This window comes from Haliotis rubra, unplaced genomic scaffold (genome assembly GCF_003918875.1).
Source record: "Haliotis rubra isolate DU_JTF1 unplaced genomic scaffold, ASM391887v1 Scf1100, whole genome shotgun sequence".
In the NCBI taxonomy this organism is placed as follows: Eukaryota; Metazoa; Mollusca; class Gastropoda; order Lepetellida; family Haliotidae; genus Haliotis; species Haliotis rubra.
The window spans coordinates 20,560-92,648 of record NW_025765005.1 but is presented as its reverse complement, the minus strand read 5'-3'; the positions used below and the strand labels follow the sequence as shown (position 1 = coordinate 92,648).

Here is a 72,089-nt window from a genome sequence, read left to right as displayed (position 1 = left end):
TTAATTTTCCTTCAAATACCGATTAATGTCGAGCCAGTGTTTTGTTAATACTCTTTACTGACAATAATAGTTGCTTTGGTCAATTACTTCTCCCCTCATAGGCACGCCTTACATCCACAGCCGTCAGCAACATCACACGTTGCTTAGCTACAAGGCAATACAAGCTTGGAGTACAACAGGGATGTGGTCTTTGACGTAACTCATTATGCGCGGGATCAAATACTTCGCGTAGGTTCTGGCATAATTTCATGAATAAGAATAAAATGTCAGTTGAACAATACAATATTCAATAACAAACCGATAATACATTTCTGCAATGTTTTACCTTAAAATAATTCCAAACGCACTGACTTACAATAATATTCGGTCGAACAAATATCACAAATATCATAAGAAAGTGTTTATGAATGACTATGAAATTATAATCACACCATGGGTTCACGAAAAGGTTAGAATCATGTCAGTTACTCTAATATTTTTACATATCATGTCGATGTATTTAACCACCTTTGCAAATATCCTTACCACTTTATTGTGCCTGAATATGATTATATTCCACCGCACCTGATGCAGCTTGTATGTTTGCACCGTCAAACATCGTTGTGTCGAAGTTGAGGGAACGTTACTACTCCGAGTCATCGGAGGATCAACACAAAATAAAACATAGGACTAAATTAGAAATACCCAGTTCTCAAGCTTTTACTTCGAGATAGCAGTAATTATAAGTTCGACACATTAACGTTCGACACAACGGTGTTTGACTGTAACTGAAGCAATATTCTGTTCCAGCTTTTGCAGAGGAAGATGACTTCAGTAAATGCCTATCGGCTATCCCAAGGAACCAATACTTGAGGACTTTCAGGAATCGGTGTTATGAGTTTGTAGTGTTCCACGAGGCGTACTGGCCAGATGCTAACGCTCAGTGCAGAAGCATGGGAGGCTCTCTTGTCAGTGTAAACGACGCTGAGACCCAACAGTTCCTCGTCAGCACCCTGGTTCGGCTGAATTTCGCCAAACACGGCATATGGATTGGCCTTAATGATCAGAAGGTTGAGTCAACTAATGAATGGGCTTCAGGTAATTGTTTCTCATCATTAACGCGTCTGTGAAGTGATAATCATTTGTGTTTGTTTGTTTGAGCCATCGTGTCATAGTGTTGCTCGAGGTTAATAAGTTCGGTATCTCCCTCCATTTATTCGTTGCTTTTACGTCACCACGCCACGTCACGCCACGCCACGTCAAGCCACGCCACGTCACGCCACACACCACACCACACCACTCTCCCCCCCCACACACACACTCACACATACACCACACCACACCACACCACACCACACATACACATACACATACACATACACATACACCACACCACACCACACCACACCACACCACACCACACCACACCACACCACACCACACACATACACCAAGCCACGCCACGCCACGCCACGCCACGCCACGCCACGCCACGCCACGCCACGCCACGCCACGCCACGCCACGCCACGCCTAGCGATCAGATTATCAAAGTTGACCGTCACATGAAGGACATCGCACTCCATGCAGTGAACTACCGTTATATTGAAAAAAGGGACCCTAGATCCTTGCTTACGGTTCGATGAATATATACAGCAAGTCCCTAAAACAGTCAGGCACTTCATCGTAAGCAATAGAGTCCGTTATGTCCTCCAGTTTCTTGTATGGGTATTTGTATTTTACAGTATTACCTAGTAACATGTGACTTGTTAAATGTTTTAGCAATCAGTTATTACTGACTGACTGACTGAGTATAGTTTTACGCCGTTTTTAGCAATATTCCAGCAATATCACGGCGGGGGACACCAGAAATGGGCTTCACAAATTGTACCCATGTGGGGAATCGAACCCGGGCCTTTCGGCGTGACGAGCGAACGCCTTAACCACTAGGCTACCCAAACGCCCCCAATCAGTTATTAACAGCCTTTACATTTAACTAATTTACCAACTTGACATATTACTCATAAATATGATTTCAGGTGATACAGTCACTTACACCGACTGGGCAGCAGGAGAGCCTAACTTCGCTCATGGCGTCGAGGACTGTGTGCTGATGAAGAGTACGAAGGCCTACACTTGGGAGGACCACCCCTGTCATCTGTGGCCCCAGCACTACTCTTACATCTGTGAATACGGTGAGTGAGTGAGTGAGTGGATCACCCCTGTCATCTGTGGCCCCAGCACTACTCTTACATCTGTGAATACGGTAAGTGAGTGAGTGAGTGGATCACCCCTGTCATCTGTGGCCCCAACACTACTCTTACATCTGTGAATACTGAGTGGATCACCCCTGTCATATGTGGCCCCAACACTACTCTTACATCTGTGAATACGGTGAGTGAGTGAGTGAGTGGATCCTCCCTGTCATCTGTTAACCCAACAGTGCTCATACATCTGTGAATACGGTGAGTGAGTGAGTATTTGTATTACATCCCTCTAACCAGAAATGGGCCTCGCATATTGTACCCATGTGGGGAATGCAACGTTGGGTTTTACGTGTGAGAAGTGAACGCTTTAACCACTAGGCAACCCGACTGAGCCATACATTAACGGTAAAAGGTTTTCTGTTTCATATGAGTGAGTGAGTGAGTATGGTTTTACACCGCTTTTAGCAATATTCCAGCAATATCACGGCGGGGGACACCAGAAATGGGCTTCACACATTGTACCCATGTGGGGATTCGAACCGGGTCTTCGGCGTGACGAGCGAACGCTTTAACCACTGGGTTACCCCACCGCCCCTGTTTCATACGAAGTTCAGTTACAAACAACTATTATATGCATTAAAAATAAATCTTCTAATACAGTTTCTCCTCCATTTTATGATCGTGATAACCAAATTGCACGTGCTTGTTAACCTATGGCACACAATTTGGATGTGTGCGTGTTTGTGGACATTGGGATGGTTTTTTTTGTAAATGTGAACAGCATAAAATGATTCTTTGGCTATCAGGTGCTCATAAATAAACATTTTTCTTCAACCGTAATCAACGGTTACGAAATGCCATTTGTTAAAAATAAACCTGTCCGTCAACTTGTCGCAAACAAGAATGGCGCAACCGGAAGTTGCAAGACGTATTATGTTCATCGGAACAGAGCATCATCTCATTGGAGACGTTGTCTCATGGCTCGTCGTCACCGCCGTGTCGTTATCGACGCAGATGGTGATTACACCCGATACTGACATCGCTAATTGAGGTCACCACCACCCTTTCAGCAACTGTCGCGCTGTCTCGTGTGAAGTGAGTTTGGTCAATTAACGTATTATGATGAAACATTGATCAGGTAATCACTCAATATGTTCTTATTATTTATGATATCATTTACACCAATTTCTACAAAGGGAAACTATTTTTTTAGTTAGTTTACGAGGATAATTGTTTGAAGAGGCTTAAATGAACTAGAGCGAAGGACTCGTGTTTATCCTTGATTCTTCAATGCCAGACAATATTTCAATGCATGACGTACTGGTGCACATTGCATAAGTTGGTAATATGGCACCGTGGACATGATTTTGTTTGTTTGTGTTTTGTTTATGCATTTTGGCTTAGTTCTGTTTTAGCTCTTGTTTTTTTGGTGCCTTATGTAAATTGACAAATCCCTATTGTTCTGAGAGAACATCTTCCATTTTATATAAGACTGACAAAGGATTCCAAAGATGGTTAAATGTGTCAAGCAGAATTTCAGTTGCCGCCCTCCATCATATTATTTAATACTGCATTAAGCGGCGTAAAGCATCCTTACTCGCTCATCATTCACTATTTGAATTCCTTCCTTCGTAGCATATATTATCTTTGGATTACACTTTCTCAGTAAAGTACTCACTCCAGTACTTAGGTTGAGCCCCTTTCGGGATTCGAACCCACCGTCTAAGAGTCAGGCACCTAATTTCAAAAGTCAAAGTGAGCGACCTAACCCCAACCCCACCCCACCCACACCCCACCCCGACCCCCAGGCTGGTCACTTAGTCTGGTTGTCTAGAATACATGATTTGTGTACGCCTCTGACATGTGTAAATTGTCACAACTCCCATATATATAATTATAATAATAATAATAATACATTTATACAGCGCTTAATGTCCACCTCAAACATTCTCAGTGGTGCTAAGGACAAAATTACGCCCCAAAAGCAGACATTTTTACACCGCTTAGCCCAAGCCTCCTGTGACGCGCTAGGTTAATAGTCATACGACCATCTTATCCCAACGGGTACCTATTCACTGACTATATGAGACACATGTTGTGGGGCAGGACTGAAGTCCTGGAAACACGCAGTAGTCAAGCTGCTAAACACGGTCACCCATCCACGGACTCTCCGTGACCGACGCTGCTTAAATTCAACTGATTTCTGACCAGGGCTCTGTGCACAAGACCACACATAGCTGATCGAAAGCTATGGATACGCAATTTAGAAGTGACGAGTTGTTATTTGATCATTCAAAAGGTAGTTCAATAATTTATTTATTTTTACAGAGATGTTCAAATCCACAACACCGCCCCCTACAACAGTGCCCGCAAACACAGGGACAGGGCAATCTGCAATGGCCACGAATCTGTAGAACTGGTTAGAAACCGGGGTTCCAGGTTAGTATAGGGCCTACCGCGAGGCGCTACTTGGGTTAATGAAGGCCAATTCTAACCCGTCAAGGGTAATACAGGATACCAAGGCACTCAGGTATACGAAGTATATAAATTTAGCCTGTAATATGTAACACCCTGTGCTTTACCCCATGTTGGATTTGCAGGGAAGAATGTATACCCAGTGAGCTGTTTCTGGTCATAGGAAACGAAATGGATGTTTGGCGACTCTTTGGGTTGGTTGTCATCACGATGGCGTGTTTTTTGTGTTTTGCTGTCAATGCCCGGTTTGTCTTATCCAGACTCGATTACTAATATCCAATGTCATGTAACTGGAATATATTGCTAATTGCGCTGTGAAACAATACACACAAATCTAGTGTACAGTTAATATATTATATGCGATTAGTGTTATTCATCACTGCTTTGTGTTTTGGATTCAGAAAGAAAACTTGGTGATTGATGGATTCCACTGACACCGGGTGTCTAAATTGGATACGATGCCTGAGTGTAAATAAATTGTTCACTAGTTGTTGAGTAGTTTTAGATTTCTAACTGTTTGTCATATTTTCATGTGGACAGTCGTCTAACGCCCTAAGGCAACAGTGGGTTCGAACTACTTCCCGACTCCAGTTTCTAGCTTTGTCAGCATGGGTTTAACTACAGTGGTATAGGTCAAAGACCAGCATCACTTTAGACTTCACTCTCACATTAAGCTGACAACTAGGTGATATAACTGCGTATAATTAAAAGTCACTCACTCACCCACTCTCATTTTTTCACTGTGACGGTATCACTCATGCAACAACCAGAAAGACATGACTTACCGGAAAGCATGATGCCAAAGTGGCGTTAGACGCCCTTAGTCGTCGTGGAGTTGCGTCCCTTGCGTGATACCGGTTCTACTTACCTATCACCCACTACTCGTGGGTTTTTACGAAGGTGGTGAGCGATCTCGAACTGTGTTTCTTTAGAATTTTCTCCAATATTAAGCTTGCAAAAAAATTGAAACACAGTTTATATACATGTACCCACCCGCTACGTACTCCAGCCTTGGCGGGGGTGGGTAGCCTATTAGTTAAAGCGTTTGCTCCTGACGCCGAAGACGAGTGTTCGATTCTTAAGCGCACACAATGTGTGAAGCCACTCACAGACTCACTCGACTGCTCTTTCTATTTAACCCCGCCGGGATATCTTATTGGTTCCGGGCGGTGGGAGTAGCCTAGTGGTTAAAGCGTTCGCTCGTCACGCCGAAGACCCGGGTTCGATTCCCCACATGGGTACAATGTGTGAAGCCCATTTCTGATATTGCTGGAATATTGCTGAAAGCGGAGTAAAACTAACTCAGTAGCTCAAATGTGTCTGTAATACGACACGGCAAGAACATATTAATATAATACAAGTTAACAAACAAAAGCCCCAAAAGCTCTTGAGTTAACAGTGCTTTTTAACATACCGTCCCGGGCCTCAAACAACCATTGGTAAAATGGGCATGTGATCTTGCGGTTTAATGACATCACTTGCTGTCCATGAAACCTTCAAACACCGCGTAGTTTCAAGGCAATGTGGCACGATAAACAATGAAAGTAGATCACTGAGACTTAATCCTGCCAAAATGGTCATCACTTATCATACATATGCATTCAAACAACATATTCACCATATGTATTAAACCATAAACAAAGTCTCAGAAAAAGGCATTTTATTGAACATGTCACACTTTAGTAATGACTGACGGTGACCTTGACCGTTGCCCGATTCAAAGATGACATTTTCCAAGTTGACATGTACTACACGCTTCTTCGATAATCACTGAAATATTTTCTGTGCCCTTGTGGAAGGCACTGGTAGTGACCTTGATTGGTAGACGTAAACAAGATTGGTCAATGTGTCAAAGCTTACCGCAAGGCCATTCCATATACAGATGACGTATACATGAAATTATTCTCCTATTTTCCAAATGACGCATGGTTTCTAAATGGAATCGCGCCGCATCAACTTCACACAAAACAAGCATATTTGGCGTTTCGTACAAATATATACTAGTATATAACAATTTCTTTCGACCGGATAACATATCAAGTTCGGATGAGCATGAATATCCGAATGGGTAAACATGGGCATTGCATTACAAAACGTTCCTGTCAGTTTGTGTGCACGACAATGACAGCATGTAAATTCAGCCAGTATACCTGTAAAACAGAACGGTTCTGGATTTTTATTTATCCTGTCTTTAGGCCTTGGAAAAGAGAATTGGGAAAAAGAGAAAAGTGTTTTGGCCAAAAAGGTTGGTACAAATTGTAATATACCTGAGGGCAAATGCACCTAACTGCATGGGGTCTTTAAAGATTTCTAACGAAGGGTAAGGTCACAATCAAGAAAAGACAACCACAATTAACACGTAACGTGTACCGCTAGAGATTAATACAGGCCGCTACTGTACACACTTTGTTGTTTGTGGTCTATAATATATTCTCCACCATTCGAATTTTCATATCTATGATGCATTGATGAACAAGACCACTGCAGACACGCTTTCGTGGAGTTTTTGTATGATTTACCTCCCGTATATATACTTTGAGTGAGTCTATGTATACATGACCGCAAAAGGTAAACAAATTGTTAAAAAAAACTAAAATATAAAGCGTCATGAAACTGAAGTGTGTAATGTGCTTGTGTTCTATAATAGAGTATAAATAGTGAAGATATTTCCTTCTAGCATGCCCTTTACTGGGTGATCTCACAATTACCTCATTAAAACGTCACCTACAGTTTCTGCATTCTTCAGTGCGTTTGTTTAGTTCTTCAACACACACATATATCAGCCATTAAGTTTACAGCAACTAAATCACATTTCATGCAACAAACATGATGAGAATATTTGACTGTTTATGCTCATTAATTATTCTGATTGAGATAAGAGTTAGTAACAATTTTTTTTATTTATTATGATAGAATAGCGCACATATCCAGGCAACTAGTACATGCTCAAGGCGCTGGTATATATTTTCCCTCAATCATTGGATGTCAATCTCAATGGCACTTTTTCACAATCTCAACTCCCTGGGGATGATACAATATTCTCATCTCTGTAGTAGTGCAAGGGTGTGATCTGTGAGAAGAATTTCCACATATGCCATATGCTTATCGGTATGCGTCAGTGCTGGTGTAATAGAGGTCTAATTTTAGAAGCTCCCAACAGAGTCCTAACCTTGGAGAGGTTCATGTCATGATCCACCATGTGCAATATGCGTGGGATCTGTTATCGGAATCTGAAAATGAAAAGCAAGCCGCCCTGCAGCCTTTAACCAGTACCCACGTGCAAATAGAGGGAATGTTATTTTACGAGGCTTCTAACGTCAGGCCAGCCCGAAAGTTGGAATCATCCATCTTGTCATAAAATTGTGTGTGTGCATCTATGTCTTGTCTTTGTCTGTGTCTGTATCTGTGTCTGTATATGTGTGTGTGTGTGTGTGTGTGTGTGTGTGTGTGTGTGTGTGTGTGTGTGTGTGTGTGTGTATTTGTTTGTGTCTGTCTGTCTGTGTATATGTGTGTTTCTCTGTGTGTATATCTGTGTCTGTGTATGTGTTTACTATGTGTCTGTGTGTCTATGTTTGTCTGTTTATTATGTGTCTGAGTGTATATGTGTGTCTGTTTATCTGTGTGTGTGTTTACTATGTGTCCGTGTGTGTATGCGTGTCTGTTTATCTGTGTGTCTGTGTGTTTGTATATCTATGTGTCCGAGTGTGACTGTGTCTGTCTGTCTGTATATATATATGTCCGAGTGTCTGTGTGTATGTTAATCTGTGTGTCTGAGTGTGTCTGTTTATATGTGTGACTGTGTATGTCTGTCTGTATATATGTGTGCCTATTTATCTATGTGTCCGAGTGTCTGGTTGTCTGTTTATCTGTGTGTCTGAGTGTGACTGTGTATGTCTGTCTGTCTGTCTGTCTGTCTGTATATATGTGTGTCTGTTTATCTATGTGTCCGAGTGTCTGTGTGTCTGAGTGTGACTGTGTGTCTGTGGTGTGTGTCAGTGTACGTCTGTTTATCTGTCTGCTAATGTGTGTATATATGTGTGTCTGTGTGTGTTTGTGTCTGTTCGTGTGTCTGCATGTGTACGCCTGTTTATCTGTGTGTGTTTCCGTCTGTGTCAAAAAAATGCCAGCAAAATGGAAAATTGATTTCGATTCTGATTATTAATTAATAATATATTGTCAATCACATCAACATGGATTATTCCATATCAGTGTGCTTATTAGTCATGTCGCCCTTGATATCCACATATTAGAAACGTTCGTATGAGATCATATTACACGTCTGAAGTAACGGACCTTTTCAAGAGATACAGCCAACTTGACTTCAGCAATATTTGGATTTGTTCCTGGATTGTTGTCAGTATAGGCTCCAAGGAACGTGCCATTGACAAATACCTGAAACATAACAAATAATAAATATAGTGATCAAGGACGTCTAGTCGATATTCGTTCGGGGCATAAATATTTCAATTGCATGATATAATGTTTTATTGATCAGATTCTCTGAAACATCCCCGCTTATATTTCTATCTGTAGTTTCGTTGGTTGAGAGATATAAAGCATTAAAACATTCATATAAAGCAATAAAAAACAGTATACATCAATACAAACCTATGCAAAACAGTAGAGCAATGCAAAACAATACAAAGCAAATATTAAGCAATACATAGCAGAAGACAAAATAAATTACAAAAAGTAATACACAACGATGCAAAACAAACAAAGAAGAGCCAAAACAAAACAATGCAAAGTGCAGAACGAAACAACGCTTTAAAATACAAAGACGTGCAGAGTGCAGAACAAATGCAAAACAATACAAAGAAGTGCAGAACAATACAAAACAATACAAAGAAGAGCAGAACAATGCAAAACGATAGAAAGAGTGCAGAACAATACAAAACAATACAAAGAAGTGCTGAGGCAGCAGAACAAGTGCAAACAGCCAATACAATACAAAGAATGCAGAACAATAGAGCAAAAAAGGATAGTGCAGAACAATACAAAGTGCCAATCCAAAGAAGTGCAGAAGTGCAGAACAATGCAAAACAATACAAAGAAGTGCAGAACAATACAAAACGATACAAAGAGGTGCAGAGTGCAGAACAATACAAAACAATACAAAGAAGTGCTGAGTGCAGAACAATGCAAACAAGTACAAAGAAGTGCAAGAACAATACAAAACCAATCCAAAGAAGTGCAGAACAATGCAAAACGATACAAAGAAGTGCAGAACAATACAAAACGATACAAAAAGTGAGGTGCAGCAGAACAATTCAAAACGATACAAAGAAGTGCAGAACAGTACAAAACGATACAAAGAGGTGCAGAACAATACAAAACGATACAAAGAAATGCAGAACAATACAAAACGATACAAAGAAATGCAGAACAATACAAAACGATACAAAGAAGTGCAGAACAATACAAAACGATACAAAGAAGTGCAGAACAATACAAAACGATACAAAGAAGTGCCGAACAATACAAAACGATACAAAGAAATGCAGAACAATACAAAACGATACAAAGAGTGCAGAACAATACAAAACGATACAAAGAGGTGCAGAACAATACAAAAAAACGATATACAAAAAAACAGTGCCGAGCAATACACAAAACGATACAAAGAGGTGCAGAACAATACAAAACGATACAAAGAGGTGCAGAACAATACAAAACGATCCAAAGAGTGCAGAACAATACAAAACGATACAAAGAAAGAGGTGCCGAACAATACAAAACGATACAAAGAAATGCAGAACAATACAAAACGATACAAAGAAGTGCAGAACAATACAAAACGATACAAAGAAATGCAGAACAATACAAAACGATACAAAGAAGTGCAGAACAATACAAAACGATACAAAACAGTGTCGAACAATACAAAACAATACAAAGAAGTGCAGAACAATACAAAACGATACAAAGAAGTGCAGAACAATACAAAACGATACAAAGAGGTGCAGAACAATACAAAACGATACAAAGAAATGCAGAACAATACAAAACGATACAAAGAAGTGCAGAACAATACAAAACGATACAAAGAAGTGCAGAACAATACAAAACGATACAAAGAAGTGCAGAACAATACAAAACGATACAAAGAAGTGCAGAACAATACAAAACGATACAAAGAAGTGCAGAACAATACAAAACGATACAAAGAAATGCAGAACAATACAAAACGATACAAAGAAGCGATACAAAGCTTGTTAAGAAAACCTAGGAAAAAAAATAAAGGAACACTTGAGCTTTCATGTGATCCCTTATTTTTTTCCTCAGTATATTTAGTCGACACTCAGAAGTACCATCAGATAGTTGGGACCCTTTACACCGAATTGAATCCTTTCTGAAGATAGTCAAGACAAAACGGCCTTGATTGTTAGCGCTATGAGCATACATAGTGTGGAGTTTGGCGCTATATAAATGGACACATTATTATTATTAAGACAGGTATCCCATTGTATCAGATAGTTGGTCTCTGAATCTCTCCCTGGTGATCTGTTTAATGATATCCTAAATATGCTCATTCTCTCCATCTGTTGAAATACCTTATAACTTGTATCACTGTGGATCAAATTCATAGTGAAGCCTTCTCCAGTACGAAACGGAAATTATTCAAGAATTCAGCTTGGTTCCAGGAATCGCCAGTCATGCTGGAGAGGACAATTTTCCGAATTGAGGCCTGTGCGTTGAAGCGTGCGTCGACCTGGAGGAGCAGGTGGGTGTCTTGCTTCAAGTTAATTGAAATCTGAAAGTTAATAAATGTTAATATTTAGGAAACAAACACACCACCATTAAATTTGTTGTAGTCTTTGAATATTCGAAGGGAGGTGGGGTAGCGGTTAAAGCGTTCGCTCGTCACGCCGAAGACCCGGGTTCGAATCCCCACAATGTGTGAAGCCCACTCACGTTACGCCGCCGTCATACTGCTGGGATATTGCTAAAATACTCACTTGAATATTTGCTATGTTACAGCCACAAAATACAGCTTGACCTGAGCTACCTCTACATTTGCATGACCTAGGGGTGGGGGTGGGGGTTGGGGGTTGGGGGTGTTTCAAAATGGTACAAACGGCAGGTCGAGTTAACTTCATTAAATAGGGGAGCTTTTTTCCTTTCTTGTTCTATTCGGCCCAGGGTTGCACTGGAAACACCAGTTACTGTTGCTGCCCGAATCGGAAACATTAAGCCACCTGTAGCTTCTTTTTTAAAGAAAGTTAGAACATTGATGACGATTTCTCGACACTGTGATGTCAAAGGGCGACCTTGTCTCGGCTGTTCGGACATGTTGACAATCAACTGACAAAGATGCACCCCTTCACAATAATAGACCCAGCCAAGTGTGACACGGTCACGCAATACATTAGTATTCACTTGATCAGGTCAAACTGAACAAGCTGTACCTACCCTTAACGGGCAAACATTATTTATCAAACGTTATTGTTAAATTCGATAGTAAGCTCTTTCAATGTATATCAAAGAAACTGAAATGTAACACTGAAGTGCCATGACTTCACAGTATACTGGAGCCGTTGTGGTTAAAATATCACATCGTTGTGCTATGTCATATGTCCAGAGTCATGGAAATTGTAAGGGTATTGGTTTTGACAATTATCCTAGAGCCCAGCTTGTAATTTCTGGGCGTTGTTATGTATCGCGGCACTCAACAATATTCCAGCTATGTGGCGTTGGAATAAACAGACAAATCATTGTACGAAACACACTGTACAAAGGGCTTCGGACAACATTCCAGATATATATCTCGCGATCGGTGTTTTCCTTACTTTTATCATTATGAACGAAATCGTATCAGAGTAAAAACGTTTCTGAGATGGTTAATTCTCTATTATTGACTCTTTATATATCTGCTTGGGATGTGTTATTATGAATAGATAGTGCGGTGCCGAAGCCTGGTGTTTACGAAAGAGTATACTTACCGTGTTTCCTGTGTTGGTGTCCCGACAATTCTCAGATTGTATTCATCTGTAAACTCGCAGGGCAGCGGCTTAAACAAACGGAACGTCCTGGAAACGGAGTGCACAGTTATATGGACAAGCGAAAGAAAGGATACGTCTCGGTTGAATTTATTATAGATTTTATTTTTTGTTTGAAAATATCTTAAGTTGGTGATATTATAATTATTTAAAAATGAACATTCATGGCGCTTAGTCAGCGCTCAAACAATATATCTAGGTTGTATTTTTTTGTAATTATATAATAAGATTTATAGTTTTTAAAAACTTAAACCATACATAAAATGCATCTGCTGATTGGTATGTTAGACATCTTTTCTTTGAAAATCAATAAATATTTCATCAAAACAGAACAACTTGGCAGACAGATCAGGTCCTATCGTTGCAGATTCACTCTGACTTGTCTTCATTGAAACGGTATATTTTTACAAAAAACTACCTCATAGTTTGTAAACAGGAATTTTAGACCAGGTTGTACCTGGTCTTAGATTCCTGTTTACAAACTGTTGCCTGAATCAGTGCAGGTGAAATGGACAAAAATAAATTTACAAACAGTTTAATTTTAATATGAACGCGATTGTAAATCGAATCTGGGCCAGACAATTCAGTGATTGATAATAGCGCCCACGCCGCATTCAAGCGACAAGTCTTGACCACCAATCCATGAGATCGTAGTGGGTACGTTGTTGATAATTTACACTCTCTATTTAATAACAACAGCTAATTCACAATAGTTACATTAGTTTAATTTGTTTATCGTCATTCTTTAACCCATTGAATCAAGCTGATTCCTGGAACTTGAACCTGTAACAGTACTTACAGGGTTTAACCACAGCGTTCTCCCACACGCGTCAACAGTGCCATTCCACTGACCGGAAGTGCCACATCGTAGCTGCTGATCAGTTTCGGTCAGTTCCGCAGGACATACGACTGGGTTTGTAAACGTAAGACGCAGACGCTCCAACCTGGTACCCGTCTACTGTCAGAACTGCGTTTTCCAGAAGGGGTGGATTTTCACATTCTACACACAAAATATAGTTATGTCAACAGTTAGTACTAGAAACTTATGAAACCACACTTTATAGCAAAAATTCATCTGTCCATTTATCGTATTTCATTAATTTTCACAAATTTTCTCTTTACTTGACTTCATTTTGGTAAGTTTGATTATTTTCTCTTTATCTCAAGCGTATTTGAAAACACTGGACATTTGAATTTTTATAAATAAATAAATATATATGTAAATATTTTTATTGCTCCCTTTAACGGGTGAGGAAAGTGTGCATACATATACATAAAACATGATTCTAATTCTCAGACTTTTACACTCACCAGAAAATGCTTAAATTATTGATCGTTCATGATCAGTCTTGCTTAGAGGTGAGGATGAGGTGAAATTGGGTTTAACGTCGTGCTTGAGAATATTTCGCTCACATGACGACGTGCATGCGTGTGCATGTGTGCCGTGCGGCTGCTTGTACTAGCTCCAGACTGAAGCTGGTTTTATAGTGCTAGCCCACTGAGAAACCATGCCGCAGTGAAGCATGAATACCCCAATCAGACACATTATACTGACTCAAGCCAACCAGTCCATGTTGTACCCATTAATGCCGAGCGCCAGGCAGGGACCACCAAGTACCATATTTTAACCGTCTTTGGTATGACGCGGTCGGGGATGGAACCCGCGACCTTCCGCTCTCCGGGCGGACGCTCTAACCACTACACCACGGAGGCGGTCGTCTTGCTTAGAAGGTAGAGGCAACGAAAGCATCCACACATTACCATGCAATATCTGACAAACAGAAAATGTTTGTTTGTTTGTTTGTTTGTTCGTCCCAGCTATATGACTGACATCACGTGAGCATGTATTTATGCAATTTGGACAAGAACAAGACAAGAACAAGTCAGCGAGCCTGACCTCTCCATCCCTTTAGTCGCTTCTTACGACAAGGGGCGGTGGGTAGCCTAGTGGCTAAAGCGTTGGCTCGTCACGCCGAAGACCCGGGTTCGTATCCGCACATGGGTACATTGTGTGAAGCCCATTTCCGGTGACCCCTCGCCGTGATGTTGCTGGAATATTGCTAAAATCGGCGTAAAACCAAACTCAGTCAGTCAGTCAGTCTTACGACAAGCTTAACGCCACACTCAGAAATATTTCTGGCTACATGGCAGCAGTTTGTAAATTAATCGAGCCTGGACCCGACACTCCAGTGATCAACAGCATGAGGATCAATCTCCGTAATTAGGATACGAACCAGCAAGTCTGACCACCCAATCCCGTTACTCGCCCCTCACGACACGCACGGAATGCTGAAGAACGATTTTTATCCGGCTCTTCACTCGGAAATAAACATCTGTACACATATTTAGCATGTACATATTAGCAAAATGTACTTGCAATGTACTTGTGCGTAAACGTGAACATGCACACACACGCACACGCACACGCACACGCACACGCACACGCACACGTACACGTACACGTACACGTACACGCACACGCACACACACCTTCCATACACTTTTATTTGAAACTTTCACATGCATTATTGCGGGTTAAAATTTTAAAACTTAGACAGGCATATGAAGATATTCATCACATTTCAGGATAATAAATCATTATTAATTCACTCGTAAAAATAAATGATGATTAAATAATATTAAGTAAATTAGTATTTTTTGTGGGCAGGTAAGTTTTGCTGAGGGCTGGCAATTTTTACGTCTAACCAGCCCTGAGGTTTGGCTGAAATGTTTGGGAGTTTCATACCCTGATATTTAGCCATTCAGTATTTATATACTGGACAAAAATAGTTAGGATAAATGTAAATTTTGAAATTATGAATAATGATCTATTTATTCATTGACACACTGATAAAATATCAATCATAAACATACCAATATCCCTAACTTATTTTGTCCAGTATATATAGTACCATGTATGCAGGAAGCTTGGTTCAGTCTGTCCACTCTGCAAACCGAGAGCTCCGGGCACGAGTGGGTGGCACAGGGTCCAGCAACGGTCTACAATACAAACACAAAACACAATGTGAAATATGGTACAAAATAACCAGACTTGACATGCAGCCTCATTTAATGTTGCAGTGTTGCGGCTCTTAATGGAATATCCACCTGCAGTGGTACTGCTATACGGATATTGCTAATCGGTCAGTTCATCAGATCTATAGAACAGCGAAAAATATAATAATTAAATACAATGTAGTGGTATGCTGTGACAAACACCTTGCGTCCACCTCTTATTCGATTTCAAATTGATGCAATATGAAAGCACACGTCATATCGACCATAGTTCAAGCAGGAACTCATTGATATCCTTTATCCGTGTCTGCGACGATCATTGAACTGTAATCATTTGTTTACAGGAATTGTATGAACTCTTTTATCGACATACTTTTCATGCATTAAGTATGAAAACCGGCATTAAAACTGCATTAAGAAAGTGGAAATAATTACACAACGACACTACGCCTATTTATCTTTCTTGACTGACAGCCGAGGCTTTATTTTCACGTTTGAAATAATTTGCTTATCCATTTCGTAAATGTTTATGTAATTATATTTCAGGTGTGACCAGAGGTTTTCCAATACATACACCCTACATTTGCATTGGGAGAAACACGTGAAATAGATATATCGATTGTGCAAATGTTATTAAATGCACATTTATTAGCTTTGCACTTAGGACAGCTTTGGCGGGGCAAATAACATCAGTCATTAGCGACAACTTAAACAAAGCATATTATTTGGTTAGAGACTCTGCATTACATCATTGTAACACGTTTGTTGTTGGGCACGATTTGTCTTGCACAACTTTTCGCAGTCTCTAGTTACGTCCCTTGTCCGTGTATGGATACGCGCGTCTAGTAGGCTTAGTTTGTTGTTTTACGCCGCACTCAGCAATATTCCAGCTATATTGCGGCGGTCTGTAAACAATCGAGTCTGGACCAGACAATCCAGTGATCATTATCATGAGCATCTCTCTACGCAATTAGGAAGACGTTGACATGTCAACAAAGTCAACGAGACTGACCATCCGAGCCGTTTTCGACAAGCAAGGATTGCTGGAGACCAATTCTAACCCGGATTTTCACGTATCGTCCGTTTTAGGTCGAAATCTCAGCTTATCTTTAATTACCCTTGGTCTAAAGGTTAAAGATGACGATAAACCCTCTTACTCAAATACCTTGGTACTAAACTAGATAAAGTAAATATGGACATAACAGTACTAGGAATATCGTGCATGAAGAGTTGCAGGAAGAATGTAAAATGCATTCTGCGAATGAATTGAATGGGAGCGGAATAAGATCTCTGGTAATAAAACTGATGAAGCATTTTTACCTTTCAGGCAAGACAGTATCACAACATTACATATGGCATATGGTGATTTCTGCAGGGGTATAAGCAATAAATATATCACGATCAATGGATAACGATGTACATGTGAAGGCGTTTAGACATAATTATGTGGCAGTTTTATCTGCAGTCATGTTTAGTGAAACAACACGGGATCATATATATATCATAAAAGTCAATATATGGAATTATCACCAATGCGTGAAAAGTGGAAATGTTTTCACATATCTATCATAAAACCTTTGGAAACCTTTACCAAGTCCAACTTTTTAAGTCGACGATGTTGTCTGTTTGGTAAATTATTCGTTGAATTTTTTTGTTAATCTGATAGTTTGTGTTCTGTTGCATTTTGGATTTTTATATTCCATATTTGATAAGCAATATTACAGAATTGTACAAGAGTCATATAATGCTCTTTATTCTTTTAAATTCATGATGGTGTCTGTTTCGTAAATATTCGTGAACATCCATTCCCGCAAAAAAACAACTGGACCAATAGTGACACCCGATACCCGAAATTGCTCATGAGGATGCATTTACCTGAAGGTAACTAGAGGGGGTCAAAACATACACTATTTTTTAAATTATGCATTTTCCTCCTCTGCATTTTCAAACTCTACTTAAAAGCTCCACATCACTTGTCCAGAAACTGACAATTCTTCTAGAGATGACTCAGTGAATTTCCAACCTGTGATGGAACATGGACTTCGTCAGAGAGGTTCTAAGCTGATTTTCAATATGACCTCCGTATTCATAAGCAATACTCCTGTTAGTTATGAAGAAAAACTTAAGGTGCACGTGTTCCCGCCGTGAAAGATGTCGCAATTCAGGGTACACACCTCCATTTCCCCTGAGTACATTTCTAGGTTTGTCAGCCCCAGGATCAAATGATCAACATTGTCAAACCAATCTCATACTCATTACATTTTTCTCTGAAAATAACAGAATACGATGCACCCTTATTTGTAGTAAGCAACATTTACTAATTGTCATATAAATATCATTAATAACTGAAAAGATGCCGATATTGACCAGGTGGCTTTTCAGACTGATCTAACCCTGTCAGACAATCTTGGTCACTTGTGGTCATTAAAATGTCCATTGTGGTATACTCAGACTTGTTGGTAACAGTTGTTTTCCCCTTTCCAGTGTTGGATTACAACAATCAGGCATTGCACAATAACTCGTTTAAAGGGCACAATAATATGTGTAAAGCGTACACTAACGTATGGAAAGAACACAATAATAATCTCAAAATCCTGCTTAACATGTGTAAAGAGCACAATAACATGTATAAAGCCCACATTACGTTATGTAAAAACACAATAATATGTGTAAAGAGCACAATAACATGTATAAAAGCCTACATTACGTTATGTAAAAACACAATAATATAAAAGTGCAAAAACACAATAACATGTGTTAAAGGCAAATTAAAATGTGTAACGGCCTTATTAATATGTGTGAAGCATGCATTAACATGTGTAAAGAATACAATAGTATGTGTAAGAACATTATAATCTTTGTAAATCCTACATTAACATGTGGAAAGAGCACAACAACATGTGTAAAGTGTACATTTACATAATGTAAAGAGTACAATGATATGTGTCTAAGCGAACATTAACATGTAAAAGATTACAATAGTATTTGCAAAAGCATATTAATATTTGTAAAGCCTACATTAACATTTGTAAAGAGCACAATGATATGTGTACAGAACAAAAAAGTGTAAAAAAAGCAAAATAACATATTTAAAGAGCACAATAGTATTTTTGTAAAGAGCACTTTAATATTTGTAAAGCCCACATTAACATTTGTAAAAGAGCACAACAATACGTGCAAAGAGCACAATGATATGTGTAAAGAGCACAATGCTATGTGTAAAGAGCACAATGATATGTGTAAAGAGCACAATGATATGTGTAAAGAGCACAATGATAAGTGTATAAAGCACAATAGCATTTGTAAAAAAAGCACAATGATATGTGTAAAGAGCACAATAATATGTGTAAAGAGCATAATGATATGTGTAAAGAGCACAATGATATGTGTAAAGCACAATGATATGTGTAAAAGCACAATGATATGTGTAGAAAGCACAATGATATGTGTAAAGAGCACAATGATAATGTGTAGAAGCACAATGTTATGTGTAAAGAGCACAATAACATTTGTAAAGAGCACAGTGATATGTGTAAAGAGCACAATGATGTGTGTAAGAGCACAATGATATATGTGCAGAGCACAATAACATTTGTAAAGAGCACAATGATATGTGTAAAGAGCACAATGATATGTGTAAAGAGCACAATGATATGTGTAAAGAGCAAAATGATATGTGTAAAGAGCACAATAATATTTGTAAAGAGCACAATATCATTTGTAAAGAGCACAATAATAATATGTGTAAAAGAGCACAATGATATGTGTAAAGAGCACAATAATATGTGTAAAGAGCACAATAACATTTGTAAAGAGCACAATGATATGTTTAAAGAGCGCAATAACATTTGTAAAGGCATAATTATATGTGTAAAGAGCACAATGATATTTGTAAATAGCACAATATTATGTGTAAAGAGCACAATGATATGCGTAAAGAGCACAATAATATGTGTGAAGGCACAATGATACGTGTAAAGATTACAATGATATGTGTAAAGAGTACAATGCTATGTGTAAAGAGCACAATGATATGTGTAAAGAGCACAATGATATGTGTAAAGAGCACAATGATAAGTGTATAAAGCACAATAACATTTGTAAAAAGCACAATGATATGTGTAAAGAGCACAATAATATGTGTAAAGAGCACAATGATAAGTGTAAAGAGCACAATGATATGTGTAGAAAGCACAATGTTATGTGTAAAGAGCACAATGATATGTGTAGAAAGCACAATATTATGTGTAAAGAGCACAATAACATTTGTAAAGAGCACAATGATATGTGTAAAGAGCACAATGATATGTGTAAAGAGCAAAATGATATGTGTAAAGAGCACAATAACATTTGTAAAGAGCACAATATCATTTGTAAAGAGCATAATTATATGTGTAAAGAGCACAATGATATTTGTAAATAGCACAATATTATGTGTAAAGGCACAATAACATTTGTAAAGAGCGCAATAACATTTGTAAAGAGCACAATGATATGTGTAAAGACCACAATGATATGTGTAAAGAGCACAATGATATGTGTAAAGAGCACAATGATATGTGTAAAGAGCATAATAACATTTGTCTACTATATGATTCATTAACAGTGTTTTATGAACAATGCTTACAGATCACGATGTATACCATAACAGACTATACAGGTAAATTGATTGAATACAGTTACTCACCTCTGGCCAGTTGTCTATGTTGTTGTACAGACATCCCTCTGTAGGGGCTAGTTTCGGTTGTTGTAGTTGTACCTCCTCTTACAAGCTCTCACACAACCCTATCTCCACACAATAGTTAAATGATGTGCATTTTGTAGTCGATATGCATTCCGCCGCGCACGAGTATAGCCCAGCCTTGTGAAGCTTCTTGAACGCGTGAAACCCTACACTCGTCGTCAGAGAGGAAGCACGCTATCCAGGTCAGTACACAGAGGGGCAGTTGTAACATCAAGACTTAACCCAAAAAGTGACAAGGATGAAAAATAACATGGCACCTTGCTCGCCGATATCCACACACTGAGTCATGAACTACGGTGTCTGGGACATCTTTTTTTGTGAGCATCCACGTCCAATGATTGATTCCATAAATTATTCATGTTTGATTTACTATATGCCGTAACACTCTGAACGACTCGAGAGATGAAGTTGGCTGTTTATTTACGCGTGTATTCCTAAGTGTCTCTTGTTGAGGACACTACAGTTTCAACAAATGTTTATCACTGAAGACCTCCGTCTGTCATACATTGATCAGAATACGAGTTTTTTCATCACGTTCTATACATATATTTGGTTGCTATTTGTCTTGTGAAAACACTGTCTTTGATGAATATTTCTATCGCTGAGTTGTTATTAAGTGGGGACTAAGAAATGGGGTTTAAACAAACACTGACAGGTTCTACCTTCTCAACATGTGTTAGTTAAATTTACCTTAATAAAATATTCAGTCGACTGAGTGTTCTATTTTGATGTTAAGTTTGTGTCACACTACGTTTCTTCCAAGTTACTGAAACTCAAAATGTACCACGTGGTTGAAGAAAAACACTACAAAATGATTTTGATGTTTAGCCCTTGTTTATGTTAAATCGATAACACTAAAAGTAAAGAATGCAATGCATAAAATTGATCATTATTGCATAATTGTTTCTGAAGACAACTTGTCCTTCATTTAGCAAGTCAGGGAAACTAATGTTCCTAAAGAATATGGTAACATACATATTAAGTATTCATGGGATCCCCATTGCTTTGGTAAATTCTACAAACTATCAATATATTTACTTTACATTTTGTACAAAGCACATTTTGTCTATTGTCTTAAAATATTTCATACCTTGTAGTCCATATTCATTGGTAAATGTTCATACATGATGACATACGACCTAAACCCTAAGACCAATATTTAATCAACGGTAATTTGGGGCCGTGGGTAGCCTAGTGGTTGAATTACATCGATGAGTGACCCGTGAAGATCCGGGTTAGGGTGGTCTAAAGCAACCCATGCTTGAAAGAGGCGACTAACGGGTTCGGGTGGTCAGGCTCCCTGACTTGGTTCACACATCCCAATAGTATCACAATTGTATAGATCGATGCTCATGGTGCTGATCACTGGATTGTCTGGTCCAGACTCGAGTATATACAGACCGCCGCCATAGAGCTGGAATATTGCTGAGTGCGGCGTTAAACAACAAAACAAACACCTTAACAAACTTAGGAACCTGCATTGAAACCAGGAATCACTACGATGGTGTATATGATAAATTTCACAGAGCAATGCATTACATTCATGCAACTAATGTGATTGCAATGACGTCGCGAATAAAACACATCATTTTCAACATCACTTAAAAAAACGTTGACGTTGTTCTCGTTTAAGAAATCTTCGAAAAGGTCCTTGAAGGAGCTCTATATTGATTATAAGAACATAATACTTAACCGTCAGATTATAGATAAGGCAACATGTTCGTGTCACAGAATGCAGTAAGAATTATTGACCCTGCTGACCATGTTTGTTCAGTTAGTATACACGCTGCGAGGTATGCACACGAATCTATGAATATTTCAGAAGCATGTTTACTCTATGTTTGAGAGAAGGATCCTCCCTAGCTTACGTTTCTAAAACTGGATTTTCTAGCATAAAGGGCGACATCGGCTTTACTTCAAATCAATGTTGATACGGATAAAATTTCCATATAAACATCTTTGTATATACCTGTGTCTGGCACATCCCCCAACCCTTTCTTATGGACATGGAAAGGAGTTTGTCGCTTCTATTCCTTAATATAGGGGAGATGCAAGCGAATCCTGTCTCAGATGTGCTACTTTTCTTACAGACGTAGGAGTAGCACAGTGGTGAAAGCTGTCACTCGTCATGGAGAAGACACGGGTTCGATCCCCGCATAGGTACAACAAGTGAAGCCCATTTCTAGTATCTCAGGCACTTTGGCGCAGGTTTTACCAGGGATATTAATATATTCTTTGGGTTATGTAAATCGAATACATTTCTATACATGATGACCTTGCTGTCAACAGAAATGAAATCAACGCAGCTTGACCATTGTAACCATGGCTACCAACCCATAGTTGTCAATTGCAGATTAGCTGCCTATAACCAAATACCACTGAAGCTTGACATTGTGGATGAGCTGCGGGGTACTGAAGGCTAACCACACATCTGTCACAAATGCGATATGTTACAGTCTGATAAGGCTTCGACCCGTAAGGAGAAATAGAGAATGCTCTCTGTGAGTCTGGACTTGACACTCAGACGGGGCTAGGCAGGCTGGCTGAGGTGGCATATCCCAATTAAACTGCCCGGGAAGCTTGTGACTTTGGTGAAATACTGATAAAAGTGGCGTAAAAAACCTTCACTCACTCGAAACTGATAAACGCTTGTACATATAATATTCCCAGAAATTATTTAGAAAGTTGTTACCTAATCATGTATATACACTATAGAAGTTTTACTTAGCTGAATATGTTGAGATATGGTTCTCTTACAGTCTAAGTGGGGTTTTTGTCAGTTCTTTGTGAGACCTCCTTGCCCTTCAATGCACGACTGAATGCGTCTAGGTACACTACCGATCCAAGTTTGTAAGAAATCGTGTGACAGCGTGTCCCACTTCTTTTTTCATATCCTCAATATTTCTAAGTCCTCTTTGGTTTATTTTCTCCTTCATTTCAGCTTTCTTTTCTCTTCTGCTGTAAAATCTGCCATGTCAACAGAGGAATCTTAAGCCTACAAGAGTTGCTTCCCATATTGAGTACCTCGCTACATAATGTAACACTTATTCTAAAATTCTATTATCAGAATAAGGAAAGAAAGATTTTCTCAATAATTTCTGGGAAAACTGTATGTATAATATCTCCAGTGATGTTATCAACGTCAGGCGATAGTATGTATTGCTTTGTTGCATGTGGATGGTTGGTTTGATAATGGAGACTCGCTTTGTCTGATCTTATCTAAAAGCTACTGGCGATAAACAGAACTTAAATCCAGAATCATTGATATAAGCATGAGTACCTCTTTGAACAGTATGTCAGTTTGATGTAACTCGTGAAGATCGGGGTTAAAATTGGTATTCAGCAATCCATGCTTGTCGTAAGAGACGACTAACGGGATCAGGTGGTCAGGCTCGCTGACTTGGTTGACACATGTCATCGTATCCCAATTGCGTAGATCGATGTTGATCACTGGATGGTCTGGTCCAGACTCAAATATTTACAACCGCGCCATATAGCTGGAATATTGATGAGTGCGGCGTAAAACTAAACTCACTCACTCACCTCGATTTTGAACTTAATGATGATTGCCAGGGAAATTGTGACCTAGTTACTGAAGACTGAACCAAACCGTGATATTCTTACTTCCTACTTATTCTTATACATTCATAATAAAAAAATCAGACTTAAAGCTGGACCTAATTTCCTTCTGAACGTTTGTGTTTACATAATAGACGCGACAAAACACTTTCCACATTCATAAGAAATCTCTGCTAAAAGTCGATTGTACAATTGTGACTATATCGTGAGTATATGTTTGCTTCAGTAGTGTTACAGCCGTACGATGTTGTTTGTGAAATAAATCAAGCCTGAAATGATTCACTATGAAATAGTGATGGTACCAGGTGTTCGCGAAAAGGTGAGCTTATCCTGCCCCAACGGTGGCATAAACACATGCATAGTCTAGTCAATTGTTCACCTGAAAATCGGGAACGTATGTTACAAGTCAAAACATGGAATTGCATCGGATATTATGTTTGTCACCGATGAATTAAATCCATGAAACGTTTTGAAAACTTTACTGATACCTTGAATGTTGTAACTATGATCAAAGAATCTGAAGAGTGGTATGATGCACTTTGAATTAAATACATTGCGTTATTCCGGGGATCAGGCGCGTAGCAAGCCAATTTTTCCGTGTAAGCCCGATAGGTTGCAATGCTTTATATTTAGATAGTATTGAGGGCTTGCCCATCCTCGATATCTCCAGGGTATACGTTACGATCACTCTGCACTATACCCTGAATGCATCCACGGCTTTTTATGTTGATTTTATTACCTCCCTTGGTTGGCTTTTTATCCAATCAGATGTCTACGCTGGGAAGTTGAGCGAACCAGTCACAACTCACTTTCACTTCTTAAATTATCTAACCGTTTAAACTTGGCAACACAATTGATGCAGAGGGTACTCTGAAGATGTGGAAGGAGTTCTTTTACATAATTTTTAAAGTTTCAGATCTGTCAATTTGTTTATATTATTTCTCAAATCTGAGTGGTACTGCGAACAAACCTTCGCGACTGCGACCGCTGTCAAGCTGTTGACACTGGCAAGCTCGGGCTTGGCTGATTGGCCACTGTGAGAATGCGGAGCCAGCAAAGGGAGGTAATATAATTATCGGGCCAAGGCGTGGATGCATCCAGGGTATAGTGGAGAGTGATCGTAACGTATGCCCTGGAGACATCGAGGATGGGGCTTGCCCAACCTTTTCAGCAACAATCATTTGTAAGCCCGGGGCTTTGTTTATAATTGTATCTACGCCCCTGGAGATGTCAACAGCATGACCACCATCAGAGCTTATTTATGTTTGGGGTGTCATGTTAAGTATCAGGGTATGCAAAACATTGTATGCAGTGTCTATTGAAAAAAGGTGTGTCTTGGAGGTACAAATATCATGAAACTGTGTCAGAAAAACCACAGGCCCTCGTGTCTTTGCGAGGATTAAAGTTAAACATGTTGGGAGTATTTTTTTATGACTCCTACTCGAAATGATTCACATCATTATGTATTGTACTGTGAAGCATTTCGAGTCAGGGTGCATCTCGGAAAAAGGAAAAATATGTTTTATCCTCGCAAAGACACGAGGGTCTGTGAGTAAAACAACACAAAAAGATTGAACCTGCATTCATAATTCAAACTATTCAAATTCAAATGCATATATACTGAACGACATTATAAACGCAACACACTAAAATGCACCGACGGTGCTCAGATATCATGAGTGCATTTCAGTCTGACGGGGATATTTCTTATTATATGGTTGGTGCGTTTCTAATGATGTTCAGTATATTCATTTACTTGTTCAGTATTTGTGAACATAGATATCGTGTATTGTTCAATGTTACGGTTTTTCACAAATGATACGTCCTCTTGTGCAAGGTTGTCCACCGATACAGTAACCGCCTCGAACCGGATGACGTTTCAGCACCGCACAGCTCGCATAGGGGTGAGGACTCCCTGGTCCTGAACACCAGAAGTTGTCGTCTATCGGCTTCCCGTTGGACCAGTCAGGTCTCTTCTCGCCTCTTTTCCGTTTTAATCCAATATAAAAGGGAGTTCCCTCGTCTGAAAGAGAACCATTGCTGGATGTTGATAACATACATGGGTATTGTGCTGACACAACAAAATTGATACTGTGGGCGAATCTGATGTCCGTACCCACGACCGTACGATTCTGGTAATGGCGCGGACATTGTACAGGGATTGTTTTATGGCTAGGCCAGCGGTGACATAAATATCTAAACAAAGGTTATTCGAAAAGTTAAATGGATCCATTGACAAGGGGAGGAGTTATTGCACATCTTTTCGAAGATCAGGTCTACGTTTATCTTGTAATGCAACTTCGAAACAAACTCCAGAATGCCCAAATTCAAGCCAAACGTCCGGATGTGTAAACATCTTGCTTAAATCTGAAGCTCAGAGCTAAAAGTGGGAGTGTGGGTGAATTCGGTTTTACGCCACTTTTAAAATATTCCAGCAACATCATGGCGGTGGACACTAGAAATAGGCTTCACACATTGTACCCACGTGGGGAATCGAACCCAGACCTTCAGCGTGAGACATCCAGATTCTGACAAGAAGGATCATGTCTGACAACGGAACCCAACACTCATGAAGGAATTTCTTTCTATACTTTTGCACATAACTGGTGGGGCAGGTCGAGGCTCATGATAAAAACAAAGAATTCACAGCTATTTTTATCACGGAAAAGTTATAAAAAGTTGGAAAGGATATCAAAGTTGAGTTTGATTTTGTTGATGGCGATGTACTACTGGACGGTACAGCGATGGGAGTGGAGTCATTCACACTGCTGACACAGACCACAGTGTGCCCGTGTGCTCCACTTGGAGCAAACCCCGTCGGACACACTGGGAAATGTTAAAAGCTGCCGTGTTGGGATCATCATATTCTCTGGAACGTTCTTGGTGAGTTCGACTAGGCAGCCTTTCCTGGGAGAAGTCCCATGCGCTGTCTGGGCTGCATGTAGAGGGACAAGGGCCCTGAGCTGATGATGCGCCTTACAAGCCTTACTGTGCCAGGATCACCCATATCCTCTTTGATGTATATTTGTTTTAATCTGTACATAATTGTCATATTAATAATTGGAAAGTATAAGTGCTACTCTGCAGAGTTTTTATTTCCCAAATGAAAATATTTAATAATTCAGCATAGACCAAAAAAGATCTCATCGGATACCCTGTCAAGATGTTAAAGGATACCTACCCGCATTCTCGTCCATATAATGCTGCATTGCCTCATACTTTGGTTTCGTATCCAAGACAATCAGTCGACCTCCTTCAACCATCTCACGGCAATATTCTTCCATTTTCAAATCCTGCACGGTCATCTTAATAAGAGCAAAGGATAGATCCACCTCTTCAAGGTATGTGAAGTTTCCTTGAAAGATGGGAATAAGGAATAACTACCTATAGCCTCGTGGTATAGTTTTGTGATTTCAATTAACAAGAGGACAAAGAATCGTTGGGTTGATCGTAAATAATTCTATCCTTCAACAGTAAATATATCTGCAAAATGTATAATACAAAGTGTATCCTTGTAAATAATCGTTATAGCCCAATCGTTATATGAACTCTTTCGTTTTTCTTCTTTAACACAGCAATATTCCAGCTATATGGCGGTGGTCTATAAATGATCCAGGTTCTTGAGAGGCATTTAGAAGTTGGTGTTCATGTAAAGCGCAAATATTATGGATGACAACCTCTTCTTTATTGTATGTCACAACGTTTCTGACCTATTTCTTGCCCCTTCGCCAATTCACCCGACGAAGGGGCAAGGAATAGCCCAGAAACGTTGTGACATACAATAAAGAAGAAGTTGTCATCCATAATGTTTGCGTTTCATATAAATGATCCAGTCTTGATCAGACAACTCAGTGATCGATATCCTTTTCATTGCTAAAGCGATCCGATGATAAACTGAGATACAAGCAGTCATACATGTACCCCTTTGTTTTCCTCGCATCCAACCACGTCAGTGCAAGAAGTATTACCGCTTGCAAGTAACAGCAGAATTGTGTGTCAACAATTCAATGCGAAGTAGGACGTGTGACTCTAGCGTTTCTTTTGTATTCATTTTACGCAGTCTAGTCAGAGGATGCTAAATGCCCATAACGGTGATATCATGTGTGGACTGATTGTCAGTTATTTACAGTGTGTGTGAACTGATCATCAGTTATTTACAGCGTTTGTGGACTGATCATCAGGTATTTACAGCGTTTGTGAACTGATCATCAGTTATTGACAGTGTGTGGACTGATCATCAGGTATTTACAGCGTGTGTGAGCTGATCATCAGTTATTTACAGCGTGTGTGAACTTATCAGTTATTTACAGCGTGTGTTGACATCATCAGTTATATACAGCGTGTGTGGACTGATCATCAATTATATACAGCGTGTGTGGACTGATCATCAGTTATTTACAGCGTATGTAGACTGATCATCAGTTGTTTACAGAGTGTGTGAACTGATCATCAATTATTTACAGCATATGTGAACTGATCATCAGGCATTTACAGCGTGTGTGAACTGATCATCAGTTATTTACAGCGTTTGTGAACTAATCATCAGTTATTTTTAGCGTGTTTGGACTGATCATCAGTTATTTACAGCAATTATTAGCACCTTGTATGTCGTCAAAAAAGTAACGCAAAACGTCAAGAACAGCGACGACACAACCTGAATATGTTTTACCTCCGTGATGTTCCTTCGTGACTCTACCTCTAGACTCCAATCGTTTCAGTTTTTCTTCAACATTTGACAAGCGCACCACCTCTTCCTTCTGTGATACAATCGCCTCGGACAACACCTGATTCTGGGAGTCAATACGTTCTCCTAGTTCCTTGGTCTGTGTATCTTGTACCTTCAGTGTTTTCATTTGTTGGTCCAAAAGCTCTCTCTGCTTAGACAGACGCTTTTCATGGTCTGTTATTACATCCTCATGCTCTGAAATCAGCTGTTCCTGTTTCTCGAGGCGACTCTTTTGCTCCTTTAGATCACTGACGGCTTTCTGTACCTCCTTGTTCTCAGCTGAAGGATGGTTAAACTGCTTTGGAGAGAATGTTGGAGACACAAGGCTTTGAAATTCAAAAGCAACTCATAAATGTATAACCGTTAGGAACACCAAGCTCAGTTTGCCCACCATCGCGTTTCAGTGTTCAAGACCAAAACCAAGACCAAGACAAAGAAACAGACCTTTTATTAAGACCCATGCATGACCAAAACATATTTTCAAGTGATAAAAAAAATAAACATTGTATTCCAGAGACGCGATGGATTGTTCTCCAATCCGTTATTAGTTTGCATATCAAACACACTTTGCCTTTCATCCACAAATATGACTTGTTCATAAGTATGTTTGATGCTGTCTTTGATATCGCTGAAACTATGGCCGCGTGTAACTATCAAAAGGAATGAAACCCTTGCCAGGAGAGTGTGAGCAGTACATAATGAATTATTCTCACGAGACTAACCTTAGCCATTTCTCTTTTGTGAAAAAGTGTTTCCCTTTCATTTTACAGAAAGGCTATTGTTTAACACACATACATTGTTTTGCTTAAGGTGGTTTCTTTGGGATAGGTGCAGAAAGGGCTTCTCTTTCTTGTGGTCTGTCCGCGCTCTTCCCTGTCGACTCACCCGCTGGCTCTCGGCTTCTCTTATATTGCTTTCAAAGGCCGATGAACGACTAACAGTCTGTTCCGGTCGGCAGTTCTCATGGACATAATCCGCTTAGCTGGTCATATTTTGACCAGCTTGACATATCTGGGACAAGGGGGACGGACGGGGGTGAAGCCTAGTGAGTGTCAAACTGTGTTCCAGTTTTATCAGCAATGTTTAAGGAGTCATGGGATGCTCCATGAAATCTTCGAAGAAAGAGAATTACACACCTACTCACCCACGCTCACACAGCTACTCATTCATTGACTTACACACCTACTCACCCACACTCACACAGCTACCCATTCATTCACTCACACAGCTATTCAACCACACTCACACAGCTACTCATTCATTCACTTAGACACCTACTCACACGCACTCACACAGCTACTCATTCATTCACTTACACAGCTACTCACCCACTCTCACACAGCTACTCATTCATTGACTTACACACCAACTCGCTCACACTCACACAGCTACTCATTCATACACTCATTCATTCACTTACACACCTACTCACCCACACTCACACACACACTCATTCATTGATTTACACAGATAATCATTCATTGAATTACACACCTACTCACCCACACTCACACAGCTACTCATTCATTGACTTACACAGCTACTCATTCATTGACTTACATACCTACTCACCCACACTCACACACCTAATCATTCATTCACTTACACAGCTATTCACCCACACTGACACAGCTACTCATTCATTCACTTACACACCTACTCAAAAAACACTCATACAGCTACTCATTCATTCACTCACACACCTACTCACCAACACTCACACAACTGCTCATTCATTCACTTACACACCTACTCACCCACACTCACACAGCTACTCATTCAATGACTTACATCTACTCACCAACACTCACTCAGCTACTCATTCATTCAATTACACACAGCTACTCACCCACACTCACACAGCTACTCATTCATTCACTGACACAGCTACTCACCCACACTCACACAGCTACTCATTCATTCACTTACACAGCTACTCACCCACACTCACACAGCTACTCACCCACACTCACACAGCTACTCATTCATTCACTTACACACCTACTCACCCACACTCACACAGCTACTCACCCACACTCACACAGCTACTCATTCATATTCACTTACACACCTATTTACCCGCACTCACACATCTACTCATTCATTGACTTATACACCTACTCAACCACACTCACACAGCTACTCATTCATTGACTTACACAGCTACTCACCCACACTCACACAGCTACTCACCCACACTCACACAGCTACTCATTCATTCACTTACACACCTATTTACCCGCACTCACACATCTACTCATTCATTGACTTACACACCTACTCACCCACACTCACACAGCTACTCATTCATTCACTTACACACCTACTCACCCACACTCACACAGGTACACACCTCTCACCCACACTCACACAGCTACTCATTCATTCACTTACACACCTACTCAACCACACTCACACAGCTACTCATTCATTGACTTACACAGCTACTCATTCAGTGACTTACACAGCTACTCACCCACACTCACACAGCTACTCATTCATTGACTTACACAGCTACTCATTCATTCCACTTACCTACTCGTTCTTCCCTCATTTCATTCCATTCCATTCATTCCATTCCATTCCATTCCATTCCATCCATTCCATTTCATTTTCCATCCATTCCATTCCATTCCTTCCATTCTTCCATTTCCTTCCATTCCATTCCATTCCATTCCATTCCTTCCATTCCATTCCATTTTCATTTCCATTTCCTTCCATTCCATTTCCATTCCTTCCTTCCATTCATTCCATTCCATTCCATTCCATTCCATTCCTTCCATTCCATTCCATTCCATTCCATTCCATTCCATTCCATTCCATCCATTCATTCCATTCCATTCCATTCCATTCCATTCCATTCCATTTCTTTCCATTCCATTCCATTCCATTCCTTCCATTCATTCCTTCCATTCATTCCATTCCATTCCATTCCTTCCATTCCATTCATTCCATTCCATTCCATTTCATTCCATTCATTTTCTTTCTTCCATTCTTCCATTCTTTCCTTCCTTCCTCCATTTCTTCCTTCTTCCATTCCATTCCATTCTTCCTTCCATTTTCCTTCCTTCTTTTTCATTCCTTCCTTCATTTCTTCCTTCCATTCATTCCATTCCATTCCATTCCATTTCATTCTTTCCTTTCATTCCTTCCTTCCATTCATTTCCATTTCATTCCATTCATTCCATTCCATTCTTCCTTTTCCTTCCATTCCTTCCTTCCTTTCCATTCCTTCCATTCCATTTCCATTCCATTCCATTCCATTCCATTCCATTCATTCCTTCATTCCATTCCATTCCATTCATTTCCTTCCATTTCTTTTCCATTCCTTCCTTCCTTCCATTCCATTCCATTCTTCCATTCTTTTCCATTTCTTCATTCCATTCCATTCCTTCCTTTCTTCCTTCCATTCCTTCCTTCCATTCCTTCCATTCTTCCTTCCATTCCATTCCTTCCTTCCTTTCCATTCCTTTCCATTCATTCCTTCCATTCATTCCATTCCATTCCATTCCATTTTTCATTCCATTTTCTTCCTTTCTTCCATTCATTCCATTCCTTCCATTCCATTTCCATTCCATTTCATTTCCATTCCATTCCATTCCATTCCTTCCATTCATTCCATTCCATTCCATTCCATTCCTTCCATTCCATTTTCCTTCCATTCCTTTTCCTTCCTTTCCATTCTTCATTCATTCCTTCCTTTTCCTTCATTCCATTCCATTCCATTCCTTCCATTCCATTCCATTCATTCCATTTCCTTCCATTCCTTTCTTCCATTCCTTCCATTCCATTCCATTCCATTCCATTTCCTTCCTTTTTCTTCCATTCCTTTTTTCATTCTTCATTTCCATTTCATTCCATTCCATTCTTCTTTCTTCTTTCCATTCCTTCATTTCCTTCCATTCCATTTCCTTCATTCCATTCCTTCATTTTCTTTTCATTCCATTCATTTTTCATTCATTCCATTCCATCCATTCCATTCCATTCCTTTCCTTCCATTCATTCCTTCCTTCCTTCCTTCCATTCCTTCCATTCCATTCCATTCCATTCCTTCCATTCCTTTCCATTCCTTCTTCTTCCATTTTCCTTCCATTCCATTTCCTTTCCTTTCATTCCATTCCTTCTTCTTCCTTTTCATTCCTTTCCTTCCTTCTTTCCATTCCATTCCATTCCATTCCCTTCCATTTCCATTCCTTCCTTCCTTCCTTCCTTCCATTCCTTCCTTCCTTCATTCCTTCCATTCCTTCCATTCCATTCCATTCCATTCCATTCCATTTCACCCACACACTACTCATTCATTGACTTACCACACCTACTCTCATTCCCTGACACACCTACTCACACAGCTACTCATTCATTCACTCACACAGCTACTCATTCATTCAGTCACACACCTACTCACCCACACTCACACAGCTACTCATCCATTCACTCACACAGCTACTCATTCATTCACTCACATACCTACTCACCCACAAGCGTTGGCTCGTCACGCCGAAGACCCGGGTTCGAATTCCACATGAGCACAATGTGTGAAGCCTATTTCTGGTGTCCCCGGCCGTGATGTTGCTGGAATATTACTAAAAGCGGCGTAAAACCAAACTCAGTCAGTCAGTCACCCACACTCACACAGCTACTGATTCATTCACACAGCTACTCATTCATTCACTCACACAGTTACTCAATAACTCACTCACACGCCTATTCACTCACAGAGCTACCCATTCACTCACTCACAAACCTCATTCCCTCTCACACCTACACATTCACATTACCTGTGAAAATCCAGGTCAGAATTGATCTTCAGCAACCCATGTTTGTCGTGAGAGGCGACTAACGGGATTGGGTATTCACTCACTCTTAAACACCAACTCATCCAGTCTCACACACCTACCCATTCACTCTGACACACCTCATTCACCCTACCCGGGTAAGAGCTGATCATCAGTAACCCATGTTTATGGTAATAGGCGACAAACCGGATGGGGTGGTCAGGCTCGCTGACACCTGTCATCGTATCCAAATTGCGTAGATCGATGCTCATGCTGTTGTTCACTGGATTTACAGACTGCCGCCATATAGCTGAGTGCGGCGTAAAACTAAACTCAAACCTGATCACCCATTCACTCTCACAGCGTCCGCCCGGAGAACAGAAGGTCGCGGGTTCGATCCCCGGCCGTGTCATACCAAACGACATTAAAATATGGCCTGGAGCTCGGCATTAATGAGTGCAACAGGGACTGGTCGGTATAATGTGTCTCAGTATAATCAGGGATAATCGACAACAGGGATAGGTCACTAACTTGCTTTCTCTACCATTTGTACTAATTAGCGTGTGCCTCGTCATGCTCCAACACACACATTGACTTGGTTCGTTCCCAGAGCAACTTCGGTTGCGTTTAACAGTAATTCAGCCAGTTTATTATATCAGTAGGCATACTTTTTGCAAGCATAAGCTATACTGTCAATATGATCGTGCACGTTATCTTAGATATTTACACACATGTGTACAGTACTATTATGATATACGTTTGAATTGATTTGTTACGCAATTAAAATGTCTCATAATGTCTCAATGTTTTTCTGTTTATGTTGAATGCTTGTGACTTCCCCATGCCTTTTTCTCTCAATTTCTAAATTATCTTCCAAATTTTACAATGAATGAATGAATGAATTATAGCAAGAGTTAAGAGGAATTATATGAGAATGAATGAAAGAATAAATGATACACCCAGGCCACCCCTCCCCAAACATTTTAAAGAACACAAAACTATCGCTAGAACACATGTGTTAACATCAGCTGTCAATTCTTTTTAAAATCTACTTTGAGACGGTTTTTACATTAGCAATTTAGCCTTCAGGTATCTTCCTGTATGTGTGGAGTGACATGGACATTGACAGAATGTTCATTGACACTGTCACACCCCTCAAATACAGAAAGTTTAAAACTATCACAAAGCGTTGTTAAGACCTTTCCAGTTTTGTCAAATATTAAGATCAACAAGAAAGAAAAATGTTTTACAACTATAACACTCAAGCATCACAGGCATCAATTGCGGATCAGAACAGATCGGCGATATGTCATATTTTTAACACACATGAAATACACCCTAACAGTTTTTGTAAAATTATGAACACTATCACTATTACTTGCAAACATTTTTCACCTAATGGTATATTCCCCTCATAAAAATTAAAGGTGTATGTGAAAGACGTTTTCAGAACAATAACTAGAAACACTCGAACATCCCCCTGTAGTATTTCAATGGCCGATCAGATCAGATCGGCGATATGTCGTATTTTTCACACACCTCAAATACACCCAAACATTTTCTTTTAAATGATAAAACTATCACTTTTTACTTGCAAACACCTTTCAACTAAAGGTATATTTCCCTTCTAAAAATTAAACGAATGTGTGAAAGAATTTTTTATCGACAGAATTTAGTCTTTCTTCGCTATGTACCTAGAATGGAAGCCAGTGAGCTACAACATGCCGACTTGAAAGTTTACTACAGATCTGCTGTACTAATACTGTCACTAATTACAAATATTTGACTTAAAATGAAGTGGCAGAATAGGTGACTAACCTTCTACATGTATGTTTTCAGTTGTCACAACGCTCAGCGTATGTAATCAGCTGAGCATAAAAACTAAGCTGCCGCCATATTGCCTACACTGGTCACGTGACGAGCCGAGGCATACGCTAAGGGGCTTTTCGAGGAGTGCCCATTCCCCGTCTTATAGTCTCCCTGGTATAATGTGTCTGAGTGGGGTATTCAAGCTGAACTGCCGCATGGTATCTCAGTGGGCTAGCACTATAGTCTGGGCTGGTACAAGCAGCCGCACATACACACGCATGCATGTCGTCATTTGACCGAATTATTCGCAAGTGCGACGGTAAACCCCATTTCACCTCACCTCACCTCTCACACCTACTCATTCACTGACTCACATCTCATTCCCTCACTCACACACACCTCATTCACTTTCACACACCTGCTCATTCACTGTAGCTGGGCCAGTCTTAAAGTTGAACATTTCCGTCCGACAACCACTGTTTTGTGTAGCCCGCGGTGTGTTTTGGGTCGTCATCGTGCCGGATAATCCAGTTATCTTCAAGCAGTGTTCGGGCATGATGGTTCCAGAAACAGTTGAAATGCAGTTCTTATCTAGGCACATCCATGACATCCATGATGCATCACTGGGTTTGCTACTCACTCTGAACATGCATCCCTCTATAGAGAGATACTTTCCTCCGCGTGAAGTTGGAATGAACGTGTACTCTAACTGCTGACTCCACAAGGGTACAATGTGTGAAGCCCATCTCTGGTGTCCCCCGCCGTGATGTTGCTGGAATATTGCTAAAAGCGGCGTAAAACCAAACTCAGTCAGTCAGTCTAACTGCTGATTTGCCATTTCGAAAGTGATGCATTGGGTTGCGGATAAGCAGGATATATACCCATAATAATTAGTGAGTAAATATCAACAAATAATTAGTGAATTAAAATCAGTGTCAAAGGCAATCAGTTAGTAGTGAGTTGAAATCAATCAATGTCAATCAATAAGGTGTGAGTTGATACGAATGGAAATCAACAACCAGTGAGTTGATATCATGTTTATATTACAATGTGAGTTGATATCATGTAAATGAACATCGACTTCGTTATGCAGTTCAGTTTATAGCACAACCCCCCTCACTAATCCATTAAAACAACATGTGTCTACCTCGGCGAAACATCAAAGGATTTTCACTGCAATACCAAATGTTATCTTCCCGGGAAGACACCGTTGGAAGGAGGTGACCATTTAGGATGTCAATATATCGTTCCTTCCTAACATTTTCAGTGAAAATACACAACGGCATCACTCCACGTGATGATATCCCATCCCACATGTGAAATTTCAGGCTATGTTTTGGGCGTTGGTAGATAAGTTTCCAAATCACCCAGAGCCAGCTTTCTTTTCTCTTCTGATGTCAAATCTGCCATGGCAACAGAGGAATCTTAAGCCTACAAGAGTTGCTTCCCATATTGAGTACCTTACTTCATAATGTAACACCTACTTTAAAATTCTATTATCAGAATAAGGAAAGACAGATTTTCTCAATAATTTCTGAGAAAACTGTATGTTTCCAGTGACTTTATCAACGTCAGGCGATAGTATGTATTGCTTTGTTGCATGTGGATGGTTGGTTTGATAATGGAAACTCGTTTTGTCTGATCTTATCTAAAAGCTACTGGCGATAAACATAGCTTGAATCCAGAATCATTGATATAAGCATGAGTACCTCTTAGAACAGTATGTCAACTTGATGTAATCCGTGAAGATCCGGGTTAAAATTGGTATTCAGCAACCCATGCTTGTCGTAAGAGACGACTAACGTGATCATCAGGTGGTCAGGCCCGCTGACTTGGTTGACACATGTCATCGTATCCCAATTGCGTAGATCGATGTTGATCACTGGATTGTCTGGTCCAGACTCAAATATTTACAACCGCCGCCTTATAGCTGGAATATTGATGAGTGCGGCGTTAAACAAAACTCACTCGCTCTTACATTCCTACTTATTCTTATACATTCATAATCATAAAATTTCAGACTTAAAGTTGGACCTAATTTCCTTGTGAACGTTTGTGTTTACTTAATAGACGCGACAAAACACATTCATAAGAAATCTCTGCTAAAAGTCGATTGTACAATTGTGACTATACCGGGAGCATATATTTGCTTCAGTTACAGTTGTACGATGTTGTTTGTAAAATAAATCAAGCCTGAAATGATTCACTATGAACTTGTGATGATACCAAGTGATCGCGAAAAGGTGAGCATATCCTGCCCCACCGGTGGCACCCGTCATAAACATATGCTAAGTCTAGTCATTTGTTCACCTGAAATAATTCGGAAAAGTATGTTACCAGTCAAAATAGGGAATTGCATCGGACATCATTTTTGACACTGAAGAATTAAATTTCGATATGTCCTCCACATGTCTACCATAACACTTTTTCAAAGCTTTACTGTGGCCTTGAATGTTGTAAACTTGATTAAACAACTTCTGGGAAAGAGCGGCATGACGTTCTTTGAATTAAATACACTGGGTATGCCTCAAACTCCGGGTATGTCAACAGCATGCCCACCAGCGGTGCTTATTTATGTTTGGGATGTAATGTTGAGTATCAGCGTATGCAAAGGATTGTGCCCTGCGTATGAAATGTCTGTTGATAAATGGTGTGTCTTGGTGATACAAATATCATGAAACTGTCAGTAAAACAAAACAAAAAGACTGAACCTGCATCCATACTTCAAACACACAATAAAAGAAACAAGTCCCTGCATGCATATTTCAAACACACAATAAAAGAAACAAGTCCCCGCATACATACTTCAAACACACAATAAAAGAAACAAGTCCCTGCATACATACTTCAAACACACAATAAAAGAAACAAGTCCCTGCATACATGCTTCAAACACACAATAAAAGAAACAAGTCCCTGCATGCATGCTTCAAACACACAATAAAAGAAACAAGTCCCTGCATGCATAATTCAAACACACAATAAAAGAAACAAGTCCCTGCATACATAATTCAAACACACAATAAAAGAAACAAGTCCCTTTGTATACTTCAAACACACAATAAAAGAAACAAGTCCCTGCATACATAATTCAAACACACAATAAAAGAAACAATTCCCTGCATACATACTTCACACACCATAATAGAAACAAGTTCCTATGCATACTTCAAACACACAATAAAAGAAACAAGTCCCTGCATACATATTTCAAACACACAATAAAGAAACAAGTCCCTGCATGCATATTTCAAACACACAATACAAAAGAAACAGGTCCCTGCATGCATACTTCAAACACACAATAAAAGAAACAAGTCCCATTGCATACTGCAAACACCCAATAAAAGAAACAAGTCCCTGCATACATACTTCAAACACACAATAAAAGAAACAAGTCCCTGCATGCATACTTCAAACACACAATAAAAGAAACAAGTTCCTGCATACATACTTCAAACACACAATAAAAGAAACAATTCCCCTGTATGCATACTTCAAACACACAATAAAAGAAACAAGTTCCTGCATACATACTTCAAACACACAATAAAAGAAACAAGTCCCTGCATGCATACTTCAAACACACAATAAAAGAAACAAGTCCCTGCATGCATACTGCAAACACACAATAAAAGAAACAAGTCCCTGCATACATACTTCAAACACACAATAAAAGAATTTAAGCAAACTATTTAAAATTAAATGCATATGTCTATTTACTTGTTCAATATTTGTGAACATACATATCGTGTTTTGTTCAATGTTAAGGTTTTTCACATATGATACGTCCTCCAGTGCAAGGTTTTACACCGATACAGTAACCAGCCGGATGTCGTGTCAGCGCTGTGCATGGCGAATTGTGTGGTTTCCCCGGTCCCGAACACCAGAAGTTGTCGTCTATCGGCTTCCCGTTGGACCAGTGATGTAATGTAATGATGAAATGTCTGTTGATAAATGGTGTGTCTTGGTGATACAAATATCATGAAACTGTAAGTAAAACAATACAAAAAGACTGAACCTGCATGCATACTTCAAACACACAATAAAAGAAACAAGTCCCTGCATCAATACTTCAAACACACAATAAAAGAAACAAGTCCCTGCATACATACTTCAAACACACAATAAAAGAATTTAAGCAAACTATTCAAATTTATATGCATATGTCTATTTACTTGTTCAATATTTGTGAACATACATATCGTGTTTTGTTCAATGTTAAGGTTTTTCACAAATGATACGTCCTCCAATGCAAGGTTTTACACCGATACAGTAACCAGTTCGTGCTGAATGTCGTTTCAGCACTGTGCATGGCGAGTTGTGTGGTTTTCCTGGTCCCGAACACCAGAAGTTGTCGTCTATCGGCTTCCCGTTGGACCAGTGATGTATCTTCTTGGCTCCTCGCCGTTTTAATCCAATATAAAAGGGAGTTCCCTCGTCTGAAATAGAACCATTGCTGGATATTACCAACATATATGGATATTACCAATATATTGTGCTGACACAACAAAAGTAATCGGTTTACACGATTGGGACAGCGGTGACATGAATATCTAAACAAAGATTATTCGAAAAATAACATGGATCCATTGACAAGGGGAGGAGTTTTGGAGCATCGTTTCGAAGATCAGTTCTACGCCTATCTTGTAATCAATGTTAGGGTTAACGCAAAATCCTGTTTCACGCAAATAAATGTACATTTTGTGTTCTGGGTCGTTACACTTCTAAATTACTTCCTTAATTTTCATGATACTGAAATGTAACGTCCTGCGTTTTGACATGGCGATGTTACCGAATCACCCAAGATTCCAAGGGCTATGCGTTTGAGAAACGTAAAGGGTTTTTTTGTACCGCGAACACTACTGTAATGCGAGTTCCAAACAAACTCCAGAATGCCCAAATTCAAGACGAACTTCAGGATGTGTAAACAACTTGCCAGAAAATGTGGGGCTCAGAGCTAAAAGTGTGAGTGTGAGTGAGTTGAGTTTACGCCGTTTTTAGCAATGTTCCACCAACATCACGGGGAACACCAGAAATGGGCTTCAGACATTGTACCCATGTGGGAAATCCTGCCCGGGCCTGAAGAGTCACGAGCGAATGATTTAACCACTAGACTACACCACCGCGCCAAGCGCTAAAAACTCGAAGCAAGGTCAAAGCCGCCTTTTGCTGTGCCAGTCGTTTCCTATTCCTTTGGGGTAGTTGGTTTGACAAAGCAAGACATCTAAATCCTGACTAGAAGGATAACAGAACCCACCGCCCTCGTTCCTCTAATAATCGTCTGTATTTGCCGACAAATTCGGAAGATCGGGGATTTGATTCATGATGGAATTTCATTGTGGACTTCTGCCCATATCTGGTGAGGCATGTCAAGGCTCATGATGAAAACATAGAATTTCACAGCTATTTAAAGCGCCATAAAGTAGCTGGAAAGGATATCAAGGTTGAGTTTGATTTTGTTGATGGCGATGTACTACTGGACGGTACAGCGATGGGAGTAGACCAAGTGGAATCATTCACGCTGTTGACGCAGATCAGCAGTGTGCCTGTGTGTTCCACCGGGGGGCACAGCCCGTTGGACACACTGGGTAATGTTTAAAGTAAGAGTGTGTGAGATTAGTTTTACGCCGCACTCAGCAATATTCCAACTATATGGCGGCAGTCTGTAAATAATCGAGTCTGGACCAGACAATCCAGTGATGAACAGCATGAGCATGGATCTGCGCACTTGGGAACCGATGACATGTGTCAACCAAGCCAGCAAGCCTGACCACCCGATACCGTTAGTCGCCTCCTACGACAAGCACTTGAGATCAATTCTAATCCGGACCTACACGGGTTGGGTCATACTAAAAGCGGCAGTGTAGGGGAGTCATCATATTCTCAGGAAACTTCTTGATGGGTTCGAGTAGGCAGTGCTTCCTGGGAGAGATCGCATTTGCTGTCTGGGCTGCATGTAGAGGGGGGCGAGGGCCCTGAGCTGATGATGAGCCTTACCAGCCTGACGGTGTCTCTCTTTGATGTAAATTTGCTTTAATTTGTACATAATCGTTATACTGATAATTGGAAGTGCTGCTCAGCGGAGTTTTTCTTTCCCAAATAGGAATCTTTGATATTTCAGCATAGGTGTCTATCAGGCTTCAGTTTCTGTCAGACCCCAAAAGACCTCATCTAATCGGATACCCTGTCAAGATGTTAAAGGATACCTACCCGCATCCTCGTTCATGTAATGCTGCATTGCCTCATACTTTGGTTTCGTATCCAAGACAATCAGTCGACCTCCTTCAACCATCTCACGGCAATATTTTTCCATTTTCCAATTCTGCACGGTCGTCTTAATAAGAGCAAAGGATAGACCCACCTCTTCAAGGTATGTGAAGTTTCCTTGAAAGATGGGAATAAGAAATAACTACCTATAGCCTCGTGGTATAGTATTGTGATTTCAATTGACAAGAAGACAAAGTATCGTTTGGGTTGATCGTAAATATTTCTATCTTAAAATAGTAAATATATATATCTGCAAATTATATACTACAAATTGTATCCTTGAAATAATCGTTATGGCCCAATCATTATATGGACTTTTTGGTTGTCTGGACAATTCAGTGATCAACATCATGAGCATTGACCATTTCCATTGCTAAAGCGATCAGATGGTACTGTATATCTAGATACAGGCTATCATACCCCATCGTTTCCCTCCCATCCAACCACGTCAATGCAAGAAGCATTACCACCTGCAAGAAACAGCAGAATTGTGTGTCAGCAGTTCAATGCAAAGTAGGACGTGTGATTCTAGCGTTTATTTTGTATTCATTTCATGCAGTCTATTCAGAGTATGCTAAATGTCCATAACGGTGAAATCGTGTGTGACTTGATCATCAGTTATTTACAACAACTGATTTGAGAATAACGCCATTGGCACCATGTGTGTCGTCAAAGAATATAACATAAAACGTTAAGACCAGTGACAACTAGGGCTCATTATCGATAATCTCCAGGGTATACGTTATGATAAATCGAAACATATATGCCCTGTAGATTATCGAGGATGAGTAGGGCTGTGTATTGGCAAAGACATTGTAATTGCAATATATTGCGATTCAGGCATTGCGATATATTGAGAGCTTAAGTGTTTGACAGTGACACTAATTGTGTATGTCAATCCTATTTTCTACATTATAAGCCCCTAAACATATATGTTATAGTTCTGATAACAACGATCTCAAAATTAGGTTGCATAGTCATGAATTCTATTTTCTTTGTTATACAATATATAGTATTTCGGTATGCCGTTTTGTCATTGAATAACGGAGGAAACATCAGTTGTGAAGATAGTCTGTGTAGATATTAATTTAATCCATAAAGATAATCATAAAAACTTCATATATACACAGTCAAATTAAAAACTTCACCTCATAAATTTGTAAAGAATGAATTGAAATTTGTTAAGTGACAGTTGTCATGAATATTGACGGTAAAGACATTGTCAAAGACGACATGCCGCACGTCGATGCCCACGTGCACCGATCTGTAGCACATGCAAACGAGTTTTGGACCAAACGTGTGTTTTTACGTGCCACTTGTCACGTGACCACATGAGACACGTGCTTTTGTGCTCACTTACGCACGGTAGAGTGACAAACCAGGAAAACGAGTTCAAACAAGAATTGATACTGTGAATTTCAAAGTCACGACTGCCAAATGTTCAGCGTGAACCGCACACGTGTACGTCCGTAGCTGATGTTGCGAGGGTGATGCAGTCGTCAGGCAATCCAAAATCTGCGGTCACGGCTGACCGTCCCCGTCCTGGTAGACCACTTGTGACGTCACAAGCAGAAGACCACTATATTGTGTTACGTCACCTTCGCACTCCACCAGAAATGAAGTGTTCCAAGGTCGTCAAGATCAGAACGTCACGCCCAGTGTTGTGTACAGGAAGTGGTCCGATTCAGAGGCGAAAGTTTGGGGGGGCCTTTGTGGATATCGTGATCAAGTGCTAACTCCGGACCTTCTACCCCTCATGGCAGCTCATGGCCCAGGCCTGGTCTTTCAGGAAGATAACACCAGACCTCATACGGAACACTTGACACGGAATTTCCTCCTGAACACGGGCATCGATGTCATGGAGTGGCCCACAAGGTTTCCCGACCTTAATCCAATCGAACACGTCTGGGATGTGCTTGACAGACGTCTCCGCCAAGTACTGAATCCCCCACAGACTTTACAGGAACTTGGTGCCATGTTGGTGCAGTTATGGAGTCGTATTCCCGATGGTGTGTTTCGACGCATCCGTCATTCCATGAGGAAACGATGCATCACAGTTGTGAACGCACGTGGTGGGGGGCATACGCGTTATTGACACCCTGCTTTGGGAACACTATCCAAATTGCGAATTACCATTTTCACTCTTATTGGTATGGATGACTATTCTGGTCGGAATGGTCACACTATGGACCAGTAGTAGATACAATAGCGGTCCGAGACCAAGTCGAACAAAAGCCTCTGTAAAGCTTTATTTCACAAATAAAGCTTTTGTCAGGCCCTTAGATCTCACCCACCATTGTCTACTACTTTTGAACCCCCAGTTAACTTCCCGACCCCACGTGGTACAATAGTGTCGCTATGACGTGTTGACAGGAGGTAACATTGTACCGTACGGTATGATCAATAATTCCTCTCTAACGAAACCTCTCCCTGGCCCATCTCTCAAGTAGTACAAGTTCGGCTCATTGGCTTTGATGTCCACTTTATCTATGTTGTAAGTTTTGACCGACCATATCGGATCGTTGGCTCGTTTCCGAGTGTCACCTTCGTGTTCCCCCGGATGGTAGAGGTACCTCACGAGGGCCCTATTGGGTATCTGTTTCTCCTTCCCACACGATGGTGCAGACGACTCAGCCACTATTGATTTTAGTTTGATAGCGTCGGCTGGTTTCTTGCCGGTGAGACGGGTGGTTTCGTGGTTGAAGGCGGACACCACCTGAGGTAGCCGAGCTACCCATTAAGTCGATCGTTTCCCCGGGTTGGCCATCTCTTTCGCATACTGATGCCCGAATAAGCGCTCTGCCAAAGTCTGATTGAATCTCTCAACTATGGCTTGGCTGCGATGAGCCCCGGCAGCGCCACGCCTGACCTTGGTATCGTGTTTGTCTAGCAGTTGTGACACGGCACCCATGAACTCCCGCACGGGGTCGACTTGCAGCTCTGTGGGCCACGTCAGCGGACTGCGATTGTACATGCGTTCGAATCCGCGGGCTACCTGGGCCGAGTTTTTTGCGGTCAAGGGTTCGGCTTCCTTGTAGCGACTGGCCACGTCCAGGACGGTTAGGGCATACTTGTACCTCTTGTCTTTGGGTAGGAATAGGAGGTCGGCCTGGTGAACGCTATTGGGCATGTTAATACCTAACTTCCTTCTAGGCACGTAGCGTGGTGCCGGTAAATAGATCTGCCACAGGGCTTGCTTTTCAAGCCACGCTTTGGCCTCGTTTGGGGGTACTCGCGCCATTTTGGCCAGCTTATGTACGGCGCTAGCTCCTTTCCAGTACCCACGCGGGCTATAGTAAATAGCCTCAAACTTTCTCTGGTTCCGTGACATGTCGCCCCGACAGGGTATTTATATACACCTATGTTCTTGGTTCAATTTTCTCATGCCCGTACGCGTACGTGTTGATCCCGTCGATGGCTATCTAACGCTTAGTGTCCATCGGCGACAGGGACGTCTTGTTTATCATCAGTCTGTATATCCTATGTCCATCACTTCTAAGCGTGTTCATTTTATGCCTGAAGGTACAGGTCTTGAATAGTGCTTCCTTGAATCTGGCGTGTTTGATGTGTTGTTTCACCATGTACTTCTTAACACCCTTCGCCTTTCGGATCTCACCATTGTCGGCCTTCAGGATGGAGTACATCTTGGGTCTCAAGCCTATGTACTCGGCTATGGGAGTGCCAGCACACTCGTCCTTCATCTTACCTAGGACCTTTTTATTTACCGTGCTGTGTATGGCATGGTCCTTGGGGTAGTCACTGGTGTCATACAAATCGAGGCGTTTCTTCATGTCCTCGTACACGTCCTCGGTTCGAATCTCCATCAGCAGGGAATCCGTGTCAGTGTACAGCATTTCACACCTGTCGCCGTACTGTTTCTTCAGTTCACTGTAATAAAAGTCGTACATCAGGTGTTTGGATAAATCGAGGATGCTCATCCCCACGTAAACAGGCCGGTTGAATTTGATGTGGCTTTTCTTTATGTGTAGGGCCACCAGGTCGTCGGTGAATATCTTGCTCCGGTTGAATGTCGGGCTGGCTATCAGTCTCCTGAGCTTGACATCCTCTTTCGACCAAACCAGCTTCACGGTCATGCGTTTCCTCAGGTTCTCCATAGTCTTACCAAACACCGAGTTGTTCATGAGCTTGTAGAGGTTTTTCAAACACCGAGTTGTTCATGAGCTTGTAGAGGTTTTTCTCAAACTCACTGGTGGCCAGCTTTCGCAGGTCCGTGTTCATTTTGATGTATGGCTCCATCCAGGGGCTCTGGTTGAACACAAGCACCCTGTGTATTTTGGTCAGCCTCATACCCAACGACAGGTACAGCTGTAGGTTGCGATAGTGAACAATGTACTTGGTCTTATTCACTAAGTTGGGCACTAGTTTTTCAACGTCTGCCACCCGCCCACCTAACAAGTTCTGTTGGTACTCAGACATCCAGTCCGGGTTAACCCTCATATGTTCGGGGGCCTGGGGGTAGCTGTTGTGCGACGTGTGTAATGCCTTGGGGTATTCTAAGTCCACCTCGAGGATATAGCCTTTGCTCGAATCCGGCGCGATGCTCATAACATCAATCTCGTGCGATACCCATTCGAATCCCTCTGTGGGTAGATACTGCCTCATGGCCCAGCCGTACAGGTTGTTGGCATCGAGGTAGAGAATATGATTGGTTTGCTTGCTCGGGTCGTAGCCCTTCACGTATTGATTATTTGCTTTCGCGTATCGTTTGGTAGCCATTGAAATCCCACCTCGCAAGCCTTTCTCAATTAATAGATGGATGTCATAATCGGTGAGCAATTCCAACTTAACTCCGGTCTTTTTCAACAATGCATCCCACGACAGACCTGGGCTGGTGTAGTACCATGCGGGGTCGAGTTGATATTGCTTGAAAAACGTCCTCCTAAACGTCTCAAACACGTCGGCTAGCAGGAGTACATCTGTCCTCAAGTACAGGTCGTGGTAGTCACCCAGATTCTTACAGCCCAGTTTATTCCATACGTTAATCGCGTGCGAGTAATCGTCTTGGGATATTGTCGAGTCGGTCAGGTTGCTGTAAAATCGGTTGATAGGAGGTAGTCGGGTCTCGGCGAAAATGGCCCAACCATCCATGTACTCGTAGGGGTACACGCCCTTCCTCATCAGCAGGGGTCGAGTCTCGGCGTCGGTATATCGATCAGCGATGGGGAAGGTATCGTTGACCTTGACCAGACTGTTGAGTGGCGACAGGAGGAACTGAACCGAGTCTATGAACCTCAGGCCATTAAAGCTGAAGGAGATGTATCTCTCCATGTTGTTTGGGATGCACGTCAGGTTGCCGTCGACTTTCACGATGGCCTACATGATCAAGTGAGAGTCGTACCCTCTCAAGTTGTGGAAGACCACGGGGATGATTATTGTCTTGGGGTTGATTCTAAGCTTGAGGTTGCACGCGTTGTGAGCGGCGCCTCTTTACTTACCGGTGACGTGGCAGTGATCTCTCACCGAATTACCGTTCAGCGGTTTATCGCACACGTGGCAGTGAGTGCTGCAGCCGTGAGCTAGCTGGTTGGCTTGAGTCATACGCATGGGAGCGACTGTGTATAGTGCATTCCTAATACTTTTCTCTTCCTCCTGCAAACACTTTTCAGCCGCGTCGGGACCCCTGTACACTACGGGAGCTTTCGTTTCCCCATCACATCGGACGACCACGTATCCAAACGCACAGGCCTCGTGCTCCTGTGTTTTTTGTGTGTTGGGGGTACCCCCAGCCTCAACGGGTTTGGCCAAGGCTTTGAAGTCGGCGTAGATGACATAAGGCACGGACATCTCATTCTTGTGGTTTTCGAATTTTAAGATATTGTCACCTTCCTTAGGCATGTCGACTCGTATATGGCCATCTGCCCCACACCTTGGCAATCCCCCCCCCGGTGGGATTCTAATAAATCAGCTCGTGTGAAGCCATGTAGACATCGTACACAAAAGTGTTTTTTCCCGTCGTATTTCGACTGGTCCTGCAACAGCCTGCTGAGGTGTTTTATCCACGTGTAGTGATACTTATCACCTTGTTGGATCATGAATATATTGATAACGCGGCGACCCTGTCCGAATGAGTGTCAGCTGGAAACAAGGGTGACCTGGTAGCTACCCTCAGGCAATCGTCTCCTCTATTCTTGACGTTGACCATGGCCTGTTTTGCTTTGTAGTAGAGGGGCAAGTCTAGGTACGACCTGCCTCTGAATGGCACGTAGTTAGCTATGTCCAGATAGACATTATCGATTTTATCCACGACCCTACCGGAACCCATGTGTGTGTAGCGTTCTAGGTATTCTCGTATCTGCTGAAAACTGGTATCGATTGACTCGTCTATAGTCTCGGTATGAGTCACGACTTCTTGTTTACCTCGGAAGTAAGGCTGAACGTACTCAATGACCCCATTGGGGGTTCCCTGCTGCTTATCGAGTGACATTTTCACTGTGATTTGAAACTTTATACATTCCAAATCGTTTAGTTCCTCATTGACTTTATCAGCGATTAGAGGCTTGATATCAGCGATGTCTATGTTCCTATCACCATGCAAGCACCAGCCTCTCAAATAGTTACCTACAGCGCGCTCAGTGCGCATGAACTCTAGGTCAGTAGCTCTATTCTGCCGTAATAGTTCTACAAGCTGTGGCTTCCTCATACGGGAATAACCTATTAACCCCAACTGGCGGGCCTCCTGTTTGAGTTGTTTCACAGTGTTACGGGGTCGTTTAATAATGCAACTAACCCGGCTTTACCCAGGCGGGAATAACCCGTCAACCCTAGCTCTTTTGCTCGGAGTTTTAGTTGTTTTACCGTAGGAGGGGGTTGTATGTTAAGTAATCTCAACGACGCTGGTTTCCTCATTTGAGAGTAACCAATTACACCTCGTTGCCTCGCAATCTGCTTGAGCTCTCGAGTAGTAGACATTGTTATACCAAAGCGTATACAATCTCTAATTGGGACACCAGCAAAGGAGGTAACTCCTCCAACCCTCAAAAAATAATAAGGCGCCCATAAAATCCTTTAGTAAATATCTAGATAGACCTCATCGATTATACCCTCCACGGAACATGCGAGGGTGTTTTCTATTATTTCCAACGAGGTGTCAACAAACTCCTTTTTTCCCTGAGTTGATACACATCTCCTTTCCCACCATCAAAGTAATTACAAGTCCCTGCTTTCACCATGATTGAAACTGCGAAGCCCTCCTCCTCCAGTGCCTTATAGAGTTCACCAACAATAATAGGTCTGAGGACAGTGATATCTATACTTCTACCTATATCCATCTGCCAGCTTCTCAGGCAACGGCTTTCCCTGGGCTCAACTTCCACGAACATCATTATACCTAGGTGTACACAATGTCTAATTGGGTCACTACACCTCCATGCTAAGGAGGCGTCTACATTCGTTTATGTAGTCTTTTTTCTTCTTGTAGATAAGCTGGTGCCTGACTACGTTTGCCCCGTGGTCTTTACATAAACAGTAGTGATATCTCACTCCAATACCGCACACTGAACACGTGTAGTTCACAAAACATTTTCTATGAAAACAGCAATACCCCTCCATCCTACATTTCCTACCACAGGTCTCGGTCTTCCCCCTAAGTATGTACTGGCATCGGTACGGGGCGGGTCTCATCTTTGGTATACTTATATGATATTTTGTCTAACTGGTCTGCCGTGAAGCCGTACCCCACGCGCAACCGAGTCGATTTGCTGATGCCCTGGTACACGTCATTGACGCGTTCTCCCTCGCATTTCCAGAGGTCCCCGTAGCAGTGAAAGACGTCGCTGTCGTCGATGCTCAGCACCTCGTTACCGTTGATCTTGATAGTGGTTTTCTTGATGATGGCTCGACCTACGTTCCACACTAGCTCGCGTTTGTCGTTGTCAGAGGTCAACGTGAGGTTGAACGTCAGTGCCTGGTACGATGAGGTCATTCTCATGCAGGTTTGGGAATCTAACCAGCAGCGTTTGGTTCTGGTCTATCTTGCTGGGATTGTTGGCTCTGGCGCCTAGAGGCTCTCTTGATCTTCGGAAAGGATCTAGTTTCCTGCCATACATTGTTATATAGATAAAATATAAAAGTTTAATATAAATAATGGCTGACGACATCGAAATGGATGATTTTGACGCTGGTGCGTCCGCTGACAACGATTATTACACGGGGTTAACACAGGATAAAAATTACGTCAAGCCGTGGGGAATAGAGTATTCCAAGTTTACCATCAATGCCAAGGGCATGCTGCGATTGAAAGCTCATCCGGAGATCGATCTCATGAATAAGCGCACGAGAATACCGCTCGCTTTGTCTACTCTCATCGGTCGTCATGGTACTGACTTTATCCGTGATGAATTAAACATGCGAGATTACGGTGGCTTCCCCCGAAGGTCGTCCAAGATCAACAAAACATCAGGGCCGAGCTCAGCGGTGAAGGTGATACAGACAGCATCGAAAAACTATTGGCCACGTACCATGACAAACCCTTGCCTGGTTTCGAATTCCCTGTTCGAGAACTGCGAGGCCTAGACGAAGCCTTGAAACGTGTACGCGGAGAACTCGTGAACAACATGGGGAAACTGAACTCACCGAAACGGAGGACGATGATATGAAACGTCGTATCGAGGAGAGAATAAAAAACTTGGAAGACGAGAGACGGACTCGGTTGGAATCTGCTTCCTCGAACCGGGAAGCCCTCCGATCCCAGATCAGTCGTGTACGGGAAACCATCGATCGAGTCCTAAATGAAGACACCACGCTAGCTGACAGGATCCGAATCCTCGTTCGAGAGCAAGGGATCACCATCGCCAGCATTCTGACTGCATTGGGCTTCATCATATCAACCCTGGTGGTGTCGCTGAGTGGGGGTACCCCCACACCAGGTGGCGTCAGAGACTGGATAAAAAACACCTGAAATCCCTCAGGGAGGCCCTGGCTAAACTTGCTGGAAAGGCCGCCGAAGCCCTGCCCGGCATCCTGGGTAGCATTGCCTCGTGGTTGCTGAGCACGCTTGCTAAAACTGCCACGTGGCTCGGTCAAAACCTGTGGGCAGCCATCGTCGCCGTGGTGGGTCTGGTGTACGTACCAAATGAGGCCCAAACCGACCACGACCCCGCCAACCACCAGGCCCATGTGTTCCTTGTTTTCAGCCACCTGGTGTGGTGGCAGGGGCTGTGGTGGTGTGTGTTGAACCCTGGACTCCGGGGGTGGTACGACTATACCAGTTTCACCCGTGGGGGGTGGTACGTGGGTGACGTTGACGTTGACATCGGGGTTGATGCCCAACTTTTGGTCGTCCGTGCTTATGGTTATTTCGTTGTTGTAGCCCACCACTTTGTTGATTCTCAGTCGCATGTCGCTCGGAGCCATGTACAGTCCCACGTCGAACACGTAGTCGACTTTCGACCGGGCATATTGCAACACGTCTTGGTATCGTCGGATGGCCCCAGGTTGATCGATCGGGGAGGCTATGGCAACCCATGGTTCAGTCCCGGCAAACGCCAATCCGTCTGCGGGGCTAGCTTGAATTCGTTGCAAATACGTTTGTAGGCCCGTCTATCGTACGGGCCGTTCAGCTTATGCACGCGATCGATAACACGTCGGGTCAACTCGAAGTCACATTCTGCGAAATCACCTCCCTACCGCGATGGACTAACATCAACGTCAACAACAACAAGCTGTTCGTCAGTGGCGCCCGCAACCAGATAACCGACGGCTACTACAGCGTGTGCTCGCTAAGCGACGAGGTCTTCAAGCCCTTGGGGGCCAAACTCAAGATAAACGACTCAAACAGCACAGTGGTGTTAATCAACAACGGAATAAACCCCTTGAGGCTCGGCCGACCATTGGCGAGGACACTCTGGATGCCGCCGGACGAGATAAAACCAACAACTACCGTCACAGGCACGAAGTTACCCGACCTAGTACCGTACCAAGAGCTGTGCATTCATCCCGGTCAGCTGAGCACAACGATCACCCTTCCACGATACTGAGAGCCGTACCGGTGAAAATGGAGAAATACAATGACGGTAGAACCGAGTCGTTTTCACTGCGGCAGTATAAGAGGTTAACTCGGGGCAACATCCCTGAGCTGGTAATATCGGTGTTAGATATAAATCATAATCCTGTGAATATAGGATACCTCAGCATAACGCTGCACATAAAATGACTAGCGCACAAGGCCCCGGAATGAGGTTGAAAAAATGCATCAATGCGGGGATCTCCGACCTCGGGGACACACGCGGATTCTACGACCCCGGAGTAGATGGTAAATTGTACGCCTTGCAACTGAAAAACAACATTTAAAAATGCGTTGAAGTCCCCTCCGGTAGAACCCTAGGTGATATAGTAGATACCTCAGGAGCCACCGTCAACACTCGTTACACCCTAGTCCGCACTTGTGATGATAAATGGATGGTATACCCATCGTTCAGGGGCAAACTGTTCAACATAGAAGATGTTGAGAGCATGACCGTCGCCCGAAACAAGGAGTATACGTTCGTCTTCACCGACGATGACAAGTGGGTGTTGTTGCCAACTAAAGTCGACTGGTTTCTCAATATTAGGCTCGGCTCCCCCTACGTGTTCACGGAGAACAAAGACAACTACCTAAACAAAGTCGTGAACACTGGAACCCTGCTCGTGGCTTACGTCCCGGCGCAGATACGTAGTGTAATCATCAGCCCAGTCGCCAGTATGGCAGCCCACATGCTATCTAGCAAGCCCGGGATGCAAAACGTGACATTGCAGTTGGTGTCTGAATTCGAAGGCGTGGTCAACATCCTGAAGAGTCTACGGGTGAACTCCACGCTGGTCATCAAAGTCTACCTAGGGGAACCATCGCCGGATGAAGTCGAAATCGTGAAGGGGGTCAAACTCCGGTGGGTGAAATGGCACCAGTATCAGGTTTGCACTGTTTACATGCGGGTGGGTGTCGACTCCCACACCAGTCTGCAGGGGGTCACCGTGACCGTGGAAGACACGATATCACTCACCAAGATCTTCCTACCCGACAACATACACTTCATGGGGGTGAAGTCGACCCTGAGAAATTATCAGAAAAACAATTGGAAACTATCTCGTAATAGTATTATAGCAATGTCCAATCGGCATCGGCCCAACGCTATGCTTAACGATCTCGGAGACACAGAGGGATTCGATCTGCCCGGCGATGATGACGCCTTGTACGTCCTGCACTTGAAAGACACATGTATAGGCGGGCGGCAATGGCCGATCATCTACCCATCATCACACTCGGGGGTCTAGGAGGCACAATGGAGTTCGATCAGCCTGGCGAGGAATACACCTCGTACGTCCTACGCTTAAGAAACGGCGTGTACGTGCGGCAGCTTCTGGCAGACGCCCTTAGAGAGCCCAAATGGTTGATCAACATGACCCTCACCGCACCTTATATCTTGTTAAACCAAGAGGGGCATATCTCCGAAATTAGGAACAACGGTATCTTGCCTGGGGCTTTCATTCCGGGGCCTGGTATACTTCCTCGGCTAACACCGGATAACACGAGCAACATGTTAGAGTCGCCCTTGAAGGGGGGAGTTAAGGTTTGACGTCCTCGATTCCCAATCGGGGAATATGAATGTGAGACGAGGCTCCACACTCATCATAGAATTCTATCTCAGCAAAATACAGGTATACCAACCTGAAACAATAGAACTACAATTTTTACCTGGGGTGACAATATCCTGGGATTCCCAGACCATGGACCACCCTTCCAATTTCGACATACAACGCCACCGTGTCGTCAGACAACCAGACCCCTGAACGGGCCATATAGACTTTTTATTCTCCAGGGAGGTTCTCGTGGCCTCAGTGTTACCTATTAGCCTCTCACCTATTTCCCTGCACAGGAATCTAGACCTTATAAGCTTCAAGTACATTGATCAGTTATTAACTGAAGCCAAATTAAAAAATATCTCATAAGATATATTATATGCACACAGGATGGGGCTATACCCAGTCGTAGAGGAAGTCGCAAAGACACTGGAAACCGTAGACGGGTTCAGCTTGAGACAGTTATGTGATGTAAAACGCCAACTAGAACAAGACAGTGACGCGCGGAAAGCACTATATAAGAAGTACCATAGAGCTTTCAATATCGTGGACGGGACTGACGGGACTGACACTGCCCTTATGGCGGCAGGTGTTGGGTTGTTAGCCACCATCGTGGCCGGACCTATAGTGCTAGGCATTGAAATAACAGTTCGCGTTGTAGGGGTGGCAGGGTTGGTGTTTAAGTTTGCATCCCGCAGACTGCACCGTAAAGTATTGAAACACGACGAGATCAGGGTTCTAGCCGAAGCAAAGCTGAACAGGGTAAGTGAGTGTATATCCACGGCACTCACTGACAGTAAGATCTCAGAGGAGGAATTTCGTTCAATCCTCTCTGAACTCGACAAGTACCGTAAGATGAAACAAGAAATCCTGTCCAAGTCTCGTAAGTCTGCTATCAGCGAAGACAAGAACAAAAAGTACATAGAACAGGGGGTACGAAAAGCCCAGCAAGCCTTTATAACGAACACCAAAGAGATCATAGGCGATTCACATTAAACTGTTTCATCGAGGTCAACATGTCATAGCGACACTATTGTACCACGTGGAGTCGGGAAGTTAACTGGGGGTTCAAAAGTAGTAGACAATGGTGGGTGAGATCTAAGGGCCTGACAAAAGCTTTATTTGTGAAATAAAGCTTTACAGAGGCTTTTGTTGGACTTGGTCTCGGACTGCTATTGTATCTACTACTAGACCTGATATCTAGGGAACTTCGTCATCGTGGTGCTCAGAATGAAATAATACCTAAGTCAAATGCATCCTTTGCTTATATGTCAAACAGGTGTGAAATTTTAATTTAGCTGAGTAGATGTTATTTACCAACATACCGGTTCTCAGAAAAAATACTGCAATACGTATCGTTTGAAAAGCATATTGCGATATACCGGTAATACCGTGCAGTCCAAGTGACAACTCACCCTGACTCTGTCTTACCTCCACGATGTTACTTCTTAGCGCTTCCTCCATCATGCTCCGTCATGATTCTTTCTTTAGTCTCCAATCGTTTCAGTTTTTCTTCAACATTTGACAAGCGCACCACCTCTTCCTTCTGTGATACAATCGCCTCGGACAACACCTGATTCTGGGAGTCAATACGTTCACCTTGTTCCTTGATCTGTGTATCGTGTACCTTCAGTGTTTTCATTTGTTGGTCCAAAAGCTCTCTCTGCTTAGACAGACGCTTTTCTTGGTCTGTTATTACACCCTCCTGCTCTGAAATCAGCCTGTTTCTCGAGGCGACTCTTTTGCTCTTTTAGATCACTGACGGCTTTCTGTACCTCCTTGTTCTCAGTTGAAGGATGGTTAAACTGCTTCGGATAGAATGTTGGAGACACATGGCTTTGAAATCCAAAAGCAACTGATAAATGTATAACCGTTAGGAACACCAAGCTCGGTTTGCCCACCATCGCGGATCAGTGTTCAAGACCAAAACCAAGACCAAGACAAAGAAACAGACCTTTTATTAAGACCCATGCATGACCAAAACATATTTTCAAGTGATAAAAAAAATAAACATTGTATTCCAGAGATGCGATGGATTGTTCTCCAATCCGTTATTAGTTTCATATCAAACACACTTTGCCTTTCATGCACAAATATGACTTGTTCATAAGTATGTTTGATGCTGTCTTTGATAACGCTGAAACTATGGCCGCGTGTAACTATCAAAAGGAATAAAACCCTTGCCAGGAGAGTGTGAGCAGTACATAATGAATTATTCTCACGAGACTAACCTTAGCCTTTCATGTTGACACAAAGACTTTTGTTTATACGTACGTACATTGCTTTTCTCAAGGTGGTTCCTTTGTCTGCGAGGAACCAAATACTCTGTAATGTTTGTAGTGATAACTAGCAGTAGAAAATTAATTTCATTTCCTATTTGAATGTAAAGTTTATCATGATTTGATTTGTAATTATTATAAAGCATTACCAAATTACATTGATCAGCAATACTTTTTTAACACATTATCATGTACCAATTTGTCAACAGCAGAATTGTTCTAATTACATTGAGGAAGAATTGTAACTGCGTTCTTTATATACTGAACCACAAAAGAAATGTCGCACTGATAGGGGTTTCTTAAAGCACACACTTTAATTCACACTTATTAGCAATAAAAACGGAGGACTGAGTTCAAACTGGGGGTTTGGATGCCATGTTGTCTTAGGAAGTCCAATGTTGCTCTGGCAGTGTGGGCACGACCGTTGTCTTGCTGGAAGATGTGATTTCTGTAACGTCCAAAATGTGGTACAACGTGGGGTCTTATGACTTAATCAATATAGCGAGTAGCTGTCATGTCATTTCCTCATTCTGGACCAAAATTCTGGAACGCGATGATGTCAGCTAACTGGTTCAGACCGATTGAACCCCACACTTTGATGTTTGGACCACCCCACGAGTCTCTTTCAACAATACACTCATTGGAAAACATTTCACCACTCCCTCGCCATAATCTCACTCTGCCATCGACTGTCGACACACAATATTGGCTTTCATGAGATAACAGCACAGTTCCCAATTGTCGATAACACCAATTTCGATGCTGAGTTGCCAACTACAGTCGGTTTTGGAGGTGTTGAGCGGTGAGGACAAGACTAGGATGTTACTGAAGGTCGCCCACTGTGTGGACGGTCTTGAATGTTGTTAGTGACCTGATACCACTCCTGCTGTCTTAACATGAACATTAAAATGGCTACCCTCTGTGCAGTCTGGACAACTTGCAATCGTCTCATGACTTGGTTCCTCTGATCTCTCGTAAGACCTGGCTTGGTGGTTGTGTCCAAACAAAAATGATTTCAGGCGAGTTTAGGACTCGCTTTCATTGGTAGGGTTGTCACGACATGCACGTGCATTTTCATTTTCACGAATGTCATACGGAACCTTTTACCATGTCTGCCTTTTTCGGTGCGTTTGGTCGATATGCTTTTTCATCAGAAAACACATTCATGTCGGTAATAACTGTCAATTTGGATTGAAAAACATTTTCAGAAAAAGGTACAATCAAAATAAAAGCACCACCTTGCAAGACGAAATATTTACACTTGTTTTTGAAAAGCGACGTTTCTTTTGTGATCCGGGTAAGAACTGATCATCAGTAGGTGACCCATGCTTCTGATAAGAGGCGACTAATATGATCGGGTGGTCAGGCTCGCTGTCTTCGTTGAGATATGTCATCGTATCCCAATTCCGTAGATCGATGCTCATGCTGTTGAGCACTGGATTATTTACTGCCGCCATATAGATGGAATATTGCTGAGAGCGGCGTAAAACTAAACTCACTCATTCTGACACCTACTCATTCATTGGCTCTCACAGTGTCCGCCCTGAGTGCGGAAGGTCGCTTGTTCGATCCCCGGCCGTGTCAAGACGTTAAAATATGGCATAGAGCTCGGCATTATAGTTAGAACAAGGACTGGTCGGCTCGGGAGTCAGTATAATGTGTCTAAGTGTTCATACTAACTAACCACTTTATCAAACACCTACTCATTCCATACTCAGCAATATTCCAGCTATATGGTGGCGGTCTGTAGATAATGAACTACCAGACAATCCACTGATTAACGTTAAAAGCATCGATCTACGTAATTGGGATACTAGGCACGTGTCAACCAAGTCAGCGAGCCTGACCACCCAATCCCGCTAGTCGTGTCTTACGACAAGCACGGGTGTCTGAAGATCAATTCTAACCCGGATCTTCACGGGTACACCATTTGAGTTGACACAGGAGAGTCAGCAGCGGTATATTTAATATGACTGAATGCAACCGAAAGGCGGTATATGTAGCTGTCGACTTTGCCTGGCCCAGCTGAACAAGTTTCACGAGCCGGTTCTTGTCCTGTCGTAGTCGTCGAACCGTCTCATCCCAGACATGTTGGACGCTGGAGAGGTCTTGAAGAACAGCCGAGGATGGCAGTACAAGTACATCCTTCTTCAACGTGATGTGAACAGGTGTTACGGGTTTTCGTTAGCTAGAAGCGCACGTAATATCCTTCCTTGTGGGTACAGCGCTTTACGTCTTTCGCAACGTCAACATCAAGGACATCGCCTATGATACCTGTAGATGGATACCATCAGCTCGTTGTAATAGCATCACTACTAATACACTCGATATTAGTTAAACATTTTGTCAGAATTTGTCACATTACTCTTCTTCGTTTTATACCCACCCATGTTAGTTTACCTGAGTGATTAATGCCTAAGACCTCCATCATGTCAACATCAACATCACACATCAACATCAACATGACACATCAACGTGACACATCAATATCACACATCATATATCATATATTAGTTAAATATTTTGTCAGAATTTGTCACATTACTCTTCTTCGTTTTATACCCACCCATGTTAGTTTACCTGAGTGATTAATGCCTAAGACCTGCATCACGTCAACATCAACATCACACATCAACATCAACATCAACATCAACATCACACATCACACATCAACATCAACATCACACATCAACTTGTGTTAAAGCCGAAATTTCGAAACTGTTAGACTTAAACTGCAGAAGAGGCATCTTATATTTACTGACAAGGAGTCAGCGAACGTAAGTATTTAAGATTGCCGAACATATTTTCTGATGAGTTAAAAGGAAATAAATCATTCTGTGAAGCCCCTCACCCAATTCAAAAGACGCTGAGACGCAAGAGACGCTGTTGTCAGTTGGATTAGCCTGTTCTCTTTTCACTTACTGAAGCGGCTGGTAAATAACCTTAAAAGCGCACACATATAAAACCTGTAAAGGATTTGTAATCAACCTTACGTTGAGTACCATTACTGAGCTTATGTGTTTGTCAATACGACACTTTGAACTGTGTCCAAGTTACTTCACAGTGGAGGTGAAAAACCCAAAGTGAATCAGGTAATTGACGTTAACCACTTTAGTTGAAGCACATGAGCGCAGTTACGGTGCTAACCAAACAATCCGAATCAGAATAGGATTCGAACCCAGACTTACGTCAAGTCAGGGCACAATGCAGCACCTTAGACTACTTTGACCCCCAAGTCCCAAGTTATTCTGCTGAAAGTGACATATAGCTAAAATCTCTTTTTCTTCTTTAATAATTAATTGCTTCACTGTTGTTTTTCATATAAGAAACTATACACAAATACACTATCAACTGTTCTAAATCTCCTATTCTAAGAAACTGTTTACAACAAATGTAAATGAGTCATACAGATTATTGGTGCAGTTGACTGGCAAGCATTAAAGTTATATAGGCACGAATCATTCCTATTAGCATCAGGACTTTATCTTTTGGTTACTTATTATCATTCTGTAATGAACTCTTTTGTCCACATCACTACACATTTGACACAAACATTTATAACTCTTTCAAATTTCAGTGCTTCAAAGCCCTGACTGAAACATTACAAAATGTATATAGGTATTAACTACCCTTTCCATATATTCTATCACGATTTTTGATAGATTGTAGGTCGAGTTGAGTGAAAAGACAACGATAAAAAGAGAATTAATTAGGTTTACATTTGCACATGTCCTTATGTTTACCTTAATATGGATTTGAGTTTTTAAATGCGTATGTTGTGTGTATACCTACCTAAATCATCGACAGTTTGCTTTTAATTTATATCATTAAATTCAATGTGTGAAACACCTGGAAATCCTGTTATCAATAAGGCTTGCTCAGAATTCCAGAGTAGGCAGATTTTACATATAAATAAAGACATATTGACTGAGTATGTATACTACACACATCTTACTGTCAAATCATGAAACTTCAACTTGGTATTTAGCATTTCGGACTTACACTGTTCTCATACAAATTCATTGCGAACGTACTATATTATATCGTTGGACACAAACTACATGTATATTGTGGGCAAAATTAAATCAAAAGTGCGCGTCCTAAACCCAATTAACACCAACGACCAGTTGCAGGCCTAGCGATTTCGCGCTGAAGTACTCACATACTGCACTCTGGCTTTAATTAATTTTCCTTCAAATACCGATTAATGTCGAGCCAGTGTTTTGTTAATACTCTTTACTGACAATAATAGTTGCTTTGGTCAATTACTTCTCCCCTCATAGGCACGCCTTATATCCACAGCCGTCAGCAACATCACACGTTGCTTAGCTACAAGGCAATACAAGCTTGGAGTACAACAGGGATGTGGTCTTTGACGTAACTCATTATGCGCGGGATCAAATACTTCGCGTAGGTTCTGGCATAATTTCATGAATAAGAATAAAATGTCAGTTGAACAATACAATATTCAATAACAAACCGATAATACATTTTTGCAATGTTGTACCTTAAAATAATTCCGAACTCACTGACTTACAATAATATTCGGTCGAACAAATATCACAAATATCATAAGAAAGTGTTTATGAATGACTATGAAATTATAATCACACCATGGGTTCACGAAAAGGTTAGAATCATGTCAGTTACTCTAATATTTTTACATATCATGTCGATGTATTTAACCACCTTTGCAAATATCCTTACCACTTTATTGGGCCTGAATATGATTATATTCCACCGCACCTGATGCAGCTTGTATGTTTGCACCGTCAAACGTCGTTGTGTCGAAGTTGAGGGAACGTTACTACTCCGAGTCATCGGAGGATCAACACAAAATAAAACATAAGACTAAATTAGAAATACCCAGTTCTCAAGCTTTTACTTCGAGATAGCCGTAATTATAAGTTCGACACATTAAAGTTCGACACAACGGTGTTTGACTGTAACTGAAGCAATATTCTGTTCCAGCTTTTGCAGAGGAAGATGACTTCAGTAAATGCCCATCGGCTATCCCAAGGAACCAATACTCGAGGACTTTCAGTAATCGGTGTTATGAGTTTGTAGTGTTCCACGAGGCGTACTGGCCAGATGCTAACGTTCAGCGCAGAAGCACGGGAGGCTCTCTTGTCAGTGTAAACGACGCTGAGACCCAACAGTTCCTCGTCAGCACCCTGGTTCGGCGGAATTTCGCCAAACACGGCATATGGATTGGCCTTAATGATCAGAAGGTTGAGTCAACTTATGAATGGGCTTCAGGTAATTGTTTCTCATCATTAACGCGTCGGTGCAGTCATAATCAGTTGTGTTTGTTTGTTTGATCCATCGTGTCATAGTGTTGCTCGAGGTTAATAAGTTCGGTATCTCCCTCCATTTATTCGTTGCTTTTACGTCACCACGCCACGTCACGCCACGCCACGTCAAGCCACGCCACGCCACGCCACGCCACGCCACGCCACGCCACACACCACACCACTTTCCCCACACACACACACACACTCACACATACACCACATCACACCACACACATACACCACGCCACGTCACGCCACACCACGCCACACACACACACCCCACACACACACCCTCACACATACACCACACCACACCATACACATACACATACACCACACCACACCACACCACACCACACCACACCACACCACACCACACCACACCACACCACACCACACCACACCACGCCACGCCACGCCACGCCACGCCACGCCACGCCACGCCACGCCACGCCACGCCACGCTATCAGATTATCGAAGTTGCCCGTCACACGAAAGGACATGGCACTCCATACAGTGAACTACCGTTATATCGAACAAAGGGACCCTAGATCCTTACTTACGGTTCGATGAAAATATACAGCAAGTCCCTAAAGCAGTCATACACTTCATCGTCAGCAATACAGTTCGTTATTTCCTCCGGTTTCTTGTATGGGTATTTGTATTTTACAGTATTACCTAGTAACATGTGACTTGTTAAATGTTTTAGCAATCAGTTATTACTGACTGACTGACTGAGTATGGTTTTACGCCGTTTTTAGCAATGTTCCAGCAATATCACGGCGGGGGACACCAGAAATGGGCTTCACAAATTGTACCCATGTGGGGAATCGAACACGGGCCTTCGGCGTGACGAGCGAACGCCTTAACGACTAGGCTACCCCACCGCCCCCAATCAGTTATTAACAGCCTTTACATTTTACTAATTTACCAAATTGACATATTACTCATAAATATGATTTCAGGTGATAAAGTCACTTACACCGACTGGGCAACAGGAGAGCCTAACTTCGCTCATGGCGTCGAGGACTGTGTGCTGATGAAGAGTACGAAGGCCTACACTTGGGAGGACCACCCCTGTCATCTGTGGCCCCAGCACTACTCTTACATCTGTGAATACGGTGAGTGAGTGAGTGGATCACCCCTGTCATCTGTGGCCCCAGCACTATTCTTACATCTGTGAATACGGTGAGTGAGTGAGTGGATCACCCCTGTCATCTGTGGCCCCAGCACTACTCTTACATCTGTGAATACGGTGAGTGAGTGAGTGGATCACCCCTGTCATCTGTGGCCCCAGCACTACTCTTACATCTGTGAATACGGTGAGTGAGTGAGTGGATCACCCCTGTCATCTGTGGCCCCAGCACTACTCTTACATCTGTGAATACGGTGAGTGAGTGAGTGGATCACCCCTGTCATCTGTGGCCCCAGCACTACTCTTACATCTGTGAATACGGTGAGTGAGTGAGTGGATCACCCCTGTCATCTGTGGCCCCAGCACTACTCTTACATCTGTGAATACGGTGAGTGAGTGAGTGGATCACCCCTGTCATCTGTGGCCCCAGCACTACTCTTACATCTGTGAATGAATACGGAGTGAGTGAGTGGATCACCCTGTCATCTGTGGCCCCAGCACTACTCTTACATCTGTGAATACGGTGAGTGAGTGAGTGGATCACCCCTGTCATCTGTGGCCCCTAGCACTACTCTTACATCTGTGAATACGGTGAGTGAGTGAGTGGATCACCCCTGTCATCTGTGGCCCCAGCACTATTCTTACATCTGTGAATACGGTGAGTGAGTGAGTGGATCACCCCTGTCATCTGTGGCCCCAGCACTACTCTTACATCTGTGAATACGGGTGAGTGAGTGAGTGGATCACCCTGTCATCTGTGGCCCCAGCACTACTCTTACATCTGTGAATACGGTGAGTGAGTGAGTGGATCACCCCCTATCATCTGTGGCCCCAACACTACTCTTACATCTGTGAATACGGTGAGTGAGTGAGTGGATCACCCCCTGTCATCTGTGGCCCCAGCACTACTCTTACATCTGTGAATACGGTGAGTGAGTGAGTGAGTGGATCACCCTGTCATCTGTGGCCCCAGCACTACTCTTACATCTGTGAATACGGTGAGTGAGTGAGTGGATCACCCCTGTCATCTGTGGCCCCAGCAATACTCTTACATCTGTGAATACGGTGAGTGAGTGAGTGGATCGCCCCTGTCATTTGTGGACCCAGCACTACTCTTACATCTGTGAATACGGTGAGTGAGTGAGTGGATCACCCCTGTCATCTGTGGCCCCAGCAATACTCTTACATCTGTGAATACGGTGAGTGAGTGAGTGGATCACCCCTGTCATCTGTGGCCCCAGCACTACTCTTACATCTGTGAATACGGTGAGTGAGTGAGTGGATCACCCTGTCATCTGTGGCCCCAGCACTACTCTTACATCTGTGAATACGGTGAGTGAGTGAGTGGATCACCCCTGTCATCTGTGGCCCCAGCACTATTCTTACATCTGTGAATACGGTGAGTGAGTGAGTGGATCACCCCTGTCATCTGTGGCCCCAGCACTACTCTTACATCTGTGAATACGGTGAGTGAGTGAGTGGATCACCCCTGTCATCTGTGGCCCCAGCACTACTCTTACATCTGTGAATACGGTGAGTGAGTGAGTGGATCACCCCTGTCATCTGTGGCCCCAGCACTACTCTTACATCTGTGAATACGGTGAGTGAGTGAGTGGATCACCCCTGTCATCTGTGGCCCCAGCACTACTCTTACATCTGTGAATACGGTGAGTGAGTGAGTGGATCACCCCTGTCATCTGTGGCCCCAGCAATACTCTTACATCTGTGAATACGGTGAGTGAGTGAGTGGATCATCCCTGTCATCTGTGGCCCCAGCACTACTCTTACATCTGTGAATACGGTGAGTGAGTGAGTGGATCATCCCCTGTCATCTGTGGCCCCAGCAATACTCTTACATCTGTGAATACGGTGAGTGAGTGAGTGGATCATCCCTGTCATCTGTGGCCCCAGCACTACTCTTACATCTGTGAATACGGTGAGTGAGTGAGTGGATCACCCCTGTCATCTGTGGCCCCAGCAATACTCTTACATCTGTGAATACGGTGAGTGAGTGAGTGGATCATCCCTGTCATCTGTGGCCCCAGCACTACTCTTACATCTGTGAATACGGTGAGTGAGTGAGTGGATCATCCCTGTCATCTGTGGCCCCAGCAATACTCTTACATCTGTGAATACGGTGAGTGAGTGAGTGGATCTCCCCTGTCATCTGTGGCCCCAGCACTACTCTTACATCTGTGAATACGGTGAGTGAGTGAGTGGATCGCCCCTGTCATCTGTTGCCCCAGCACTACTCTTACATCTGTGAATACGGTGAGTGAGTGAGTGGATCACCCCTGTCATCTGTGGCCCCAGCACTACTCTTACATCTGTGAATACGGTGAGTGAGTGAGTGGATCACCCCTGTCATCTGTGGCCCCAGCACTATTCTTACATCTGTGAATACGGTGAGTGAGTGAGTGAGTGGATCACCCCTGTCATCTGTGGCCCCAGCAATACTCTTACATCTGTGAATACGGTGAATGAATGTGTGAGTGAGTGGATCACCCCTGTCATCTGTGGCCCAACACTACTCTTACATCGGTGGATACGGTGAGTGAGTGAGTGGATCACCCCTGTCACCCGTGGCCCCAACACTACTCTTACATCTGTGAATACGGTAAGTGAGTGAGTGAGTGGATCGCCCCTGTCATTTGTGGACCCAGCAATACTCTTACATCTGTGAATACGGTGAGTGAGTGAGTGAGTGAGTGAGTGGATCACCCCTGTCATCTGTGGCCCCAGCACTACTCTTACATCTGTGAATACGGTGAGTGAGTGAGTAAGAGAGTGGATCACCCCTGTCATCTGTGGCCCCAGCACTACTCTTACATCTGTGAATACGGTGAGTGAGTGAGTGGATCACCCCTGTCATCTGTGGCCCCAGCACTACTCTTACATCTGTGAATACGGTGAGTGAGTGAGTGGATCACCCCTGTCATCTGTGGCCCCAGCACTACTCTTACATCTGTGAATACGGTGAGTGAGTGAGTGGATCTCCCCTGTCATCTGTGGCCCCACCACTACTCTTACATCTGTGAATACGGAAAGTGAGTGAGTGGATCACCCCTGTCATCTGTGGCCCCAACACTACTCTTACATCTGTGAATACGGTGAGTGTGTGAGTGAGTGGATCACCCCTGTCATTTATGGCCCCAACACTACTCTTACATCTGTGGATACAGTGAGAGAGTGAGTGAGTGGATCACCCCTGTCATCTGTGGCCCCAACACTACTCTTACATCTGTGAATACGGTAAGTGAGTGAGTGATTGGATCACCCCTGTCATCTGTTACCCCAACAGTACTCATACATCTGTGAATACGGTGAGTGAGTGAGTATTTGTATTACACCCCTCTCACCAGAAATGGGCTTCGCATATTGTACTCATGTGGGGAATCCAACGTTGGGTTTTACGTGTGAGAAGTGAACGCTTTAACCACTAGGCAACCCAGCTGACCCATACATCAACGCTAAAAGGTTTTCTGTTTCATGTGAGTGGTAGTGAGTGAGTGAGTGAATGAATGAGTGAGTGAGTGAGTGAGTGAGTGAGTGAGTGAGTGAGTGAGTGAGTGAGTGAGTGAGTGAGTGAGTGAGTGAGTGAGTGAGTGAGTGAGTGAGTGAGTGAGTGAGTGAGTGAGTGAGTGAGTGAGTGAGTGAGTGAGTGAGTGAGTGAGTGAGTGAGTGAGTGATTGATTGATTGAGTGAGTGAGTGAGTGAGCAGTGAGTGAGTGGAGTGAGAAGTGAGGAGTTTTACGCCGCTTTAGCAATATTCCAGCAATATCACAGCGAGGGGACACCAGAAATGGGTTTCACACATTGTACCTATGTGTTGTTTCATCTGAAGTTCAGTTACAAACAACTATTATATGCATTAAAACTAAATCTTAAATACAGTTTCTCCTCCATTTTATGATCGTGATAACCAAATTGCACTTGCTTGTTAACCTACGGCACACAGTTTGGATGTTTGCGTGTTTGTGGACATTGGGATGGGTTATTTTTTTGTAAATGTGAACAGCATAAAATGATTCTTTGGCTTTCAGGTGCTCATAAACAGACATTTTTCTTCAACCGTAATCAACGGTTACGAAATGCCATTTGTTAAAAATAAACCTGTCCGTCAACTTGTCGCAAACAAGAACGGCGCAACCGGAAGTTGCAAGACGTATTATGTTCATCAGAACATAGCGTCATCCCATTGGAGACGTTGTCTCATGGCTCGTCGTCACTGCCGTGTCGGTAGCGACGCAGATGGTGATTACACCCGATACTGACATCGCTAATTGAGGTCACCACCACCGTTTCAGCAACTGTGGCTCTGTCTCGTGTGAAGTGAGTTTGGTCAATTAGGGTATTATGATGAAACATTGATCAGATAATCACTCAATAATTTCTGATTATTTAGATCATTTACACCAATTTCTACAAAGGGCAATTAGTTTATGAGGATAATTGTTTGAAGAGGTTTAAATGATTCTTCAATGCCAGACAATATTTCAAGACGTACTGGTGCACATTGCATAAGTTGGTAATATGGCATCGTGGACATGATTTTGTTTCTGTTTGTGTTTTGTTTATGCAGTTTGGCTTAGTTTTGTTTTTGCTTTTGTGTTTGTGGTGCCTTATGTAAATTGACAAATCCCTATTGTTCTGAGAGAACATCTTCCATTTTATATAAGACTGACAAAGGATTCCAAAGATGGATAAATGTGTCAAGCAGAATTTCAGTTGCCGCCCTCCATGATATTATTTAATACTGCATAAAGTGCGTAAAGCATCCGTACACGCTCATCATTCACCATTTGAATTCCTTCCCTCGTAGCATATATTATCTTTGGATTACACTTTCTCGGTAAAATACTCACTCCATTGCTTATGTTGAGCGCCTTTCGGGATTCGAACCCATCGTCTTAGAGTCAGGCACCTAATTTCAAAAGTCAAAGTGAGCGACCTAACCCACCCAGGCTGGTCACTTAGTCTGGTTGTCTAGAATACATGCTTTGTGTACGCCTCTGACATGTGTAAATTGTAATAAACATACATTTATACAGCGCTTAATGTCCACCTCAAACATGCTCAGTGGCGCTAAGGACAAATTATGCCCCCAAAGCAGACATTTTACACCGCTTAGCCCAAGCCTCCTGTGAGGCGCTTGGTTAATAGTCATACGACCATTTAATCCCAACGGGTACCCTTTCACTGGCTGCATATGTCACATGTACTTCGTTGTGGGGCAGGACTTGAGTCCTGGAAGCTCGCAGGAGTCAAGGTGCTAAACAGGATCACACATCCAAGGACTCTCCGTGACCGACGCTGCTTAAATTCAACTGATTTCTGACCACACATAGCTAGGGATACGCAATTTAGAAAGTGACGGGTTGTTATTTGATCATTCAAAAGGTTCAATAATTTTTTTTTGTTACAGAGATGTTCCAATCCACAACACCGCCCGCAAACGCAGCGACAGGACAATCTGCAATGGCCATGAATTAGTAGAACTGGTGGACAGGGGTTCCAGGTTAGTATAGGACCCACTTCCGGTAATAAGCAGGTTCCCGGCGCCGTTTAAGCCCGCCATCTTGAGATATGCGAGACGGGACCCAGCTTAGGGACCGTTCATAATTTATGGCTAGGGGGAAGATGATGATTTTTAAGAAGAAGTATGTACAATGTGAATTGCCCCCCACCCCACCCGAAGTTTATGTATAAAGAAACACCCCCAACCCCATCCCCACCCGCTTCCGGCATGTCTTGTACAAAATAAATTATTATTCCTGCAAGGGTTATCGGTTTCTAACTGTCAACTGACAACCATGGGACCATTTGGAAAGGTATGAAACGTTGTTTGTAACCGGAAGTACTACGGTCTCGCCAAGTGCCGTGACCTATTTACGGGTCCTATAGACCCCAAATTATGCAGGCCGGATGAGAAAAGGGATGGTGTGATCGGGCTCTGTGACATGGTTGCGTTCGTACGTCGACTGTTGCTTATAGTATCAATCACTGGATGTTCTGCTTCAGATTCTATTAATTACGACCCGCCGTCTTGCAGCTGTAATATTGCTGTGCACGTTAAAGGAAAGCTATTACTTCAAACCAATCTAATCCCAGATTAAGTTCCTATTTAACGAAAAACAGGATGAATGTTTGTTTGTTCATTTGTTTGTTTGTTTGTTCGTTTGTTTGTTTCACGATAAATTCAGCAATATTCCAGCTATACAGCGGCAGTCGGTAAATAGTCGAGTCTAGACCAGACAATCCAGTGATCATCAGCATGAGCATCGATCTACGCAATGATATGTGTCAACCAAGTCAGTGAGCCTGACTCTCCGATCCCGTTAGTAAACAAGCATGGGTTACTGAAGGTCAGTTCTAACCCGTCAAGGGTCCAATACCGGATACCACTCAGTATACGAAGTATATAAATTTAGCCTGTAGATATGTAATGAACAACCTGTGCTTTACCCCATGTTGGATTTGCAGGGGAAAATGTATACCAAGTGAGCTGTTTGTGGTCATAGGAAACGAAATGGATGCTTGGTGCCTTTTTGGGTTGATTGTCATCACGATGGCGTGCTTTTGTGTTTATGCTGTCAATATCCGGTTTGTCTTATCCAGGCTCGATTACTAATATCCAATGTCATGTAACTGGAATATATTGCTAACTGCGCTGTGAAACAATACACACAAATTCAGTGTACAGTTGATATATTATATTCGATTAGTGTTATTCATCACTGCTTTGTGTTTTGGATTCAGAAAGAAAACTTGGTGATTGATGGATTCCACTGACACCGGGTGTCTATGTTGGATACGATGCCTGGGTGTAAATAAATTGTTCACTAGTTGTTGAGTAGTGTTAGATTTCTAACTGTTTGTCATATGTTCATGTGGACAGTCGTCTAACGCCCTAAGGCAACAGTGGGTTCGAACCACTTCCCGCCTTCAGTTTCTAGCTTTGTCAGCATGGGTTTAACTACAGTGGTATAGGTCAAAGACCAGCATCACTTTAGACTTCACTCTCACATTAAGCTGACAACTCGGTGATATAACTGCCTATAATTAAAAAGTCACTCACTCACCCACTCTCATTTTTTCACTGTGACGGTATCACTCATGCAACAACCAGAAAGACATGACTTACCGGAAAGCATGATGCCAAAGTGGCGTTAGACGCCCTTAGTCGTCGTGGAGTTGCGTCCCTTGTGTGATACTGGTTCTAGTTACCTATCACCCACTACTCGTGGGTTTTTACGAAGGTGGTGAGCGACCTCGAACTGTGTTTCTTTAGAATTTTCTCCAATATTAAGCTTGCAAAAAATATTGAAACACAGTTTATATACATGTACCCACCCGCTACATACTCCAACCTTGGTGGGGGGTTGGGTAGCCTATTAGTTAAAGCGTTTGCTCGTGACGCTGAAGACGAGATTTCGCTTCCCAAAGCGCGTACCATGTGTGAAGCCACTCACAGACTCACTCGACTGCTATTTCTATTTAACACCGCCGGGATATCTAATTGTTTCGGGGCGGTGGGGGCAGCCTAGTGGTTAAAGCGTTCGCTCGTCACGCCGAAGACCAGGTTCGATTCCCACATGGGTACAATGTGTGAAGCCCATTTCTGATATTGCTGGAATATTGCTGAAAGCGGCGTAAAACTAAACTCACTAGCTCAAATGTGTCTGTAATACGACACGGCAAGAACATATTAATATAATACAAGTTAACAAACAAAAGCCGAAAAAGCTCTTGAATTAACAGTGCTTTTTAACATAACGTCCCGGGCCTCAAACAGCCATTGGTAAAAAGGGCATGTGATCTTGCGGTTTAATGACATCACTTCCTGTCCATGAAACCTTTACACACCGCGTAGTTTCAAGGCAATGTGGCACGATGCACAATGAAAGTAGATCACCGAGACTTAATACTGATAAAATACTCATCACTTGTCACACATGTGTATCCAAACAACATATTCACCATATGTATTAAACCATTAACAAAGTCTCAGAAAAAGGCATTTTATTGAACATGCCATACTTTATTAATGACTGACGGTGACCTTGACCGTTGCCCGATTCAAAGATGACATTTACCAAGTTGACATGTACTAAATCCTCCTTCGATAACCAATGAAATATTTTTTGTGACCTTGTGGAAGGCACTGGTAGTGACCTTGATTGATCGATGTGTCACAGCTTCCAAGAGCTATACGTATAACGAAGACGTATACAAGATTGGTCAAATTGCCAAAGCTTACCGCAAGGCCATTCCATATACAGATGACGTATACATGAAATTAGTCTCCTATTTTCCAAATGACGCATGGTTTCTAAATGGAATCGCGCCGCATCAACTTCACACAAAACAAGCATATTTGGCGTTTCGTACAAATATATACTAGTATATAACAATTCTTTCGACCGGATAACATATCAAGTTCGGATGAGCATGAATATCCGAATGGGTAAACATGGGCAATGCTTTACAAAACGTTCCTGTCAGTTTGTGTGCACGACAATGACAGCATGTAAATTCAGCCAGTATATCTGTAAATCAGAACGGTTCTGGATTTTTTATTTATCCTGTCTTTAGGCCTTGGAAAAGAGAATCTGAATTTAAGCCAAAAAGGTTGGTACAAATTGTAATATACCTGAGAACGAATGCACCTAACTGCATGGGGCCGTTGAAGACTTCTAACGAAGGGTAAGGTCACAATCAAGAACAGACAACCACGATTCACACATAACGTGTACCGCTAGAGATTAATACAGGTACGGTACACACTTTAATGTTTGTGGTATATAATATATTTCCCTCATTCGAATTTTAATATATGTGATGCATTGATGAACAAGACCACTTTCATGGAGATTTTTGTATGATTTACTTCCTGTATATATAGTTTGAGTGGCTCCATATATGTTACAGACAATCTGTCAAACCAGTCATTTGGTCAAATGACTAAAACGATCAGTCATTTGGTCAAAAGACTGGTTTGACAGATTGACTGTAACATATATACATCGATGATTGAAAAAGGTAAACAAATTGTTTTAAAAACTAAAATACAAAGCATCATGAAACTGAAGTGTGTAATCTGCTTTTGGCAGAAATGTCTTATGAATGTGGAATGTGTGAATGTCACTTGTATTCTATAATAATTATCTAACCGAAACATCACCTACAGTTTCAGTATTTAAAACACGTCTCCACACTGCTTTTTTGTTTTTGTTTTTTTTAGTTCTTCAACTCATTTACCAAAGGTTAATTTACAGCAACCTAATCGCATTTAAAAAACAAAAACATGATGAGAACATTTGACTGTTCATGGGCAGGAGTGAAAAAGAGAATAGATGTTTTGGTCATAAATCATTCTGATTAAGATGAGAACTAGTAACACTATTACAAATGTCGTAGTGCAAGGGTGTGATCTGTGAGAAGAATTTCCACATGTGTCATATGCTTATCGGTAGGTGTCAGAGCTGATCTGATATAGTTCTATTCTCAGAAGCTCCAGACAGAGTCCTAATCTTGAAGAGATTCATGTCATGATCCACCATGTGCAATATACGTGGGTTCTGTTGACCGGAAACTGATAATGAATAATGATTATAAATTTGTGCGTGTGTCTGTGTCTCTCTCTATGTATGTGTCTGTCTGTGTGTATATGTGTGTCTGTTTATCTGTGTGTACAAACATAATTGTGGCAAACCAGATTCGAACCCTCAGTTTCTCGCGTGGGTTTGTCTTGTACAAAGGCCAAATGAAATGGTTCACATAATTAGACTTGGTTTGGCTTACATTTAACGATAAGTCGGAACAATTATACTCTACATACAGTCCAGCAAAAAATAGAAAATTGATTTCAGTTATGATAGTAAATTGATATAATATTATATATCACATCAACAGCTGTGTGAGCATAGATTACCCCATGTCAGTGAGCACATGAGTCATGTCGCCCTTGATATCCACATATTAGAAATGTTCGTATGAGATCATATTACACGTCTGAAGTAACGGACCTTTTCAAGAGATACAGCCAACTTGACTTCAGCAATATTTGGATTTGTTCCTGGATTGTGGTCAGTATAGGCTCCAAGGAACGTGCCATTGACAAATACCTGAAATACAACGAAAAAGAAGTAAAGTGATCAAGGACGTCTGATCGATATTCGCTCGGGGCATTAATATTTCAATGGCATGATATCATGTCTTATTGATCAGATT

The 72,089-nt window shown here is 42.1% G+C and overlaps 3 protein-coding genes across 3 annotated transcripts; 2 read left to right on the top strand and 1 right to left on the bottom strand.

Annotated features, from left to right (window-relative positions):
* Positions 1–432: 432 nt before the first annotated feature.
* Positions 433–5,148, top strand: LOC124286614 (macrophage mannose receptor 1-like). The gene is made up of 5 exons (XM_046722997.1): positions 433–448; positions 790–1,077; positions 2,017–2,172; positions 4,513–4,603; positions 5,061–5,148. Exons 1-4 carry the CDS (start codon positions 433–435, stop codon positions 4,596–4,598), a joined length of 546 nt encoding a protein of 181 aa, XP_046578953.1. The 3' UTR covers positions 4,599–4,603; positions 5,061–5,148.
* Positions 5,149–39,490: 34,342 nt separating this feature from the next.
* On the bottom strand, positions 39,491–42,219 carry LOC124286631. Its single transcript, XM_046723019.1, has 3 exons — positions 41,995–42,219; positions 41,518–41,691; positions 39,491–39,746 (listed from the first exon to the last, which is right to left on the bottom strand). Exons 1-3 carry the CDS (start codon positions 42,011–42,013, stop codon positions 39,526–39,528), a joined length of 414 nt encoding a protein of 137 aa, XP_046578975.1. The 5' UTR covers positions 42,014–42,219; the 3' UTR covers positions 39,491–39,525.
* Positions 42,220–49,677: 7,458 nt separating this feature from the next.
* Positions 49,678–68,703, top strand: LOC124286608 (macrophage mannose receptor 1-like). The gene is made up of 5 exons (XM_046722987.1): positions 49,678–49,714; positions 60,399–60,686; positions 61,687–61,842; positions 67,282–67,374; positions 68,616–68,703. The coding sequence occupies exons 1-4, from the start codon at positions 49,678–49,680 to the stop codon at positions 67,347–67,349; spliced, it is 549 nt and encodes a 182-aa protein (XP_046578943.1). The 3' UTR covers positions 67,350–67,374; positions 68,616–68,703.
* Positions 68,704–72,089: the final 3,386 nt, after the last annotated feature.

Bases quoted from the DNA above. Each gene is read 5' to 3' on its own strand.
- LOC124286631 (XM_046723019.1), bottom strand. The intron at 39,747-41,517 runs GTAGGTATCCTT...GTTCTATTTCAG, and splicing joins TTACATGAACGAGGATGCGG to ACGAGGGAACTCCCTTTTAT.
- LOC124286614 (XM_046722997.1), top strand. The intron at 1,078-2,016 runs GTAATTGTTTCT...ATATGATTTCAG, and splicing joins AACTAATGAATGGGCTTCAG to GTGATACAGTCACTTACACC. The intron at 2,173-4,512 runs GTGAGTGAGTGA...TTATTTTTACAG, and splicing joins CTCTTACATCTGTGAATACG to AGATGTTCAAATCCACAACA.
- LOC124286608 (XM_046722987.1), top strand. From the start codon at position 49,678: ATGGCTGACGACATCGAAATGGATGATTTTGACGCTG. The intron at 60,687-61,686 runs GTAATTGTTTCT...ATATGATTTCAG, and splicing joins AACTTATGAATGGGCTTCAG to GTGATAAAGTCACTTACACC. The intron at 61,843-67,281 runs GTGAGTGAGTGA...TTTTTGTTACAG, and splicing joins CTCTTACATCTGTGAATACG to AGATGTTCCAATCCACAACA.